The sequence below is a fragment of the Zingiber officinale genome, chromosome 1A (assembly GCF_018446385.1).
Source record: "Zingiber officinale cultivar Zhangliang chromosome 1A, Zo_v1.1, whole genome shotgun sequence".
Taxonomy (NCBI): Eukaryota; Viridiplantae; Streptophyta; class Magnoliopsida; order Zingiberales; family Zingiberaceae; genus Zingiber; species Zingiber officinale.
Genome location: NC_055987.1, coordinates 192,494,377 through 192,566,465, shown reverse-complemented (window position 1 = coordinate 192,566,465; position 72,089 = coordinate 192,494,377).

Genomic DNA, 72,089 nt, shown 5'->3' with positions numbered 1-72,089 from the left:
GCTTTTTTTTTCTGCAACTATATTACATTTTTCTGCCCCAATATTGATATTGTAGCAGTATCCATAAATGAATCCAATTTTGGGGTATATTGAAGTTTATCACACTAAGGACTATGATAGCTAACAGAGACTAACTCATATAATTCTCTATTTCATTTTTGGATTATGATATCATGGACATTGAATAAATAGAATCAGATGCAAATTATATTTGTTTCATGTTGCTTTTTTGACCTTTTATAATGCACATTATGGGGAGAGAATGATAAGTCTAGAGTGTACATATTCATAAGTTGATGCTATTGTTTGCAATATGTTTGATTCAAAAATTTTTAACTTTTATATTGAATTAAACAGGTTGGTGCTGTAGCTAGATTTCAATACTCAAATGGTGAGCCCTTTGATTTAATTTTAGCTGCCTATTTGAATTACACAATCTATATTATACGATTAGAATTTATATTTGAAATGTTTATTTATTGTAATGTAGGGAAAAACATATGTGATTTTTGTTGGACGAACCTCGGTGTTTATGATAGTTGGGAAGAAACTCATACTCAAGTTAACAAATATAGCGGTGCATTGCATATATCATATCTCAGTAAAGAGGAAGCATTTAGAGCTTTTAATTCATACAAGGAGAAACAACATGCTTTTTTTGCCCCTACTGTCCAAAAATGTTCAAGCTCAACTTCGGATTCAATTTTAACTGCATCTTCAAGTTCTGGCGAAAAAATGAAGTAGACTGAAGAACTAGCGAAGTTGATAAAAAGTCAGCTAGATTTAGTTGATGAATATCGTCGTAATGCAGCTAAGATCGCCGAGATATGTGAAGAGATTAAAAAAAATTGGACTTTGTTTATATTAGTGATTAATTAATAGAGTTTATTTGGTTGGATGAATGTATTTTACGGTAGACTTTTTTATTTAGTTGGATGAATGTATTTGACAGTAGACTTTTTTATTTAGTTGAATGAATGCATTTGATAGAGTTGAATGAATGTATGTATTTGGCATAATTTCCCCGTAAAAGTGATAAATCGTCTAATGTTACAATTAAAATTCATAGTACAATTTAAAAAGTGAAATCAATTTATATTTATTTTTGGACATGTATTTTAATTTTTGTAAAGGTATTATATGAGTTTGACTTGATCGTCATTTTACAAATTTTATTTTTGCATGTGCTTTGCATCTACCTCGTGTCACTTTTTATTTTGTTAGTCAAGAGTTCATGTGCAAACTTTGGATTTGCTGAGATGTTGGTCCTACTAACTGGCCTTTTTCAGCAAAGTATAACAGCTAACATCTCCTTCATCACATAGATTTCAAAGTGTAAAAGAAGCAAATACGCCTCAGGTTGTACGTAATGCACAAGCCCATGTTCTGCAAAAGGGTTTCGGTAACTTAGTTTTCAATTATGATTTTATTTTTGATGTGTCTTCCATTTGCTACAAGTTGTGAGATCTCCTTACAAATTAAACTTGTTTTCTTCATTGCAGATAATAGCTGTCTTGCTGGCGGTGTTGATAATGCAACATCTCTTTCCTGAATGATATGCAACACCCAACTCGTTATATGGATCTATTTATCTGATGCTGTTGTTCTAAAAAATTGTATTGTACTTAAGATCCCATCTACAGTCGCAGATATGAACTTTAATGTCATGGATAAGCTTGGTAGAAGTTGGTTGGTTTGTGTTGTCAGTTGGGACATTTCATCCAGAAAATTATTTAAGCAGTATAATTTTGCTGGTATCATCCTTTATAACAGACAAACTGGAGCCTTGGCATACTGGTCTTAACTCCATCATTGCTATTGCAATACCAGGTATTGTAAGAAAATTCATTGTTTGCCTGGTGTTCTTTTACACCCAACATTTCATGTGGTAGTCTATTAAGTAACAACACTTAATAAGTTAACAGATTGTGCAATTAAATCATTCATAAAAAAATAATAGAGTCCTTGTTGGAGAAAGCCCTTGTCCTAATTGATACAGTGATTGAACATTTCAATATTGCAAGATTTTTTTTTTTAAATTACCATCAGAAGCCAGCCTACAGGAAGTCAGCCTATAGGAAGTAAAATATGAAAAATAGGTACAATCAGACATTCCAGCATTGTACAATCTTTCTTACACGAAGTAAAATACAATTATGCCTTAAATCTAAACAAAATCAGCATCCCATTACAGCACAGTTGAAAACGTCTCAAGATTGCATAATGACAATAGTCTTCCACTCAGGTTGCCATCCGTTTCCCATGCCTGTAAAAATCAAACAAATAAAAGATGGAGTTAAGTATGAAACAGATAAATAAACAAACAATCATTAAGTTTGGCTAGACCTTTTGTATTTGATTTAGATGGAGTTTCTCAATTTTAGTTTCAAATTGAGACCTTCTGTATTTGATTTAGATGTGTTCTGAATCTTCGTAATTGAGATAGGTCAAGTCAAGCTTGGTGGGAAATAGAATACACATAAGGTTCAAGAAACAGTTTTGTTAAATATAATTTAGAACTGAAAATGAAGGAAATGCACTAAACCGCATGAGAGGATTACTTACATCTATTTCACAAATGGCAAACGAAGATTACTTACAACTCAATTTTCAACTGTATGAGAGGAATGTTTTTCATTCTAAGGAACCAAAACCAAAAATCCCAAAACCAACAAAAACAGCATCCACTCAAGCTCACTGGGAAATAGAATCAATCTAGCGGCTCAGGCAAATTATGTTAATTAAGTAATTCTCTATGACTCCTTTCCATTTCCATAAACAAAAGATTGTGTTTCTCTAATCACTATCGATACATACAGGAAATGCACTAAACTAAATAACAAACACCTCAATATAAGAAATGCACTAAACCAAACATACAAACAAAGAAAATAGATATACCGACCATAGATAATTACAACATCTTAGCGCGTGTTATTAGAACCTATAACAATAAAGATAATTTATTAATTTTATTTTCATAATAAACAATAAACCACTATAATTTAACAAATCAAAACTTTGATAGTACCAGCTATAGATTCCAAATCCAGTTCATATGTGTCGTCAAGACTGATATGATTATTATCTTCAATTGATCTGATAATTGACACATTGTCATATACAAAAGATAATAAAATAAATTTATTTGCAAGAAAAAATATAATAAAAATGGAAAATAGAATCGACACATACCCTTGTTACAAATTGGGACAGTTACGCTTGTCATGTGACACTCCTCGATGTCTGCATCCACGACAAAGCCTAGAATTTGATGTTGATTTTTTTTCCTTTGATGATTTTAATCTCTTCCTACATCTGTTAGTTCTTACTACAGAAGGATCAATAATACCAAGGGTCTCATCTATGGATTTTTTTTCTTTAACTTCTATCACTGCATATTGTATTAATGGACATCTCTTGAATTTGTTGTAGATACAATCGAATTGTTCATCCAAGAAGGTTGTCCTCTCATTACTCAAAGATGCATCATCAACTAGCACTGAAGCTTTATAGGATAACCTCGAGTGCCTCGACATCAAATATCTTTCTGAATCTGGATCATCAATGACATTTTGCTCTCCTAAAGCGTATATTGCTCCAACTTTTGCATCTCATGCCCATTGTTTGAGTATATACATATTAGACAAATGAAACACTTGGTTGATACGAAAAAAAACTAACATATGTCTACATAGAATGCTTTCAAACTCAAATTTTGTGCAGCTACACGATATGTAATCCCTTTGTTTGTCATGCGTGAGCACTCTTGATTTTGTGGAAGAGGAACTTTGATATTTCATCACGTGGTAAACCGCTGAGGCAACTCTTGTAAATGCCTGTTGCACATAATAACTATGACTCTCGATTATTTCACTTTAAAACTCCAACCATTTCTTTTTTGTGTACAGCTTAACCATTTGACTTTCCATTGGCTAGGTTGTATTAACTTTGGGATTCTCATTCATATCAATATGGTCCGCAACTAACTCATTGTGTCTTTGGTGTCTCAGTGCTCTATTAAAACATGTGATAAAATCCATTAATGAGTTCTTATTTGAGACATATTTATTGAAAAATGCATGTGACCATTCAGATCTTTGGCTACTTGACATTCCTACAGAAAATACATGACTAAAATATGCTGACACCCATCTGTGTCGCAATTCATACATCAAGGACGCTACAAAAAACCCCCCGTATAGGAGTAGTTTATTAGGAGCGATTTTAACACCGCTCTTGAAAATCAAACAATAGAAATGGTTTGAACTAAATCGTTTCTAATGCCTTACATTTTTAGAACGGTTTTGCAACCGCTCTTGTTGAATAGTTCTAACACCGATTTGAATAAACCGCTACTGAAACCACTCTTAATGATTCAACTATTAAAAGCAATATTGAAACTACCGATATTGGGTACATTTAGCAACGATTCTATGTTAAATGCTACTACTAATTGTTTCTATTGCTCTAATATCTAATAACAGTTATCAAATAGTACACTTTTAGCAGCCGTTTTGTAAACCACTCTTATCATCGAAGTTAAAATTGATTAATATTTTTTTTAAAAAAAATAACAATTAAAGTGTACAATTTATTTAATGTAATTTTATTTTGTACATCTCAAATTTAAATTTATTTATTTAACATAAATATTTATTAATCAAACAAATTATTCTTTAAATAACTTATAAAATCTTCATTTTATTTATATCCGGTTTCATTCTTTTCTTATTTTTTTTTTGTTAAAAGAAAATTCTTAATTTTATATATACCAATTTTCTATCTTTTCTTATATGTATTTTCCTTACATTTTGTCCTTAATATTTTTTCCCTAAACACATAACTTTCATTCCCTGCATCGCACGCAACCTCCATACCTTCATCTTCCTCTATCTATCTCCGAAATTCTAAATTTCATGTCAAAAATCTTTCCTCTTTTTCTATTAAACTCCGAACCTATATCTCACGCCAAAAACTTTTCTTCTTCCTCTATTCAACTCCAAATTCCTAAATCTCACTCTGAAAAACTTTTCTCTTTCTTTATTCGATTTTATCCATTCTCCAATTCGTACTACTAGAATATAACTTTGATATTTTTTATACTTATTTTATAATGACATTTATTAAAATTATTTATTTTAAAATTAAAAAATAATATTAGAGTATTTATGATCAGAATATTATTAAATATTATTATTATTATTATTTATATAGAACCATTATTTTTAAAATATATTAACCTTATTATTTTTTCTCTTAAATTTTTGCTTTTATTAGCCTCTAATAGCAAGTAAAGCTAATCTAAATTTTTTCCTTTCCACTTTTCAGCATCAACTAGAACCAGAGTCCTTTCCATAGATCATCTTAGTCTCATATTCCCATAGGTAATCAAAATCGTTTACTAAATCCGATATTGTTGGACTTATTAAGAATAAATATATAGTAAAATAAAATTATTAATTTTTTATTTAATAATTAACTAGCATATAAAATTATCTATCATTAAGCGATTATAAATTAATAAATAAATGAATAAATATGTCTCTTAATCTTCTCCTAATTACTAAGAATAACAATATAACAAAAGAAACTATTGACTAGTTATTAAATAATTAACTAACACATAAAAATATTAATAGTTGTAGTCTAATTGGTTAGGAGATTAGGTTCTAATTTTGAAGACCTAGGTTTGAATCCTAATAACAACTAATTTCTTTTCCAACTTTAAAAGAAAATAAAAATAAAAATAAAAATAGGGTCAACGAGCACTTGATCCATTGACCCGGTTAAGAGTCCAAAGTTGGCGAGTTTACCTACTGTTATAATTATGACATTTAGGCATTTTGAAGTCGCTCCTATATCCATGGTGTGTAAAAGCAGTTTAAAACTATTCTAACACTTAAAGAGTTTTAGAGTGGTTTGAACGCTCTTGAATATATAGCTATAGAAATGATTTGAAATCATTGTTATATGTATAACGTGTAAGATCGATTTCAAACCGTACCTATAAAGTATAATAGAAGCGTTTTTTTAATTTTACCAACGGTTACGAAAATCGCTTCGATAGGATATAGGGACGGCAACAAGAGGAGCGGTTTTCAAACCGTTGGTAAAAGTGTAGGAGTGGTTGAAAGCCGCTCTTAAAAGTAAAAAAAACTGCCCCTATACAGGTGTTTTTTTTGTAGTGGGACGGACAACCAATCATTTTTCTCTAAGTTAGCTTCCTTGATAGTCTCTTCCCATGACTTCTCAAAGTCATCAGGTGTTGTAGAATTTGCAATGATGTTCTTTATGCTGTGATAATGGTTTCGAAAAGTCAAAGGGTCTAATTTTTCTGGGAATTTGTTCAATATGTTCCACAAACAATATCGATGCACTGTTTGAGGCAAAACCTGTGCAATAGCTTTTGTCATAGCAGGATCCTGATCTGTGATGATAATGTTTGGTGCACCTTTAGGCATGACTTTTAAGAACTTTGTAAGCAACCAAACAAAAGACTCAGTTTTCTCATCACTAAGAAACCCGCAACCAAAAAGAATTGTCTGATGATGATGATTAACTCCTACAAATGGTGCCAAAATCAAACCATATTTATTGGTGTTATAAGTCATATCAAATACAATAGCATCACCAAATACACTATATACCCTTCTAGATACATGATCAGTCCAAAATCACCTACTAAATCTGTTATCTTAATCAGTCTCTTAGGCAAAGAAAAAAACTGAATTCTTCTCTTGCTCAAATGTAAAAAACTCGATAAGTGTTTCAACATCAATACCATTTTGTTCATCCCTTAGATTTATCTCAAAGTTTTTAATATCAGTTTCTGTACAACCTACTCGTTCAAGGCCTCCATACTCTATCTCTAATAAAAGCATTTGTTGACAAGTTGGTACATTGGTCTCTGAAAACTATTTTGTCAATGCTTTTTTGGCTACTAAAACACTATGATGTGAGCGTAGCAAATGCGCCTTTGATGGAGTCGAGAGCGGATGATTATGGGCTTCTATAAACTTACAGATAACCCAATTCGGTCCCATTTGTTTCTTGACAAATGCAATATTTGCCTTATAACCCGTTCTAACTGTGCCACGTGCTCTTTCCCTTATTTGTTGATCAAAGTTTGGATGTTTATTGTGTCGCATTAGATCTGTATGACCTTCTTTAAAGCATACAATTTGTTTTCACGCCACTTCATTTGTCATTTTCTTTTTCCTGCTCGTGCTATTCCTTGAACTAAATTCGACTTCTTGTGCATATTGGTTATAGAACAAATATACAGCCTCTAGAGATGAGAATTCTATTCCAATTTTTGGCTTTCAATCATCTGCAACTTGGGGAATGAATTCTTGATCATCAACTCTATTTTCTTCCATTTCTGGGCGCCCTTGCATTATATTTGACAATAGATAAATAAATACAAATTGTTTCAATTAACAGAATAAAACAAAAGTGATTCTGATATAGATACAACATCAAATCATAGACATGATATAGATACATTAGTAGATATCAATTGCTACTTTTGGATGTTGGGCAAACATATATCTTGTCATAACAGAATATCATCTAAGTTAAACAAGGAATTGAATGTCAAGAATACCACTATAAGTTAAATGTAGCACTATTTCGGTTTCTATTACTTGAATCTCAAGTTATACACCTTGAATTGTTTCTATAGGACTTTCAACTTAGAATTTTCTTATTATTTCAATTTCCAGAGAAAATTCTCATATAAACAAGGATATATCAATATAGTTGCAGAAAAAAGCTAGTTGTTCAGGAAAAAAAGATAGATGTTCAGGAAAAAAAGCTTTTACCGGAGAAGGATTTTCCAGGCGTGAGAAAACCTAGGTTTGGTGTGGGGGCTGATCGTGGCATAGGGAGGCTTTGTTGTGTATCCCAAATCGAGGCCGGGAGGTGGGAAGGTAGTGGGTCGCCGCAAAGAGAGCCCGCGTCCGAGCTTCGGCGAGAGAGGCGATTCGGTTATCGGGTTCGGGGAGGGAGGCGTCGGCGCATCTGCTAGGGCTCACAGGAGAGGAAGGATCGTGAAGAGAGGGAGAGCTCGCGGCAGGAGAGGGTTGAGCGACGCTTCTACTAGGGCTCACAGGAGAGGAAGGATCACGAAGAGAGGGAGAGCTCGCGTCTTGCGGCAGGAGAGGGTTGAGCGGCGCTTCTGCTAGGGCTCACAGGAGCTAGAGGAAGGATCGCGAAGAGAGGGAGAGCTCGCGGCTCGCAGCAGGAGAGGGTTGAGCGGCGCTTCTGCTAGGGCTCACAGGAGAGGAACTGTCGCGAAGAGAGGGAGAGCTCGCAGCAGGAGATGGTGAAGGGTTGTGCGGCACTTTTGCTAGGGCTCACAAGAGAGGTTTGAGGGAAACGGGAAACACGATGCGGTTTTTTTTTTCTCGCCCGCTGCGCAACTTCATTCCCCCATGGATGACGTGGACAAGCACAGCATGAAACCGTAACATAAGCACCGCAGCATCAGTCTTCTGATATATATAATGAAACAAATAATCGACAAGGAAATAAATCGAATTAACTAAAAATTAACTATAGTACTAAATAAGACAATTGCCAACTTTGAGAAAGTAGTAACTGATAATAATTTGGACTTCCAAACTAAGAGCATCTTAAATAGTTAAACCTCTTCATAAATTTTTTTTATAGTTTTCAATATGCAACATCAATGCCACGTCAAAAGTGAAAAAACCTATCATTCTCTCCACAATCAAAAAACCTCTATACAACTTTTTTATGGGTCCTACATTACAAATCATATATCTTTATTTATTATTTTTCCATTTAATATCTCTATAAAATTTTTAGTTAATATTTTAATTAATTCTCATCTTTAATTTAATTTAATTTACTTGTAATTTTTAATTAGTAAATTAATGAACTTATGATTTTTAATTTAATTAATTTAATTTATAATTTTTATTTAATATTTAATTAACTTATGAATTTTAATTTAATTATAATCATTTGTATTTTTTTAACTTATCAAATATATTTATTTTCAAAAGAAAGGTGTATAATTTAACTATTAAATAAAATATTTAATAGTTTTAAAAAGTCAAACATGCAATATTAATTTTTCAATGATTAATGGCTCCATCTTCGAGAGAAAAATATAGATTTGAAAAATCAAACCTGCTCTTGAACTAAAAACCTCAAAATTTATCTCCACACTCATTAGAGTATCTCTAATACAAGCTTTGTTAAAGGTTTGTAAAATTAAAAAACCTCAATAAAAAAGGCTTTTATGATTGTGTATGTGAGATTTGGGGTTTTTAATTCAAAAGCATGTTTGAGTTTTCAAACCTGTTTTTTCCTTTTGAAGGTGGAGCCAATAAATTAATGTGCATGATTGATATAATATCTATGGATTGCCACAATATGTATGTATTCATGTAACTACATGCGGAGAGAACTATAAAAAAAACTCACTTAAAAAGAGTTTTAGCCATTGGGAATATTTGAATAAGCTTTTTTAATACTGATGTGACATGTTAAAATTCTAAAAAAAAAAACTTTAAATCCTTAGAACTTTTTTATTAAGTTTTTTTTTAATTTTTCAAACCTTTTAAAAAATTTGCATTAGAGATACACTAAAACTTTCCATAGAGCACATCCACATATACAAATCCCATCAGTCAAAATGATAGCTAATCCCGAGGAGGATCAACAAATACATTTTTTTTGTTCCTTTTTAACAAGCGCGAATGAAAAAGTTAATCAACATGAAGCCCAACCGCAAAGACCAAGGGGCGAACAAAGGATGTGCAAGCATCTATTGGTATGAGGAATAATCAATTTGATCCACTCTGAGGGATGATTTAGCGGCAATATTTAAAGAAATACCTAACATCACAGATAGCAATTGCTTTTTCCCTTTTGTCAGTAACAATCGAAGAAAGATCTGAGTTTGTGATTCTAACAGCTCGGGCATATATCTTTGCTATCTGTTTGGGTCCTCAAAGAGAACAGGTATCTCTTCGCCATCAATGTTTCCACCCTCAAGTGCAATCTGAAGAGCAGTTTTACCATCTTCATCTGTCACGTTTGGGTCAACTCCCCTGCATTTTAATAAAACTGTTAGCCAGGTGAACAGAATTTAAAGCCATTTTTCCCTCTCTAAGAATCAGTAATAGCAAACAGAGACACTATATTTATAGGTTTAACACATGCAGCTGAGGTATGTCGATGTATCCATGTTAAGACAATAATACAATATCACATCTTATTATAACTTTCTGTAAAATATTTCTGGAACTTGGGATCAGTAATGATAACATCTTGTGCTATTTTTAGTGAGAAAATGCAGAGAAAGGCAAAAAGGGAGGAATGGTGAAGAGTTTATGCATAATTAAAAACTGCCTTCATAGAGATTCCCAAAATTCTCCTAAGATGGATATAGACTCAGGTCTCAAAATATTTAACAAAGGAATTCACTTATTTGTCGCACCATATAAGATGCTGTCATGAACTCAAAAGTATATGAATAGGGCAACTCACCTTGTTAGTAGTAGTTTGGCTAAAGAATGTCTGCCTATAAGAATACAATGGTGAAGTGATGTCCTTCCTTTTACATCAGTGGAATTAACATTTGCACCATACTGCAGTAGGAGCTCTACCATGCCCATATCTGAAGTTAGGCATGCAAGATGAAGTAGAGGGAAGCCTTCAAAGCATTCATCCAATTCATATCTGTTTTCACTATTGCCTGCTGAGTCAATAGAACTCATAGTAGAAGATTTATGCAAGGCATCACTTAATAAGCAGCTAGAACTATGATCTACCACCGCAGTTTTCTGATCCTGCAGAAGCATAGCTTTTGCGAGTGTTAAAGATAAATTTGCTGATGTCAGGTCATAAACAACATGCACATCTGCATCTGAAGCCACAATATGTTGATAGACTGTTTTCTTGTCATTAGCATAGACACTATCTCTGACTGAAAGCTGATCTCCTACTGTTTTTTGAACAAAGAACTTATCTGCATACTGGTGAGAGAAAAGATGTATCAGTATTCTATTAGGTCCTTTTCCCCCTCTCACTACAAGTTCATGAAACACGAATTGGCAAATGGAGATTTCAAATCAAAGAAATGTGATACCATCTGTCTGAAAGTTTCTATGTTAAAGCTGGCGATCGTAAAAAATAGTAGATGATTCTGAATCAAAATACATGCATGCAGACCTCAGAATTTGGGGGAAACAAAATTGAACAAAGAGATGATAACTAAGAAGTAACATTCAAGTACATAACATTTGTTAACATGTCCAAATAAACCTTAGCAGATTGAAAAATGCTTCCTAAACATGTGCAAAAAGGTAAAGCACTAAGCCTTCTTCCAGTTGATGTATCCATAAACATGTGCAAAAATAATAGAGTAGAGATAGTCCCCATCACACCTTTGCCTGAATGAACTTTTCTTTCACTGTAATTCGATATGAATGTTTAGGCTTGTTCATAGAGGAATGCTCTTGATTCTTGTTAAGCAAACAAAAGCTGAATAAAAAACGTTAATAACAACCAAAACTGCAGGGATTTTTTTTTTATTTTCAATCCAACTTTATTATCATTACCTAGAGACATCCTCTAAGTTGTCATTACTTGTTGATGGTAAAGATTTTTCCCAGATGGAGTTTGCAAATGTGTTACCCAATGATTGAAAGAGATTGATAACACAAGGCTCCCACACTCTAACATCAAGTGTTAGAGATTAGGGTTGTAAACAAGTCGAGCCGAGCCGAGCTTTGGGGTGTTCAAGCTTGTTTGATAAGATAACCAAGCCGAGCCGAGCTTAAAATGAACGAAACTTTTGAAATGAGTGTTCAAGCTTGGCTTGGTTTATTTTTTATGAGCTTGAGCTTGGTTCGTTTAGATGTTATATATCAAGCTCTCAATTCAAGCTTGGCTTGAGCTTGGTTCAAGCTTGGCTTGAGCTTGGTTCATTTAGATGTTATTAAGCTCTCAATTCAAGCTTATCTTGAGCTTGGTTCAAGTTTGGCTTGAGCTTGGTTCATTTAGATGTTATCAAGCTCTCAATTCAAGCTTGTTTGATTGTTTCAAACTTTTAGTTATTTGATTGGTTATTGAGCTTGATAATTTAAATTTATTTATTTTATTTTATTTTATTATTTATTTAGCATATTGAAAAGAGTTTTATTAATGAATATAGTTCATAGACATTGTTCATGAACGTTGTTCACGAACATTGTTCACGAACGTTGTTTATGAATGTTAACGAGCTGAACACATATGTGTTCAAGCTTATTTGTTTAGCTTAACGAGCTCTTCAAGCTTGTTTGTTTAGTTAATCTTATGTATATTGAACGAACATAAACAAGCTCTTACCAAGTCGAACACCAAGCTTGTTCACAAACGCTTGGTTCATTTACAACCCTATTAGAGATCTCACCTGCAATAGCAATTTTATATATTCTAAAATTATCGTAACAAATGAAAATACAACCGATCACAAACACTACGATACATGATCAACCTTTAACCCAAATCTTTCAACATAAGCTAATTCTAAAAAAGAACAATAATTTACTGCAGGTACTCCTTTTTACTTATTGAGGCATATATGGAGTTTCAGTAACCGTGGCATATCATTGTTAATACAATGAAAAAGAATAATATACTTGGCGATTAAAGAGCACTATCTTCATAATGAGAAACAACAACTACATATAGCAAACTACAAAAACATCTGATGTGTTTGGAGCTTCATGGATCAAGTGGTTGCTGACAGACAAAGGCCAATCCAACCCAAATAACTAGCCAATTCAGAGGAAGACAACTTCTCACATAGGCATTCAAAGGGCAAAAGTGTCCCCTTAGGACGGTGCGGTGGTTAAGACATGGGTGTTGTCATATGAGGTATTGGGGTCGAAACTTGGCATGCCCGAGCATGCCTCCCCCATGCTTTGCCACTCGCACTAATGGCTAGTAGTCACCCGTGATTTACCTCCTCCGTGTTGGCCTAGGGACGGATTGACGGGGCGCTGGGGGCGAGCGAATCGCCTTTTGCCACATTCAAAGGGCAAAAGTGTTCTCCCAAGTAGAAGCAAGGTTCAAGCAAAGACAACTTGCACCTAATGCTTAAAATATGCATATTGGTCCCCTTGAAATGGTATGGTGGTTGAGACATGAGGTGTTGTCATATTAGGTCATGAGGTCGAAACTCGGTACATCCGAGCATGGCTTCTCCCATGGCTTGACCATTGCACTGATGACTAGTAGTCATCCGTGATTTACCTTGTGAAGACCCGATTTTGGACATGGTAATGGACACTAGTGGACATACCTTTGAAGGTTAAGTCAGGTCAGACACCTAGAAGTCTTAATACCATAAAAATTGAACCCAAGTTTATGATTACTTTGTGTCATGTGTCTGTTTGGATCTTAGGGATTTCGAATGTTCGGTCTAGTTACTCATATGTTTCTTCTATGCCCTTCATTATGATAATTTAATGAGTCACATGTGGAGCTCTTATCTATCTATGATTTCATGGTGGTTTATAGTTTTATCACGTTGGGTGATAAAAAAAACTGTTGCTAGACGGTTACCTTAGTCTGTGTATCGATTTACATTGTCTTCGTGTATAAAACCTAGAGGGTCGCACGCATAGTACGTAGAAATAAACAATGGCATTGGAAGCTAGTCGAGATCAAGATCAAATATGGATTTATTTGATACAAAGAAGAGAGAATTCGAATAGTCATAATCATGATGATTAATGGAGAATTCGAAAAGTCATCATAATGTTAATTAATGGAGAAGTTGAAGAGTCATCATAATGAAGGTCATAAATGAAGAATTTATGGAGCCTATAACTCTTCATCTTCTTAATTAATGAAGATCATAAATGATGAATTAATTGAGACCTTAACCCTTCGTATTCCTTGGAGGCTATAAGTAGCCATCCTCGGAAAGACACAAAGGCGAATTCCTTCTCTCCGAGTCTCCCTCGTCAGATTCTTCTTCGCTTTCTTCTACCGGAAGAGATCGGTAGTGCTTCCAAGACTTTTCGATCCAAGAGGCTAGCACCTAACGGATCGTATCAAGTTCAAGACTCGTAAAGTTTCTGTCCAAAGCCAAAGAAGTTGCTAATTCTGTAAGTGGGCTTTTCGTTTCGAGTATAGCTGCGGAATATGTTTACATTGCATTATTTTATATTGCAAATTCATTTCTTTTTTTGTTCCAAGATTCACTGTTATGACTCAAGTTAGATATGGTAAAGGAAATTTATGAAAACATGATAAAATATAATAAGTTATGGCCCTGATGCGGTGGGTAATAATAATCGATATATGGCCTCACCCCTTAGAGGAATTACATATAGGGGACTTATCAGTAAAAGGGAATTTCCGAAAATATGATAAGATATGATAAGTTATGACCCTGATGCGGTGGGTAATAATAACAGATATATGACCTCACCTCTTAGAGGAATTACATATAGGGGACTGATCAGTAATACTATGGAAAACAAGATGATTAACAGTGCTATATTTTTGATTAAGTTACGTTTCTGCTATGTTTTTTGTTATGTTTCTGTTATATTTTTGATTAAGTTATGCTTCTGCTATGTTTTTGTTTAAGTTATGTTTCTGCTATGTTTTTGATTAAGTGCTATGTTTTTGATTAAATGCTATGTTTTTGATTAAGTATTATGTTTTTGATTAAGTATGTTTCTGCTATATTTTTGATTAAGTTATGTTTCTGTTATGTTTTTATTAAGTTATGTTTCTGCTATGTTTTTGTTTAAGTTTTATTTCTGCTATGTTTTTGATTAAGTTATGTTTTTATCATGAATTTTGAATATCTTGCTAAAAGTATATGTTTTCGATTAAGTTATGTTTATGTCATGTTTCATGAAATATATTTTCGTCATGAATTCCAAATGTTTTGCGTGCTTTGTTTCGTATTCTGTCGTGCTATGTTCGATCGATCCCACTTACTGAGTGTTTTTCCACGCACTCACGCCCTTACTCCCATCCCCAGATAAAGACGAGGAACAAGTCGAGAAGGAGGAGCAAGAGATGTTTTGGGGCTGGTAATGAAGCCATGTCCAAGTGATTCGTCCTTTAGTTCATGTTATCTTTATTTGTACGCTTTTATTTTTGGATTGAAAAGACAATAATATCATTATATTATTTCTGATTTGGTATGCACTTTATGAGGCTTGTTGTTTTCGAGTATTTATATTCGCGAGTAACGCCGGTGTCACGCGCCAAGGTCACGGGGCGTGACATTGAAGTGGTATCAAAGCCAAGTTTTAATTCGATTGGGTCGTTTTGTATGTAAATCGAACGAAGTTGGATTTTCGACAAAACGCTAGTGCCCTCCAAAATGGCCTAACTAAAAAAAAAATCGCATGCCATTTCTCTACCGAATTCCATCGTTTAGGCCCCGAAATCATGTTTTTGTTGTTTCAAGAAAGTTTCCGATTGCCTATAACTTCTCATAGGAAAGTCAAAATTCGATTCCTTTAATCGATACTCCTCATTACTTAAGTAGTTATCTCTGAACTATCATGAACCATTTCGCTTATCCGATTTTAGGAAATGGCTGATAGATCTGTCCGGAACAACCATAACCCCAACTATGCCAACCGCAACAACAATGAAGATGCAAACCCTCCCCCAAGAGTTATCCTAAGCCAAGAAGATTTAATGGCCATCGCTACCATCGTAGGAACCACACTGCAAGGGTTAGCGATACCAAGTGCTAACCAGGATCCCAACCTGCCACCAGAAGTCCAACCGCGTGGTATTAAGTACTACTATGAGTCCCTTCGGAAAAATAGAGCCCCGACGTTTGATGGCAACCCCGACCCGGAAGTTAGTCAAAATTGACTCAAGAATATTGAGACTCAGCTTCGACTACTAGAAATCCCGGAGGTGTTTAAAGTGGATGTTGTGACACCCTTCTTAGAAGATAAGGCATGCAAGTGGTGGGAAATCATTTCACCAGCAATGACTGAAGCTGGACCAGTGACATGGCAACAATTTAAAGAGATGTTCTTGAAGTAGTACTATCCAACTGGATTCAGGTTACAGAAGCTGAGTGAATTTGAAAACTTTACTCAAGCTCCAGGAATGTCCATACTGGAGTACACCTCAAAGTTCAACTCGCTCGGGACCTATGCCCCAACCATCATGGTAGATGACACCCTGAAGCTACATCGCTTCAAGAAGGGTTTGATTAGCCGAATTCAATCAGCATTAGTAATCTACAAGCCAACTAACTTCGCTGATATGATGGGAGCAGCCATTAGAGCCGAAACAGACATCAAACGGCGTGAAGAAGAAGGAAAGAACAAGTGACCCCTCACGAGTCAATCTTCCCCAAGTGAACAAAGGTTAAACCGACTCAACCTATCAAGTGGCCAGTCCAAAGGACCCTCTTTCACTTTACCCTCCCAAAGCATTATGTCATGTCCTACTTGTAACTCTAGACATCTTGGAGAATGTCGTAGGATCTCTGGTGCATGCTTCAACTGTGGGAAGATGGGGCACCGAATTACGGATTGTCCTGAACCCAAGAAACAAGGGGCAGTATCAAATTCTGCTGCAGTCCAGAATAAACCAAAGGAGAATAAGCCCAATGCTCGGGTGTTCGCTATGACTCAAGAAGAGGTGGACAACGCAAGCGATGTGGTGGCAGGTACCATTCTAATCAACAAAATGACTGCCTATGTATTGTTTGACTGTGGTGCCACTCATTCTTTTATATCTAAAAGATTCACTATGAAGTTAGGACTTAGAGCTGAAATACTTAGTGAACCATATAAAGTAGCTACGCCCACTAATAAGGCTATCGAAACTCATAAGTTGCATCGAAACATGGTTGAGTTCGATGTCATTCTTGGAATGGATTGGTTGGCCAAGAACCACGCATTAGTGGATTGCCACAGGAAGAGTGTCAAACTTTGGACTTCAAGCCAAGAAGAAATCATCTACCATGGCAAGACCAAGGAAAAGAGATTGCTCCTGTCCGCATCTCAGACTTGGAAAGCCATGAGGAGTGGTGATGGAATCTATCTAGCTATGATAAGTGAGGTGGAAGAGAAGATTGAGGCCAGGCTAGAAGAAATTCCAGTCGTTCAAGACTTCCCAGATGTATTTCCTGAGGAATTACCTGGCACAGTTCCAGACCGTGAAGTAGACTTTGAAATTAATTTGGCACCAGGTGTAGCGCCAATATCAAAGGCACCCTACCGGATGGTGGTGTTAGCCATTTTACATGTCACGTGGCACATCAAATTAATAAAGATTGGAACCCATTTGTAAACTAAAATAACACGTGTAGTAAGGAGTCCCAAGTCGTATTTTTTTCCAAGGGCTAACTAGTGAATGTTGGTGCAATATCCCTCAGGTCAAGGTTGACCTGGGTAACCAAGCTGAGTCTTGGTTTGGGTTTAGATGTTTGACAATAAGATATTGATTGAAGAAGAGTCAAGTAGGTCAAGGTTGACTGGATACTTGACTGGGAAGTCCTAACTGGGATGTTAGGCAAAATGAAAGACCTAGTGAGAGAAGCTAGGCAGATGGAAAGTCCTGGTGAGTGAAGCCAGACAGAAGAAAAGTCCCGGTGAGTGAAGCCAGGCAGAAGAAAAGTCCTGGTGAGTGAAGCCAGGCAGAAGAAAAGTCCTGGTGAGTGAAGCCAGGCAGAAGGAAGTCCTAGTGAGTGAAGCTAGGCAGATGGAAATCCTGGTGAGTGAAGCCAGGTGAAAGTCCTAGTGAGTGAAGCTAGGCAGATGGAAATCCTGAGTGAAGCCGGTGAAAGTCCTAGTGAGTGAAGCTGGCGGATGGAAAACCCTAGTGAGTGAAGCTAGGTGAAAGTCACGTGAGTGAAGCCGGGCAGGAAAATCCAGATGGATCAAGGATGATCGGACATCCGGTCTTGGGAAGTCAAGTAGGTCAAAGGATTGATGGATACTTGGCATGAAAGAAAAGTCCAAGTAGGTCGAAGGATTGATGGATAGCACAGAGAAAAGTTCAAGTGGGTCAAAGGATTGACCGGACACTTGGTAAGGGAGTCCTAGCAGGTCAAGGGAGTGACTAGATGCTAGGCATGACATACCAACAGTCAAGGTTGACCGGATGTTGGTTTGGGAGGTTTGGGACTTGGTTTTGGACAAAATCAAGTCTGGATCGATCGATGGATCGATCCGGCCTCTGGATCGATCGATGGATCGATCCGGACTTTCCAATCAGAGCCTCGGATCGATCCGTGGATCGATCGAGGTCAATCGATCGATGGATCGATTGGGGGCTGCTTTCGCGCGATAGCGCCGGATCGATCCGTGGATCGATCCAGCGGGTTATCGAGCCACGGATCGATCCGTGGATCGATCCAAAGCCTCCCCGATCGATTGGGAACATTCGAATCGATCGGGATCCGACCGTTGGCGTCGTTTATAGCTGCAGGCGTGTGATGGCTGCGGCATCTCTTCTCCGATTCACTCCAGATTTCTCGCCAGCTCCTCCACAGCACTCACAAAGCTCAGATCGCCAGTTCTTGAAGGATCTTGGAAGTTTTCCAAGTCAAGAGGCGGATCAAAGCCAAGAAGAGAAGCTAGGGTTAGGGTTTATACTCATTGTAAGCTTGTATTTCTTGTATCCTTTCCCTCTCTTCTTGTATTGAGTCTTGTAGGGCTTCTCCGCCCTTGGTAGTTACCATAAAGGAGTGTTTTCATAGTGGAGGGTGCGTGCGTGGTGTGGATCCTTGGATTAGTCACCTCTTGTGAGGTGGATACCAAGTAAAACCAACCGTGTTAGCGTTGTGTGTTTGTTTCTGTATTTTCCGCTGCATATTCTTGAAGAAACAATCAACGCCGAGCAACGCCAAGCAACGAGCGAACGCGACGAGCTATTCACCCCCCCTCTAGCTACTTTTGGTCTTAACAAGTGGTATCAGAGCAAGGTTGCTCTTCACCGGAATCACCGCCAGAAGGGGCAAACATATCAAGAAAAGCTAGAGGGTGAAGAAGTTGGAGCAAATTCTTCAAGTTCAAGATTCTATCAAGCTCAACTTCAAGATGCAATTCCAAGATAGACTTGGATTTGACACAAGGGTGGCTCCACCATATTCATCTACAAGCTTCGATTCTTGGAAATCAAGAATCGAAAATTTTCTTATGATGGAGATAGAGCAATGGTTTGCTCTCATGGAAGGTTTTGAAGCTCCCACAAATTCCAAGGGCAAAGTACTCAAAAGGAGCAAGTGGAGCAAAGACCAAATTCAAAGGGGCGAGGCAAATGACAAAGTGACCAAGCTTCTGTTCAACCTATTGCCTAGCCACATCTTGGCTCGAGTTGGAGAATTCGAAGATGCCAAGGAGCTTTGGAGCAAATTGGCCAAGCTTCATGAAGAGATCCCCTCCACTGTACAAGATCATGAAGAATCCAAAGAGGGTGACTCTTTGGAGCAAGACCAAAAGGAGGATTCCGAGGTTGATAGATGCTCAACCTCCAAAGAAGAGAAAATCCAAGAAGCTTCATCCTCAAGGGAATGCACCGAAGGGAACAAGGAGGGAGCATACTCCTTGTTTCATGTTCAAAATGATGAAGCCTCCACCTCTAGGATTGAGGGGGAGCAATTCTTGGTGACGCCGGATCAAGAAGAAGGAGAAGCTTCTACATCCGGGTCAAGTGAAGAAGAAGAAGATAGTGCCACCTCCGAAATTCAAGAAATATCAAATGGAGGAGCAAGTGCCATCCCTATGCAAGAAGGTATAAATGGTTCAATTAATAATAAAAATCATATTATATGCTTTGAATGTAGGGAACATGGGCACTACAAGAGCAAGTGCCCTAAATTGGCCAAGAAGAAGGGCCAAATGGCAAAAAATGGCAAGGAGAAGCTCAAGGAGACAACCCCCGGGACAAAGAAGAGCAAGGAGCACATTGTATGCTTCTTGTGTCAACAAAAAGGGCATTACCGAAGTCGATGCCCCAAGGGGAAGAAGATGGTCAAGGCTCAAGGAGGCACTAGTCAAGGGGGAGCCTCCAAGGTAAAAAGGAAGGTAACTTTCATTGAGCCTATTCCCTTGCAAAATGGTAAAAAGCATGCTAGGTCAAATTTTTATCATTTTAATGCGATTTACCATAAGAATAGGAAGCATGAGGGCTTTAAGGAAAAGCATGTGGCCCTACATGCCAAAACTACTATCCCTAAGGCTAGAAATGTAGGTAAAAAACTAGGCGATAACTCTAAGGATGTAAGATACAAGCCTAGAAACAAAAATGCTCATGAACTTAATGGAAAACCAAAAACTAAGGACTTAGTGATGGAAAATCAAGTCTTGAGGTCAAGACTTGATAAAATTGAAAAGACCCTAAAAAGGATGGAAAATATCCTATTAGGGCAAAATGAGCATAACCTAGGTCTAGGGGTACAAAAGTCATCCAATGGCCATAGAGGTTTGGGATACAAGCCAAAGGCTAAGAAGGATGTGCCCTCTTACCATAGAGTTCCATATAGTTATGGAACAAACCCTAGGTCTAGTGGTCAAGCCAAAAATACTAGGGAAGTCATCCCTAAGAGTATTTTTACAATAAATGTGACTAAGACTTCTAAGAAGTCTAAGAAAGTCACAAACAAGGTCACAAGGGAGGCTATCCCTAGAGTTGACCTAGAAAATGTGACCAAGGCTTCTAAGAAGCCCAACAAGGTCACTAGGAAGGTATCTAGGGAAGTTATCCCTAGTGAGTACCTAGAGCATCCAAGGAGCACCAATAGGTGTTGGGTTCCTAGGAGCATCTTCTCTACCCCATAGATGGGTTAGAGAGTGTCAACTCCGATTAGAAGGGTAGTTAACCCAACTTTGAGGAAATTGACACTCAAGGAGCATTTTCAAGGTTTTAGTTAACCTTTGAAAATGAAATGGACCTATTGATTACTCCTTGAAAGAGTAAAATGTGCCTAATGGTGGAAGAATTGATTTTAATATTAAATGGCACATATTGGGAAATTCATAAGAACTATCAAGTTGGGATTTTGGTATGTTCTTAGGCAATTTAAGGCAATCCGGGCCTTAAAATTTAAAAGTGCTACTCTTGAGGAAAAATGGAATATGCCAACATTTGAGGACATGTTTATTTTCAATTGGCATACATTAAATCAAGGAAATTAGAAATGCCAATTTAGGTTTTGGCATTCTCTTGAAGCACTTTAGGGCAATCTAGGTTTAAGTTGTAAGTTTAGCTAAGATTTTAAGGATACTTAGATAGCTAATCTAGGTATATTTTATTTATGCTAAATCTTGCCATGATTGTTTGCCCATCATATGCCATGACATCATGTCTAGTTTTTACATTCATGTTTTATTATGAAAAATCCAAAAATATCATGTCATGACATTCATACATCATGTAGCAATAGGATATTTTCTTTTGAAAATTATTTTCTTTTGATGTATGCCATAACATAATCATGCATTAAGTTTAATTCCTTGTAATCAAGGACAAATGGCATTTAACGACACTTATTGACAAGTGACATCCTAGGTGGATGTCTAACATTTCTAAAATGCCTAGATAAATATGCATGATCCCTAGATTAGGGCAAAAACCAAAATCTACATCTCACAAAGACTATAAGGTGACTTGTATGTGTTTTAGTGCATATTATATACAAGTGAGATGTTAGGAAGATGAACAAAACTCAAGATGTTGATTTAGTGCATTCTTTTGAGTTTTTAGTTTCATCAAAACACATAGTTATGTGTTTTCCCATCATTGGGAAAGCTAATGTACAAGTCATGTGCATTATGCCCAAGGAACATGATGGGATATTGGTTTTGAAAATGTTTTTAAAATGATTTTGGAAAACCTTGGTGAAGGCTATCTTTTGATAGTAATCACCATTGGATAGTTAGACACAAACTTGAAGAAAAACACTAAAGTTTTTGCAAGTTTTCAAGTTTGTGTCAATCTTTGAAAATATGATGTATTTTCATAGAAAGCTATTTTTCCGTGATAGTAAACGCCCTAAATAATGTCTACACGAAATTTCATAATTTTTGAATTTTTGTAGAATTTTCTAGGGGTTTCTGAAGTTGACTGAAATGGAATTTCAGCAACTATCAGAGCTCCGATCGATCCATGGATCGATTGGAGTTCCTGAATCGATCCATGGATCGATTCAAACGGCAATTCCCGCGAGCAGAAGCTCGCTGGATCGATCAGCCGATCGATCCAGGGAGTCTGAATCGATCAGTGGATCGATTCAGCAAGGTTCAATCGATTGGAACCCAACTTCAATCGATCCAAGTTGCTGGTTTTGGCTGGGAAGGCCTGATTTCAGCATCTTTGAACCTATTTGAGTCTAGGTAACCATTCCAAACCCCTTAAATACATTTGTATACATACAAAGGGTGTTTTCATATTGAAAACAAGGATGGATTGGTTAACGAAGACTACGTAGAAGTTTAGGTTGAGGTTGTTTCAAATTTTGAATATTTGAACCTCAAAACTTCTAAATTTGGGTTTCCTAATGTTTTAGGGATTCCAAGTCATTGTTGGTGCAATGACAGAAGTTACCACCATGTCTTTAGGGGGAGGGACTCTTTAAAGACATGAAAATTATTTTTCATGAACCTTGGAAGGTGGTTAACCTTCTGTTGTGAACTTGCTCAAGGTTGAGCATTTAAACTTGAAATGGGGAGAAATGAGGAGTGGATATCCTCATTATTTCAAGTGGTTTTCAAGTGGACAATGCTCAAGGACGGGCATTTGCCTACATTGAGGGAGAATGTAGGGAAAATGAAGGGTATGGGATCTTCATTATCATGTTGATCACGACAAGTGATGTTGTGAACAACGATGAGCAACTCTTCAGGGGGAGAGTCGTCAACAAATGGATGTGTTGATGTATACCCAAACTTGGGGCATGGGTTGATGTATGCCCAAAGACGGATTGATGTGTGCCAATAGGGGGAGAATGTATGGTTAAGTTTAGGCCTTCATTACCTATGGGAAGGTCATAGGGGGAGAATGAAAGGACTCATGAAAGGGAGTAAGTTAGGCTTTCATTACCTAGAGGGAGTTTGCCCTCTTAGGGGGAGAATGAAGATCTTAATTTATGCTTTCATTACCTAGTGGCATGAAGAAGGAGGCTATGAGATTAGCCTAACTTACATATGAGATTGTAAGTGTTATTGTGGTATTGTCAAACATCAAAAAGGGGGAGATTGTTGGTGCAATATCCCTCAGGTCAAGGTTGACTTGGGTAACCAAGCTGAGTCTTGGTTTGGGTTTAGATGTTTGACAATAAGATATTGATTGAAGAAGAGTCAAGTAGGTCAAGGTTGACTGGATACTTGACTGGGAAGTCCTAACTGGGATGTTAGGCAAAATGAAAGACCTAATGAGAGAAGCTAGGCAGATGGAAAGTCCTGGTGAGTGAAGCCAGGCAGAAGAAAAGTCCTGGTGAGTGAAGCCAGGTAGAAGAAAAGTCCTGGTGAGTGAAGCCAGGCAGAAGAAAAGTCCTGATGAGTGAAGCCAGGCAGAAGGAAGTCCTAGTGAGTGAAGCTAGGCAGATGGAAATCTTTGTGAGTGAAGCCAGGTGAAAGTCCTAGTGAGTGAAGCTAGGCAGATGGAAATCCTGGTGAGTGAAGCCAGGTGAAAGTCCTAGTGAGTGAAGCTAGGCAGATGGAAAACCCTAGTGAGTGAAGCTAGGTGAAAGTCCTGGTGAGTGAAGCCAGGCAAGGGAAAATCCAGATGGATCAAGGATGATCGGACATCTGGTGCTGGGAAGTCCAAGTAGGTCAAAGGATTGACTGGATACTTGGCATGAAAGAAAAGTCCAAGTAGGTCAAAGGGATTGACCGGATACTTGGCACAAAGAAAAGTCCAAGTGGGTCAAAGGGATTGACCGGACACTTGGTAAGGGAGTCCTAGCAGGTCAAGGGAGTAACTAGATGCTAGGCATGACATACCAACAGGTCAAGGTTGACCGGATGTTGGTTTGGGAGGTTTGGGACTTGGTTTTGGACAAAAATCAAGTGCTGGATCGATCAGTGGATCGATCCAGACCTGTCCCAGCGAACAGAGAGCCTCTGGATCGATCCGTGGATCGATCCAGAGGTCCCAATCGATCAGTGGATCGATTGGGACGCGGCTGCTTCGCGCGATAAGCGCTGGATTGATCCGTGGATCGATCCAGGCGCGTTTCCAGAGCACAGAGGCGCTCTGGATCGATCCGTGGATCGATCCAAAGCCTCCCCGATCGATTGGGAACATTCGAATCGATCGGGATCCGACCGTTGGCGTCATTTATAGCTGCAGGCGTGTGATGGCTGCGGCATCTCTTCTCCGATTCACTCCAGATTTCTCGCCAGCTCCTCCACAGCACTCACAAAGCTCAGATCGCCAGTTCTTGAAGGATCTTGGAAGTTTTCCAAGTCAAGAGGCGGATCAAAGCCAAGAAGAGAAGCTAGGGTTAGGGTTTATACTCATTGTAAGCTTGTAAGCTTGTATTTCTTGTATCCTTTCCCTCTCTTCTTGTATTGAGTCTTGTAGGGCTTCTCTGCCCTTGGTAGTTACCATAAATGAGTGTTTTCATAGTGGAGGGTGCGTGCGTGGTGTGGATCCTTGGATTAGTCACCTCTTGTGAGGTGGATACCAAGTAAAACCAACCGTGTTAGCGTTGTGTGTTTGTTTCTGTATTTTCCGCTGCATATTCTTGAAGAAACAATCAACACCGAGCAACGCCAAGCAACGAGCGAACGCGACGAGCTATTCACCCCCCCTCTAGCTACTTTTGGTCCTAACAGTGAATGTGTATATATCTAGAATTGATTCAAATTGAGTTATCACATCCACAAAGTCAAACTAACACTTACATTAGATTTGCAATTCAAATTCAGTTCTTCTAATAAGATCAAGAACAGATTCAAGAATAGTAACGTTGAACAGAAGAGCACAACCAAAAACCTCCAATTAAACAAACATTTTAACATGACTCTTTTCCATTTCATAAGACATCGTTGATTCAAATGATTCAATTCCTATCTCTTCAATTCACAACCTCATTCATTACATAACACAGAAGTTAACAATGAAAATCTCACAAAATTCATGCAATACTCAAATATGAAAACAGGCACAGTACATCGAATGAATTGAACATGGGTTTCCTAAACCTAAGAATTGAAATTACATCTAATTTATAGAAACCGAAACAAGAAATTGCAAGTAGAAAAGAAATTTCAATCTAACTATCAGATCTTTAGATCTGAGCAAATTCATGGACAATTCAAAGTAAAAATGAAAGAAAACAAACCCTAAAACATTCCTCAACCAAATCCGGGAACAATCCTCAACAATCTGCCATGAAGCAGAGACGCTATCTGAAACCTCCCATCAAGCACCCAACGAGCAATAAACAAGGCTTCCAACTATCACCAGGGGACATTCACAGCTCTTGGAAACCTCCCCGCAAGCTCACATCCATCTGATAATCCCATCGACCGAAGAACAGAGCTCAAATTCTGGAAATCGCAAACCAGATCGAATGACCAATTCGATCCAATTTAGCTATGAAATGGATATCGGAAAACACCCAGAAACCTCAAGAAACCTCCCTTGAAGCATCTGTTGACTGTGAAGATCGTTGGACGAGAAACCTCCCTCAAACAAGATCGCGACAGTGAGCAGAATCAAGACGTGCCGAGAAACCTCCCTCTAGCACTCTCTGATCACCGGAAGATGGACGCCGGAAGCTCAGGAACGCCGTCGGAGGAGAAGCTTGCTCATCGGATCTGGAATTAAGGAACGGGTCTTCGGCGTCGCAGAGAAGAAGAAGGATGCAAAGTAGCAAAATCACGAGATCGCCGAGCCAAGGAACACTGTAGTTCCTCACTGCCTTTTAAATCTCCTCAGATTTGATCCGATGGCTGAGATGCTTCTGAGATAAATCAACGGTGAAAGATTGCCTAAAATCCGATCCAAGGGTATTGATCTTCATCTACGGTCCAGATCTACTCTCCCTTAGGTCGGATGGACCAGATCTTCAATGGATGGCCCAGATCTTTCCAATCTTCAACGGATGGTCCAAATTGATCCATAGCTTGATCACCTTGTTTAGCCCTAGAATCGAGCCCAAATGTGGTCTGATTTGATCGGGTCCATGACCCTTTTGATGCCTACAAAATAAGAAACCTCCCCTCAAGCTCACATCTACCTGATAATCACACCAACCGAAGAAACAGAGTTTGACTCTATGAAATCGCAACCTGGTTCAAATGGCCAAATCAACTCAGTGTTGCTGTGGAATGGAAGTCGAAAAAGTATCAGTAGCTATCGGAAACCTCCCCTCAAGCTCTGTTGACTGTGAAAATCGCTGAACAAGAAACCTCCCTTGCACAGGATCACGGCGGTGGAACAAAGTCAAGGCGCAATCGAGAAACCTCCCTCGATCACTCTCTGCCCTCGGAAGATGAACGCCGACCGCTTAGTGTCGCCACTGATGAAGAATTTTTGCCCTCAGATCTGGAGAATGGAATGGGAACTCGGCCGCGGAGGAAGAAGAAGATGGCACTGTAGAAGGAAATCGCGAAGCCGAGCCAAGGAACACTGTAGTTCCTCACTGCCTTTTAAATCTCCTCAGATTTGATCCGATGGCTGAGATGCTTCTGAGATAAATCAACGGTGAAAGATTGCCTAAAATCCGATCCAAGGGTATTGATCTTCATCTACGGTCCAGATCTACTCTCCCTTAGGTCGGATGGACCAAATCTTCAATGGATGGCCCGGATCTTTCCAATCTTCAACGGATGGTCCAAATCGATCCATAGCTTGATCACCTTGTTTAGCCCTAGAATCGAGCCCAAATGTGGTCTGATTTGATTGGGTCCATGACCCTTTTGATGCCTACAAAATAAGAATCAAATATTAGCACCAAATACCATGAAAATAGGCTAATTTACAATTAGGTCCAAAATCATATGCAATTATGAAATACAATGTAAAATGTGAGATAAGGCTATGAAAAGACCATTAAAAATGTGCATTATGAATCAAGATAATATAGCCAAAATCATGGTTATCAGATGGCACCAACGAAACTCAAAGAACTAAAAGAACAACTTCAAGAGTTGTTAAACAAAAAGCAAATCAGACCGAGCGCATCTCCATGGGGAGCCCCAGTTTTATTTGTGAAGAAGAAAGACGGGAGTATGAGATTGTGTATCGATTACTGAGAATTGAATAAAATCACAATCAAGAATAGGTACCCCCTTCCAAGGATAGACGACCTCTTCGACCAACTTAAAGGAGCTACAGTGTTCTCCAAACTTGATTTAAGGTCAGGCTATCACCAGTTGAAGGTTAAGGCTGAAGATATACCAAAGACGGCCTTCAGAACTAGGTATGGACACTACGAGTTCATGGTAATGTCATTCGGCTTAACAAATGCCCCGACAACATTCATGGATCTCATGAATAGAGTGTTCAGACCTTATCTTGATAAATTTGTGGTGGTGTTTATCGACGACATCCTCGTATATTCACCAAGTGAAGAAGACCACAAAGAACACCTTCGCCTTACCCTCCAGACACTGAGAGATAAGGAGCTATATGCCAAATTCAAGAAGTGTGAATTTTGGTTAAAAAGCGTTACCTTCTTGGGTCACATAATCTCTGAAGTAGGCGTTTCTATAGATCCCAAGAAAGTAGAAGCAATTTTAGACTGGCCAAGATCAAAGACAGCAACAGAGATTCGAAACTTTTTGGGGCTAGCCGGCTATTATCGAAAATTTGTTGAAGGATTTTCCTCGATAGCTATACCTCTCACCAAGCTCACACAAAAGAACTCCAAATTTAACTAGAGTGACGAATGTGAGAAGAGCTTTGTAACCTTGAAGAAAAGGCTTGCATCTACACCAGCACAAGTAGTACCCGCGGAGGATAAGAATTTCACTATTTATAGTGATGCATCAAAAGGAGGTATGTGGTGTGTCCTCATGCAAGAGGGAAGGGTTATTGCTTACGCTTCACGACAACTGAAATCGTATGAGCAAAACTATCCCACGCATGACCTCGAACTAGCTGCAGTAGTATTCACGCTAAAAATTTGGAGACACTATCTATATGGTGCCAGGTGCGAAGTTTTTACAGATCATCAGAGTCTCAAATATTTGTTTACACAGAAAGAATTAAACATGAGGCAATGACGATGAGTTGAGCTCTTAAAGGATTATGACTTAATAATAAGCTACCACCTAGGTAAAGCAAACAAGGTAGCTGATGCTTTAAGTCGAAAAAGCATGGGCAAGACAGTTCTGGCATCGCTCTCGGCACAACCATGCCTTCGAGAAACAATCAAGTTGAAGCAGTAGCAAGATCCGACGTTGGCAAGACTTATAGAGCAGATCAAAAAGGGAAAAGCACCTGATCTTCAAAAAAATGATAGCGGGATCTTATGGATGAAAGGAAGGCTGTGGGTGCCTGACATTGATAATCCTTGACAAGAAGTAATGTCTGAGGCCCACAGATCAAAATTCTCGGTCCACCCTGGCAGTACAAAGATGTATAGGGATTTGAAGAAGAACTTTTGGTGGAGTGGAATGAAGAAGGATGTCGGGGAATTCGTCTGTAGGTGCTTAGTATGCCAACAAGTCAAAGCAGAACACCAACGACCTGGAGGACTTCTTCAAGCTTTAGAGATTCCAGAGTGGAAGTGGGAGCACATTTCCATGAACTTTGTGGTGGGATTGCCAAAGTCAAGACAAAGCCATGATGGGATATGGGTAGCGGTGGATAGACTCACAAAATCTGCACACTTCCTACCCGTTCGCATGACTTATAATTTGGATAAGTTGGCTACTCTATACATGGACAACATTGTGCGGCTGCATGGAGTTTCGGCAAGCATACTATCCGACAGAGACCCAAGATTTGTGTCCCGTTTTTGGCAAAGTTTTCAAAAAGCTATAGGGACTAAGGTCACTCTCAGCATGACCTATCACCCTCAAACTGATGGCTAAACTGAGAGGACAATACAAACACTTGAAGATATGCTAAGAGCATGTGCTTTAGACTTCAACAGTAGTTGGAGTGAACACTCGCCCTTAATCGAGTTTGCCTAAAATAATAGTTATCATAGTAGCATTGGAATGGCCCCAAACGAGGCTCTATATGGGCGCAAGTGTCGATCACCTCTATATTGGGATGAAGTAGGAGAAAAAACTATCACTGGACCTGAGCTTATCCAAACCACAGTAGAAAAAGTGACTGTCATCAAGGAACGACTCAAGATTGCTCAAGATAGACAAAAGAGTTGGGCTGATTTGAAAAGAAGACCAGTGGAATTCGAAATAGGTGATAAGGCCTATATAAAGATTTCTCCAATGAAGGGAGTAGTTCGATTCAATAAAGCTGGGAAACTAAATCCTAGATATGTAGGGCCTTTCGAAATCATGGAGAAAGTGGGATCACTAGCTTACTGACTGGCATTACCATCGGATATGTCAAGGATTCATAATGTTTTTCACGTCTCTCAACTAAGAAGATACATTGCAGATCCGAGACATATTTTGGAAACTGGACCACTCCTAGTCAAAGGGAACTTGAATGAAGAATTGAAATATGAAGAAGTTCTCATTCGAATTATTGACACCAAGGATCAAGTACTTAGACGAAGAACCATCCCGTACGTCAAAGTACAATGGTCCAATCACACTGAAAGGGAAGCTACCTGGGAACCCGAGGAAAAGATGCGCAAGAATTACCCATATCTCTTCGAAGATCAAGCGAGCTCAAATTTCGAGGATGAAACTTCCAATAAGGAGGGCGAGATGTGAAGACCCGATTTTGGACATGGTAATGGACACTAGTGGACATACCTTTGAAGGTTAAGTCAGGTCAGACTCCTAGAAATCTTAATACCATACAAATTGAACCCAAGTTTATGATTACTTTGTGTCATGTGTCGGATTGGATCTTAGAGATTTCGAATGTTGGGTCTAGTTACTCATATGTTTCTTCTATGCCCTTCATTATGATAATTTAATGAGTCACATGTGGAGCTCTTATCTATCTATGATTTCATGGTGGTTTATAGTTTTATCACGTTGGGTGACAAAAAAACTGTTGCTAGATGGTTACCTTAGTCCGTGTATGGATTTACACTGCATTGATGTATAAAACCTAGAGGGCCGCACACATAGGACGTAGAAATAAACAATGACATTGGAAGCTAGTTGAGATCAAGATCAAATATGGATTTATTTGATACAAAGAAGAGAGAATTCGAATAGCCATAATCATGATGATTAATGGAGAATTCAAAAAGTCATCATAATGTTAATTAATGGAGAAGTTGAAGAGTCATCATAATGAAGGTCATAAATGAAGAATTTATGGAGCTTATAACTCTTCATCTTCTTAATTAATGAAGATCATAAATGATGAATTAATTGAGACCTTAACCCTTCGTATTCCTTGGAGGCTATAAGTAGTCATCCTTGGAAAGACACAAAGGCGAATTCCTTCTCTCCGAGTCTCCCTCGTCAGATTCTTCTTCGCTTTCTTCTACCGGAAGAGATCGGTAGTACTTCCAAGACTTTGTTGATCCAAGAGACTAGCACCTAACGGATCATATCAAGTTTAAGTCTCGTAAAGTTTCTGTCCAAAGTCAAAGAAGTTGCTAATTCTGTAAGTGGGCTTTTCGTTTCGAGTATAGCTGCGGAATATGTTTACATTGCAAATTCATTTCTTTTTTTTGTTTCAAGATTCACTGTTATGACTCAAGTTAGATATGGTAAAGGAAATTTCTGAAAACATGATAAAATATGACAAGTTATGTCCCTGATGCGGTGGATAATAATAACCGATATATGACCCTGATCATGAGGTGGATAATAATAACTGATATATGGCTCTGATGCGGTGGGTAATAATAATCGATATATGACCTCACCCCTTAGAGGAATTACATATAGGAGACTGATCAGTAAAAGGGAATTTCTGAAAACATGATAAGATATGACAAGTTATGGCCCTGATGCGGTGGGTAATAATAACCGATATATGACCCTGATGAGGTGGATAATAATAACTGATATATGGCCCTGATGCGGTGGGTAATAATAATCGATATATGACCTCTCCCCTTAGAGGAATTACATATAGGAGACTGATCAGTAAAAGGGAATTTCTGAAAACATGATAAGATATGACAAGTTATGGCCCTGATGCGGTGGGTAATAATAATCGATATATGACCTCACCCCTTAGAGGAATTACATATAGGAGACTGATTAGTAATACCATGGAAAACAAGATGATTAACAGTGCTATATTTTTGATTAAGTTATGTTTCTGCTATGTCTTTGTTTAAGTTATGTTTCTGCCAAGGTTTGAAGTGCCGTTCCGTGCCGCCCGGCACGGACGGTTTTTATCGTTCCGCCGGGCGGCCGAAACCGGCACGGGAGGCGTCCCCGTCTCGGTGGCGCCAGAGGAGACGCGGGACGCCTCCTTCGGCGCTGGAGGAGACGCGGGACGCCTCCAGCGCGACGCCTTCTGCGGCGCCGAAATCGTCCGGCAGGGTCGCCGGAGGCGTCCGGCGACGCTTCCAGCGTCGCCGGACGGCCCCCGCGAAATCGATCGCGATCTCGTGTACGTCATTTTTTTTTTCTGTTTTTAATAATTATTTATTTTATTTTATTAATTTAAACAATTCCTAAGGAGGATGGGTAGAGGATATGTGATATTTCAAAGAGGCTTTTATAAACCTAGTTAAATTATCCTAATAAAATATATAAAAAATATATTTAAAAGTAAAATAAATTAAATAAATTTTATTAATTAATATACTGAAAAAATAATATTTTAAATTTCATTTAAAAATTTTAAAAAATATATAATAATTCTTATTTATATTCTAATATATTTTTATTATTTTAAATTTCATTTAAATTTAAAAAAAATGTAAAAAAAATCTTAAAAAAAATTAAAAATTCTAATAAATTATATTTGTATTCTGTTTTTTTTTTAAAATTTTTTACTAGATATTTTTTACTATTTAAAATATATATTATTTAATTAATAATTAATTAAATGAATAAATAGTTAATTTATATAATTATTATTAATATAAAATAATATCTTGTATTATTATTATTATTATTATTATTATAGATACTTCCATTTTAATTTGAATTATTGATATATCAATTCTATTTAAATAAAATTATTTTAATTATTTTTTCTAACAATATTAAATTATTCAATAATTGAGAACTTATAATAAATCAATATACAACTTATTTTTATATACACAATAAACATATTTATCTTATCATTATTATAGATAAATAAAAAATACCGAAACTATATCGGCACGGCACGATACGATACTGAAACCGTATCGTTCCGGCCTGAGACCGAAACCTCGGCACGGGTCGAAATTTTAAACCATGGTTTCTGCTATGTTTTTGATTAAGTTATGTTTCTGTTATATTTTTGATTAAGTTTTGTTTCTGTTATATTTTTGATTAAGTGCTATGTTTTTGATTAAGTGTTATGTTTTTGATTAAGTATGTTTCTGCTATATTTTTGATTAAGTTATGTTTCTGTTATGTTTTTATTAAGTTATGTTTCTCTTATGTTTTTGTTTAAGTTATGTTTCTGCTATGTTTTCGATTAAGTTATGTTTCTGTTATGCATGTTTCATGAAATATATTTTCGTCATGAATTCCAAATATTTTGTTATGTTTCGTATTCTGTCGTGCTATGTTCGATCGATCCCACTTACTGAGTGTTTTTCCAAGCACTCACCTCCCTTACTCTCATCCCCAGATAAAGACGAGGAACAAGTCGAGAAGGAGGAGCAAGAGATGTTTTGGGGCTGGTAATGAAGCCATGTCTAAGTGATTCGTCCTTTAGTTCATGTTATTTTTATTTGTACGCTTTTATTTTTGGATTGAAGAGACAATAATATCATTATATTATTTCTGGTTTGGTATGTACTTTATGAGGCTTGTTGTTTTCGAGTATTTATATTCGCGAGCAACGCCAGTGTCATGTGCCAAGGTCATAGGGCGTGACATACCTCCTCCGTATTTGTCAGGGATGGGTTGATAGAGGTGCTAGGACGAACGAATCACCTTTTTTTTATCACATTAAAATATGCAAACTGAATTCAATCCAGAGGGTATGGTGGTTCTCATACCATGATGTAAATTTTATCAAAATTTGGAATCGCTGCTATAATGTGATATTAGTTATGAATGGCTTCCAAGAAGAACTAGGCTGTAAGTCAATTGTTTTTCCACCAACTATATATATTTTTTTCATGGAAACTACATTTTTTTCTTAACCACTAAAACACTGAATGGAGAAAGAAATAATGGTATTGTCACAATATGCCAGTTGATTCGTTCATGTGGCATAATTGGTAAACATGTAGTTTTCGTAAATTTCATTTCCCTGTGGTAAAAGATGAATACGCTCATTCTAGCGTCTCCGTCAATCCGTCCCAGTTCATTTCCCTAACGTTGGCAAAAAAACAAAAGGTGGAACCGCCACCCTAGCAGCCCCTAGCCCCGGCCCCACAAGATTCCAGAAGGAGTAAATCACAGTTAATGCTGGGCAGGATAGGTGACTTCGAGTCGAAGGAATTTTTGGCGTAGCAGATCAGGATTTTACCCCGAGTGCAACTGACGACCTTCGACCCTACGATTTTATTGGCAAGCTGCAGGCACCTAACCAGCTGATCTAGCCTGTGGGGTCAATTCATTTCCCTAACGTTCGGCAAAAGGGCGGATCCGCCGCCCTGGCGGCCCCCTACGCCGGCCCCCCGGTAATGTAGGAGGAAGGTAAATCAGGGTGAATGCTGGGATGGCAAAATGTTGGCGTTCGAGGCTTTAAACCAACTGACGGAGATATTATCCCTCGCTGCAGCTGGTGACTCTCGAACCGTCGCACGCTCGGCAAACAGACCAACACTTTACCATCTGATCCAGCCCCTGGGGGCAATTCATTTCCCTAACGTGCATTGAGGTATGATGGTGATTGACAACGGCTTATTTCTATAATGTAGGGTAGACATATTTCGAGTCTTATGACTGAATTTTGTCAATGCGGGTTAAACTTGCGAAATGCATTGTGAAGAATATCGTTGTAGATACCTCATTCAATCAGATTGGTGGGCTTTGTACACTTTGCTTTCTCGAGAAGGTAGTCACATGCGAAAAGCTTGCTGGTGCAGTTTCAAATACATAAAACTATTGAAAGGCAAAGGTAAACAAGTACATTGGAGAATCTGGAGGGTTATTGTGCAAAAAGGAATAATTATCGAATTCATAATATCATAAAGTCCCCTATCAGGTATTAGGATAATCCACATGAGGTGTTGTCATAATGAAATATAGGATTTAAATCTCGATAAAGTTGAGATAAATATCTTCCTTATGTGCTAGTCATTATTCCAAAGGTTAATAGTCATCTGTGATTTATCTCCTCCGTGTTGACTCTGGGACGGATTGACGGAGATACTGAGGACGAACGTATTCATCTTTTACCATAAAAAATATTAGGATAATCCGAAATTGTTTAGAAAACTTCTGAATTGTCCGATTGACGTGGACAAGACGTTCGTCCGGTTATATTGGTAGCCTCCCTCAAGCTCCATTAATTAGTAAGTCTATAATCAGTTGTTTGTATTAGTGTTTCAGGTTATAAACATTTGTATGCAGTGCCCTTCTTTAAAATAATAAATTATGGTGTTTGAAATGTATGATTTTGTTTATTTTTTTTAATCTATAAGTTTCTCATAGCTAAAAAACCATTAGCATATAAACAATTTGAGAAAATAGAGAAAAATATTAGGGTTGCAGTGTTAAATTGGTTATTTTTTTCATCTAGAGAATTTTTTTATATCACATGAAATTCAAATGATTAATTTCTAGTTGTGTTGCAAGCCACGAGAGGTATGAGACTTCTGGCTTGGACCAATTAACTTTGCTCAATGCTAGGCGGGGAGGTTGTCACCTTAGTGGTCTGATCTTGCCCGAGGTTTGAGGATGGTCAACTCGCCAATGAGGTGGCGCTGATGTTGACTAGCGAATGTGTCGGTATTGTTCGCCTTGACGCCTAAGAAGGAAAGATGGGTTAAGAAGATTGCTAGGAGGGCTTCCAACATTGTCACTCTGACACCCAAGTAAACTTGCTTCGAAATGATGAGGAAGAGGTGCCCCAAAATTAAGATTTTTTCTAGATGTATATGTGCATATCTTTTCCTTGTATCTCCCCTTTTATAGAAATGAATCCTTCTTATCATGTTTCCATGTTTTCCTCGAACGTTACCATATTCTCCATAGTTGAAGGGTCATTACTACCCATTTATTCCCGAAATAATTGCCCATGCTCTCCCACCATTATAGCAATAATGCAAATGGGGCCAACACTTCTCTTTCTACAACGGCTACCCCAGGTAACCTCAAGGAATCAAGAACCAACCGGTAGTTGGGGCTTTGAGCCAGACGGGAGTCGGGAGCCAGATGACAGCCAGGGGCTGTGAGCTAGATGGTAGTTAGGAGTCGGGAGCCAAACGATAACCGGGGACTGTGAGCCATATGATAGCCAAGGACTGTGAGCTAGTCGGGAGTCGGGAATCAAGCCTTTTCCTTTGTTGACTTGACCGCCCTTTTGGCGCAATTATTGACTTTATGGGCCACACGGCCTCTAAAGAATACCACTAGATCACTAATCTTCTCTTTTAGTCTAGTCAAAGGAGGTACTAATTCGACTGATTGAATTGGTATGATTGTAACTTTTCTCCCATACCTTTACAACACGTGGTTAGGAAAAATCTTCAAGAGCAGCTCTTTTGAGATATGGACTTTAATTACGACCACGCCTACTAAATGCAGAGCATGCTTTATTGCCCTTCATTTTTGAGCTTTTAGAGATACCTTTGTTTTCGAGGTTATATCACATTAATACGAAGTGATCCTAGTGCCTGGAGAACTGCACAAATATCCTCATGTAATGATTATTATGTTTCCCCATAATTTATGTTTGATCGAACGGTCTCCAAATTCCCTTCATCTGATCCAAGGGTCTTCGGGTGTTGCCTACTTTTATAAATTAGGTTTGGGAGATGTTGCATTCGTTTCACAACCTATGTGCTTAGTTCTCTCGTCGATTTCCGTCCTCTTCTTACTCTGACTTTTGATACTGTTCTTCTTTCTCCCTCGAACATCCTTGCTATATTCGCCGTATGTTTTCTCTCTTTTAGTACTCCTCTCCTTAGCCTTTTCTTGTTGCATCTCCTACAAGTGTTGTTCTTCTCAAGTACTAATGTGCAATGACAACGAGCTCCTTGCCCTCTTGTACAAGTCCATTGAATCCAGTTTCACTAGTAGTTTGTTGGAGAGACTACAGGAGACTTATAAGATTCTAGATGATCATTAGCCACTCCTTAATGGCAACGATCATCCTAACCACCCTCCTCTGGGATGCGCCACTTTCTTCTCAGAGCATATGAAGAATGACCTCTATTTTTCTATCCATCCATTTTTTTTGGTGTCCCAATATTTCCGTACCCCCCTCTCCCAACTAGGTCCCAACTCTTTCCGTCACCTGGTTGGGGTCGTAATACTTTTTCATCTATATCTGATTCCTGTAACTACTCAAGTATTTCACTACTTCTTCTACCCCAAGAAAATAGATGACGGAGTATTCTTTTTCTTTGCCGGCCCAGGAGTTACTCTCTTGAAACTTCTTTCATCCTCCCATAAGGGTAAAGCCCAGTTTTTCTTCATGAAACCTCCCCATTTGGTGGCCTAGCCGACAAGGTGGTGTTCAGAGTTGCCCCATGCACCCATCTTAAATGGCCTTCATCAGGAACAAGACTATTTGAGTTTCACTTCTAAGGTGCAAGATTTGAAGTTCTACAGTGATCTTCTATTGGAGGAAGGACTGCTCTGTTTGTTTGGACTGAGTCCCATTCCTGCTCCTTTACATAATTCTTTTGGTGAGTTTCATACTACGCACTACATTTGTAATTTTCAATTAGAAATTCTTTCTTCTTTGGCAGTCGAGACAATGTTGAAAGCTTCTCTAAATAAAATCAAGTTGTTTAAGGCGGAACTGGAATCCCATCAAGTGTTTGTAGGTCCCTTCAGAACTATTTCAGACCCGGTTTCCTACTCAACTACATCCACGTGACAGACTCCCTAAGGATCCACTTCCTGATTCTACCAAACATCTATGGGGTTCCACACCTCGTCCTCTCCTGATTGACTAACGCCAATTGGACAAGCTCCTTAGGAGCCCACTTCCTAGTTATGTCAGACATTCACAGGGCTTCACACTCCGTCTTCTCCCGATCGAACAAGCTCCCTAGGGTCCACTTTTCATAATTTTTATTTTCTTTCTCCTTTCTCTAAGTAAAACTTTAAAGATTATGTTAAATTTTTTATCAACATTAAATATAAATAAATATTCTATAAAACCATAAAATTATTTTTTTTATTAATACAATTAAAGTAGTAATAAAAATATACATGGGTTAATGGTAAAGGGATATACAACTTGGTCAGCAAAGTGCTCAATATTTTGCTCATGTCATATCGATATCGGAACTTCATATACGAAATATATTATATCAAAAACTTTGATATATAAAAAAATTATACTAATACCATACTGATTTTCATTATAATATAAATTCTATCTATTTATACTTAAATTCTGATATCCATACAATATACCGTATACCGAACTATTAAATTACATACCTCTCATACCAAAACATTTTAGTATTATATAATATCATACCAAAATTTTAAACATATTAAATTTTCAATGTAATACGTAAGATATATTAAAAATATTGATATTCTCCCCGTCCCTAACCGCAGCTAACCTCTTCCTCCAACGAGACAGTAACCTTGATTCTTTAAGTTAAGTTTGATTAGTTTTCAACTCCATTAGGAAGCACTATTTATCAGTCATCGTTTATATGTTTGAAATCTAACTTTCCTAGCTGCACTTCACCATAGCAAACCAGCGTGATTATTTGTGACTAGGCTTCTTTTGACCTCACATGGTCTGTCATACTAATTTTGAGTTTGAACCTTTTTTTTTTCACGTTGATAATAATTTTAATCCAATGATGCAATGGTCTCCTAGTCATCCACTTCCGATGCCGTTTTAAGTAAGTTGAGCAATCGATTTAAAATAATACTAACTAAACTGATTACATCGAACTGAATAAATTGAATGTTTATTTAATCAACTAAACTTTTTAAAAAAAATTGAACTATAAAATATAGATTAATTTAATTTTTGATTGAATTTCGGTTAAAATTTAAATAACTATTTTGAAAGGTTAGTTAAATTGAAAATATCAATTTAACTGATTTCCAAAATTGAAACCAAACTGATTAAACTGATATAATTAATATTTTAATCGAACTTTTGCTCACCCTTAATTTCCAAGTATAATATTTTCTTGTGTGTTGTTGGTTCATATGATTTGTTGATTGATGTATTGGAATTTTTGAAACAGCCAATTTCAGGCTGAGCTCTTTTATCAGATAATTATATATCTGGCTATAACTCTCTTATTTTTTTTGGGTAAATTAATTTATTTACAATTTGAGAGATATATGGTTTGATGATAAAGAATTACAATGCCATAACTGTCTTTTCTAAGGAGTAAAAGTCAGTTAAACTGAATTAATCAACCGAAACGATCGAATTTAAAAGTTAAATTCTATTAATTCAGAAATTCTTTTTTTTTAAAAAATATTGGTTATATCAATTTAAGCAGTTGGTTTTAAAAATTAAAATTTAATTAAACCAGTTTAATTAAATTTTCAGGATAGTTATTTAAATTTTTAAAATAGTTTAATTGAACTTTAAATATTCAGTTATTTAAAAATAATTTAACCGAACTAGTTTAATTTTTAAAATATTTTAAAAATTATCATGGTTAATAATAATAGTTTAACCGAACTTTGGTTATTTAAATTTTTAATGTAAATTTGATTATTTTGGTCGAAAATTGAATTAATTGATATTTGTCGGTTCAATTTTTGTTTAAAAGTTCGGTCGGTTAAAAAAAAGTTCGATTTATTCAATTTCATTTTAATCGTTTTGCTGGATTCGACACTATCTATCAAAACTCAATCAAATTGTTGGGATGAGAAATGATATATTGTTATTGTGACGGAGCCATTGGACGATAGAACAGGATGGGAACATGAAATGCACTGCTAGGATCATGGAACCTCCACGCTAACCCCCTCACCATGTCTGAACTAATCATCTACATAGAACAATAAGTTTTCCTATTTTTTTATGTTCCCCAAGCACCTATGGCACCTGCTGTGCATATGCATTTACTAATACTAGAAAAGGTTAGTATACAATTTGTATGCCTTTAGCTTTAAGTGCAGCAACACACTCTTTAGGATTTTGAAACATACCATACTAACCATTTATATCGATCAAAACTGAATATATTATGTCACTATTTGTCATTCCTCTATATTATTTCATACCCTTGAACAAGATTTTTTTATGTCATCCATCTTCCTTGGTTGGTGGCATGCGAGACCTAATAACAATGTTAGCATTATAGATAATCCTTTCTCATTGGATGATCACATCAAGCTTAGGACCAAGTCCATTCCAATACTATATGTCACAACCTGACTTATTTGAAAGATTTGTCAGTTTAACTTATTTCTTTCAAGATCCAAAATGTTAGTCCAAATTCATAATGTAGACTCAAATAAGCTTTATAAATCTTCTTAGTTATTAGCCTACAATTTCATTTTGATACTAAATTGGGTCGTTACAATCAAGTTATTTTTTTTACTTGCAGAATCTCAATCACAAAAACAACATGAAATATCTTGGGTCCATCAAGACAAAGACTCATCTACACATTGTTCTAGAGTATTGTCCTATTTAACCTCCTTTTCATATGTATAGTATTTATTATAGTAGAGTTTCTCAGTCCCACCCACATTCACTTGATGGAGTTCTTGTGATTATGCTAACATGCGTCAGCCATGGAAGGAGAATCATGTCGATGTTCATGTGCTTGCAATAAGGATTTTATAATCTTGTTCTAGGGTTGTCTCACGATTTCTTTCTAAATTTTTCTCAACAATATTGATTTTTTTTCTCAAATTTCACATACTCTGATTTATAGGGTTTTTATTTAAAATTTTATTTCAAAAAAAAAATTAACAATCCGTTTATCAGATTGAAAATCTCAAAATTAAAGAAATAAATTATTTTAATTATGTTTTTTTTATAAAAGAATAAACTGATTATTTTAGTTTAACTTAGTAATCCTGTGTGTAATATAATACATTGAAATCACATTACCCTTTATAATGAAATTAGAGTTATTAGTAGATTCATTAGGATAAAGTACATGACTTTACTGACTTTTGAAAATCTAAATTATTTGGGTTTTTGAAAATCTGAATTGTTTGGATTTTTGAAAATCTGAATTGTTTGGATTTTCGAGTGTCACCCTTACGGCTTCCCTATGAAAAAAATTAATTTAATTTAATATTATACTTATTTTAGTAAAAAAACTAAGAAAAGTATATTTTTTAACATTGTCGGCCTAAAATATTTATAGAAGTTTCTTTGATCATAGTGTTGTCAATTCTAAGATGTGGGACTAAAGAGAACTATATTTTTTTATATAAAACAACCAAAGAAAATTAATGATGAGAAAAATTCATAATAATATGTCGCAGCTGAGTCTCGAACTCTAGATCACTGATTATTTTGCTTGTGGAATTACTAATAAACTTTGGAATTATTTTTAGTGTGAATAGAAAAAAGGATATTAACGTAAATTTATTTTAGGCTTCACCAAAGTTAGTTAGTAAAGGGGGGAGATTTTTAATAAAATAGTAAGATAGTAAGATATATATATAGAAGGGTTATTTAAAAAGAAAACTATCTATTGATTCAAAAAGGTTCATTTTTTTCAAATTAAAGATATAAAATAAATTTTATTGTTAATTAGATTTGTAGTTGTCAAACTAGCAATCAATTGTTGGAAATGTTCAAATTCATGAGGAAGACTAAAAAATATTCAGTAGTAAACATGAATAATTACGTTAAAGTGATTAAAATAGCTGGACACAAGTTTTCAGGTAGATAAAAGCTTGGATTGTGTCTCTGATTTAAATTTTCAAGAGGGTGAGGGCACATGGTCAATAGTAGGCAAGGTTCATGGATGGAGTAGATTATGAATCACAAAACAAAAATACTTGTCAAATAATTCAATGTTCCACACAGTAATTAATTCATTTTCAATTGAATAAATTACATATTCATGAATAAAATTAATATTAAAAAAATCAATAAAGAAAATTTCTCACAAAATATTTTCTACGAATGCCTCTGACAAGCCATATGTGTGGGTGACTCGGAAACCAAATTTCATAATATCTATAAGGAGCGACATTGGTGAAGCAACACCGACAATGCTAACATTCACTGACATGCGGGAGAGGTAAAAAAAAAAATGTCACTTGGAAGGGCATTGACGATCGAGTTTAAGACAACATGAGAAACACAGAAGTTGTTATTATAGACATTAGTTTATTATCAAATTAAACTCCCTAAAAAAATACTCTACGTACCAGAATCTATCCATAGAATTTATAAGACTTTTTTATTTCTTCCAGTAAAATATATACATGAATTTTTTTAAAGAAATTACAGCAGTACAAATCAATTAAATAAAGATGAAAACCTGATATATATGATAATTTAATTTCAAGAATGAAAATTTTCTGACATCTCAAGTTGTAACTCTTTGTAAGTTAATGTAATATAACTCCTTGGATTTCTCATTCTAAGAGGTTAAGGATCAAGCTAAATAGAACAAAGTTATCTTACAAAAATTCAATAGTTATTTATCATCAGATGTTCAAATACTCTAAAATTACATTGTTATGTTAATTTACTAGTTTAAGTAACTAAGATTTCTTCCGAACAAGATACGATATAATCTAGCATTCCTAGACAAACTAGGCCAAACTTAAGTAGTAAGCCTGACTATTTCATATATGAAACCTTGCTTGTGATAATTACGTTTCATAGTACATAATTATTCAGTTTTATTTACTCACCCACTCTTATTAAAGGTTCCAAATAAATATTATTTATCCCTTCTCTTCTTCTCTTATTCCCTCCATTGATCCCTGCATCCAAACATAATTTAAAACTCAACAAGATGAATTTAGAAAAGAAAGCATATGAAAAACAAGCAAGCTCAACAATCGTCTAGTTTTAAGTTGTTCTTCATCTAGATGTAAAGAAAGTCATATTAAATAAAAGAATAGATACACAAGAATCCCCAATTTCATGCAAATAGATAAAAATGATAGACTATCATCATATCTTACAGGTAAACTTACCCGCCACTTAATTGGAAACCATATTTTTGGACTAATTCAACTAGAAATTTTGATAAATACAATATTTTTGGTATATTGAAGTATCGGTATATCAAAATTTCAGTATGATATCAATATAAATTTTTTGTAAACCGAAGTTTTCAATAGGTATATGGTATGAGGTTTCGCTACCAATATACATCACCTAACGAACTCTAGATAAAAAGAGTAGAACTTAACTGAGCTAGCTTCTTTGACAGAGCCTCAATTAAATAGAAAAAGTAATTTATAGAAGTAACTAAGAAAAAAACTTCAGAATAAAATTTTTTTCATAATTTTTATTTTCTTTCTTCTTCCTCTCAAGTAAAACTTTAAAGATTGTGTTAAATTGTTATCAACATTAAATATAAATAAATATTCTATAAAAACATAAAATAATTTAATTTTTTTTATTAATACAATTAAAGTAGTAATAAAAATATACATGTCAATGGTGGATTGTAAAAGGATATACAATTTGGTGAGCAAAGTGCTCAATATTTTGCTCCTGTTATATATCGGTATTGAAACTTCATATACGTTGTATATTGTATCAAAAACTTCGATATATAAAAAAATTATACTAATACCATATTGATTTTCATTATAATATAAATTCAATCTATTTATACTTAAATTCTCATATCGATACAATATACCGTATACCGAACTATTAAATTACATACTTTTCATACCAAAACATTTTAATATTGTATAATATCATATCAAAAATTTAAGCATACTAAATTTTCAATATAATATGTACGATATATTAAAGATGTAAAATACCGGAAATATGCGAATATGAATAAGGGAATTTTCCGGAATTTTTGGACATTTTTCGGGAATTTTTCGGAGCTCGTACGGACGAGTTGACGGGGATAAAAACAGGGCCCGGAAAAGCCTGTTTATGCTACCCCATTTAAGTGAGGAAAAGTTGATTTTTCCTTTTTAAATACTTTTTCCTTTTCTGTCTCGCCGAAACCGTGCCGCGCCCCTTCTTCCTCACACGCGATCACCGTGCCCTAACCGGCCGCACGGGCGGTTTCTCCTCCCCGAGTGCACAAAAACCCTCGACCTCCTTTCCCTGTGACTTAGCCGCCGGCGACGCACCGAGCCACCCCGAGCATCTTCTTCTCTACCCGACGCTGCCGCCGGCCGAGTTCCATCTTCCCGCACGAAGCAGTGCAGCGACAGCCGCTTCTCCACCGCCGCACACCCTTTTCTTCCTCCTCTCCTCTGCCGACGCCGGCGACCCATTCTCTGCCCTAGCGCCATGCCCTAGATTTGGGACCAACTGATTTCCGACGCCAGCCAAGGTGCAGCCGACAGGGACACCGAGCAGACCATCCGTGCCATTTCCTGTGTGCTCTAGTATCAGTGGCCGATCCATATTTGTCTTACTTTCTGATCTCCGGTGATCTTGTAGGTAAGGGAGTGCTGGATTGAAGTTGGAATAAGAATCTATACTTGGTAGGAAAGTTTTGATTTTTGTTTGCTTGTATTGTTACAGCAGCCAACAGCCCTTAGTGGTGCAATTTCCGTTATCAACTCTTTGATTCCAGATCAAACAGCGGCGGTGAAGTTAGGTAAGGAGTGGGAATCTTGGTACGTATTGAGATCATGTGGTCTACAGATCAAACATATGCTTAGTTGAAGATCATAGTGTACTTGATTTTGTTAGGTGATTATTCATTTGTCGGCTGATTAGGTTCTGTGCTCTGGGTTGTTCGGTTGGGTGGATCTAGGTTTTTATGTGGACAAGTTAATTGATGATCAATTAAGGTTAATCGATAATTAGGGTTTCCTAATTGAATTAAGAGTCTGATTTAGTTATTTGATACAGGTTGAGTAACTAAATTATTTGTGTTTAATTAGGTAGGTTAATGATTTGGACTTAGGGTTTTGTCCTAAGTTGTGTTGGGAATTTTATTTAGCAATTCATTTGAATTTTTAGCTAAATAAAATATCTGTGTATTGGTATTTCAGGACTTTGACGCGAGACGAGCATCTCGACGTCGTATTCGGACCAGATTGGACTTTTCTATTTTTGGAGGCGGGTACTTTTGACTTATGTCATTTGATATGCTTAGTAATTAAATTAACATGTTGCATTAATTGTGTTTCTTATCTGTTTCGGTTAATCACTACCCAAATCTTACATGCTTGATTGATTGATTGGTTTTGCATCTCATGTATATTTTATCTGTTTATACATGCTTATAGGGGTAGTGATATGCCATGCTTGACCATGTTCAGGACCTAGGTTTTATACCTTCTGTATACCTTTGGATTGTTTTGGATTCGTTGACCTTTGATGCATTTTTTATATATATGTGGATTAGGTCAGGATATTCTTGTGGTTAGTGCCATGCACCATTTGCATGATTGCATGCTGTGCGATAGTCCGCTCCATTATTGTTGAGCACATCGCCAGTTACATGGATCTGCACACACCACCACTCATGGGTTAGTGGTCGATTCAGGCCGAGTGTGTTGCAGCAGGGACTCTGTTAGGCACCGTTGGTCCGCTCATGGGTAGTGTGACACAACGTGTTATCCGGCAGGGATTCCACCCCGTCTTTGAGTACCGGGAGTTGAGAGCATTGCGCTCCCCCATCTATTATTTGGGGTAGGAGGATAGGTGTACTACGACAGCATCCCGTCCACTCGGTCACTCATCAGGAGTAGTGACGACAGAGTGCACGGTTGTCACAGCCCTACCCACTCGGCCTCACTTTTGTATGAGATGATCGACTGGCGTCAGGGGTGACCAGGACGCATCATTGGCATCATATGCATGATGCATTTATTGCTTGTGTTTGTGTTTGCTGCATTTGCATATTGTTTGGATACCTATGTTTGACATGCATACAGGATTTTCTTATCCCTCGGACTGTTTGACCTTATACTCAGGACCTGGTTAGTACAGTATTCTCCTGTTTATTTCAGATGCATTCTTATCTTTCTTATCAGGAGACTGTACGCATGATTAGTGCTAGGTGTTGTTTCTTTACTTTGCATATCAACTGTACCTGCTGAGTGTTGGACTCACCCCGCCTCCATTGTTGATATTTTCAGGTTGATGCTGTCAGGAGGGAGTTCCAGTCGCTAGTCCTCACTGCACGTAGTGCTGGTCCTGCAGACCTCCAGGATATGTTTGGTTTTCTTTGGTTTCTTTCTGTTCTAGACTGTTTGAACTCGTTATGTTCTGGATTTATTTGTTTATGGACATGATATAGATTTTATTATATCGATGGATTTGGATTTGGTTTTTATTCTACTACATGCCTGCCTGGATGGCAGAAGAGGTGAGTTCGTCGGTTTTGAGCTTTACGAGTGTAGTTGAGTAGGGTGGTTTTTGAGTCAGAGTATATAAACTGCGTGGTGATTGATTTTTATTATTGTTATGATTCCAGCCGCCTGTGGCTGAGTATTTAGTGCTTGTAGAAAATTTTTGATTGTCCGCCGTACAGGGGAGATGCTGTCGAAATTTTTTCGAACAGGGACTCTTCTGGGAGCGTGACAAAAGATATTAGCAGTAACCTTGATTCTTTAAGTTTGGTTAGTTCTCAACTCCATTAGGAAACAGTATTTATGAGTCATCGTTTATATGTTTAAAATCTAACTTTACTAGCTGCATTTCACCTTAGTAAACCAGCGGGATTATTTGTGACTAGGCTTCTTTTCAACTCACATGCTCTATCATAATAATTTTGAGTTTGAACTCTTTTTTTCACGCCAGTGGTCTCATAGTCATCCACTTCTGATAAAATTTTAAGTTGAGCAATCTTTTTAAAATCAAACTAACCGAAGTGATTAAATCGAACTGAATAAATTGAATGTTTATTTAATCAACTAAACTTTTTAAAAAAATTGAACTTTAAAATATAGATTAATTTAATTTTTGATAGAAATAATTGAATTTCAGTTAAAATTTAAATAACCAAAATTCGGTTAAACTGTTATTATTAATCATGATAATTATTAAACTATTTTAAAAATTAAACTAGTTCGGTTAAACTATTTTAAATAATTAAAGTTTGGTTAAACTATTTTAAAATTTTAAATAACTATTTTGAAAGTTTTGTTAAATTGAAAATATCAATTTAACTAAATTTTAGATTTCAAAATTGAAACCAAACTATTAAACCGATATAATCAATATTTTAATCGAACTTTTGTTCACCCTTATTTTCCAAGTATAATATTTTCTTGTGAAGGGTTGTTAGTGCATATGATTTATTGATTGATGTGTTGGAATTTTTGAAATAGTCTGTTTCAGGCTGAAACTCCTTTATTGGATAATGCCCTCTACTTATATCTCTGTTATAACTCTCTTGTTTTTTTTCGAAAACTACAATACTATCTTTCTTGAATTTCTAGAGCTGTCTGTCCCATAGTGATTGCTACTCACCCGTTGCTAAAGAGTAAAAGTCAGTTAAACTGAATTAAACAATAGAATCGACCAAATTTAAAAGTTAAATTCAATTAATTCAGAATTTTTTTTATTAAAATATTGGTTATATCAATTTAATAAGTTGGTTTTAAAAATTAAAATTCAATTAAACCAGTTTAATTAAATTTCAGGATAGTTATTTAATTTTTAAAAATAGTTTAATCGAATTTTAAATATTCCGTTATTTAAAATAATTTAACCAAACTAGTTTAATTTTTAAAATAGTTTAAAAATTAGTTAATAATAATAGTTTAACCAAACTTTAGTTATTTAAATTTTAACGGAAATTTGATTATTTTGATCGAAAAATGAATTAATTGATATTTGTCAGTTTTATTTTTTTTTTAAAGTTCGGTCGGTTAAAAAAAGTTTGATTTGTTCAATTTCATTTTAATCGTTTTGCTCGATTCGGCACTATCTATTAGAACTCAATCAAATTGCTGGGATGAGAAATGATATTGTTATTGTGACGGAGCCATTGGACGGTAGAACATGATGGGAACATAAAATGCATTGCTAGGATCATGGAACCTCCACGCTAATCCCCTCACCATGTCTGAACTTATCATCTACATAGAACAATAAGTTTTCCTATTTTTTTATGATCCCCAAGCATAGTAAGATTCGAAAGATCATGCAGATGCAAAGAAAGATCAAGCATTAGCAGCACTAACAGGCTAACAACTTCTTTTTATGCAAATTGACAAATTGAAAGAAATGATAGATATTCGTCCCACCTATCGCACTGGCTGTGCATATGCATTTGCTAATACTAGAAAAGGTTAGTAGACAATTTGAATGCCTTTAGCTTTAACAGCAGCAACACACTCCTCAAGATTTTGAAATATACCATACTGACCATATATATCGGTCAAAACTGAATATATTATGCCACTATCTGTCATTCCTCTATATTATTTCATACCCTTGAACAAGTTTTTTGTATGTCATCCCATCATCCTTGGTTTGTGGCATGCGAGACCTAATAACAATGTTAGCATTATAGATTAATCCTTTCTCATTGGATGATCTCATCAAGCTTAGGACCAAGTCCATTCTAATACTATATGCCACAGCTTGATTTATTTGAAAGATTTGTCCGTCTAACTTGATGTGTTTCAAGATCCAAAATGTTAGTCCAAATTCATAATGTAGACTCAAATAAGCTTTATAAATCTTCTTAGTTATTAGCCTACAATTTCATTTTGATACTAATTAAATTGGGTCATACAATCTTGTTGCAAGTGATCTTGTTCAAGTTATTTTTTTCTGCTTCCTGGAGAAGTAACCTCGTAGCAAGGCGCGAGGGTGTCCTCGTGGAGCTTGAGGGCGCCTTGGACACTGGCGCGAGGGCGCCCTCCATGTGGTTAGAGATGCCCTCAGGAGGATAAGTCGTGAAGGAGTCAAGGCTTATCGACGCTGCGTTTTGGTGGGTAGAGGGCACCCTTCATGGTTTTGGAGGCGCCCTCCACAGGCTATAAAAGACAGTCTTGAGCAGCAGCTTGTCACAACAACGAAAACGTAATCCATCTTCCGTGCATTGCTCAAAAGACCATCTAATAAAGTTGTAGCAAGACATCGACAACCTAAAGCTCCGAATTTATTGTTCTTAAAGTTGTTGGTATATTTTCTTACTGCACTTGAATTATTGTACCTTCTTTGTAATACTTTGCGAACTTATAGTGATTGTCCAAAGTAAACGTTCAACGAGCGTGTGCCTTGGAGTAGGAGTCGCCCTAGGCTCCAAACCAAGTAAAAGACTTGGCGTTTGCATTGTTTATGTTTTATATTTCCGCTGCGTTTTTCTCTATCTTCCGAAACGAAAAGTAAAAACCACAAACATTATTCACCCCCCTAACGCTTTCAATCAAACAAAATATTTTAGGTCCATCAAGTCAAAAACTCATCTACACATTGTTCTAGAGTATTGTCCTATTTAACCTCCTTTTCATATGTACAATGTTTATTATATTAGAGTTTCTTAGTCACACCCACATTCACTTGATGGAGTTCTTGCAGGTATGCTAATATGCGTCTGCCATGGGAGGAATCATGTTGATGTTCATGTGCCTGTGATAAGGATTTTATAATCTTGTTCCGGGGTTGTCTCTTCTTTCTAAATTTTTCTCAACAATATTGATTTTTCTTCTCAAATTTCACATACTCGATCTCTCTGATTTATAGGGTTTTTTATTTGATAAAATTGAATTAATAAAACTTCATATCGTATTTATATCAAAAAATTTTATTTCAAAAATAAATTATCAATCTTTGAATATATAAATTATTTGGGTCTTTGAAAATTCAAATTATTTGGATTTTCTAGTGCCACGTTAGAGAATCTCAGCAATAAACTATTGTAATGGGCTTCCCTATGTAAAAAATTATTTTAATTTAATATTATACTTATCTTAATAAAAGAAACTAAGAAAAGTATATCTTTTAACATCGTCGACCTAAAATATTTATAGAAGTTTTTTTGATCATAGTGTTGTCAATTCTAAGATGTGGGACTAAAGATAACTATATTTTTTATATAAAACAACCAAAGAAAATTACTAATAAATCTTGGAATTATTTTTAGTGTGAATAGAAAAAAGGACAGTAACGTAAATTCATTTTAGGCTTCACCAAAGTTAGTTAGTAAAGGGGGGAGATTTTTAATAAAATAGTAAGATAATATATATATATATATATATATATATATATATATATATATATATATATATATATATATATATATATATATATAAAAGGGTTATTTAAAAAGAAAACTATTTATTGATTCAAAAAGGTTTATTCTTTTCAAATTAAAGATATAAAATAAATTTTATTGTTAATTAGATTTGTAGTTGTCAAACTAGCAATCAATTGTTGGAAATGTTCAAATTCATGAGGAAGACTAAAAAATATTCAGTAGTAAACATGAATAATTACGTAGAAGTGATTAAAGTAGCTGGACACAAGTTTTCGGGTAGATAAAAGCTTGGATTGTGTCTCTGCCAATGGTAGGTAAGGTTCATGAATGGAGTAGATTATGAATCACAAAACAAAAATACTTGTCAAATAATTCAATGTTCCATACAATAATTAATTCATTTTCAATTGAATAAATTACATATTCATGAATAAAATTAATATTAAAAAAATCGATAAAGAAAATTTCTCACAAAATATTTTCTACGAATGTCTCTGACAAGTCATATGTGTGGGTGACTCGGAAACCAAATTTGATAATATTTATAAGGAGCAATATCGGTGAAGCAATACCGACAATGTTAACATTCACCAACATGAGGGAGAGGCAAAAAAAAAAAATATCACTTGGAAGGATATCGACGATCGAGTTTAAGACAACATGAGTAACACAGAAATTGTCATTATAGACATTAGCTTATTATCAAATTAAACTCCCTAAAAAATACTCTACATACCATAATCTATCCATAGAATTGATGAGACTTTTTTATTTCTTCCAGTAAAATATATACAAAAATCTTTTTAAAGAAATTACAGCAGTACAAATCAATCAAATAAAGATGAAAACCTTATGTATATGATAATTTAATTTCAAGAATGAAAATTTTCTGACATCTAAAGTTGTAACTCTTTGTAAGTTAATGTAATATAATTCCTTGGGTTTTACATTCTAAGAGGTTAAGGATCAAGCGAAAGAGAACAAAGTTTTAATTCAACAGTTATTCATCATCAGATGTTCAAATACTCCAAAATTACATTGTTATGTTAATTGACTAGTGTAAGTAACTAAGATTTCTTCCAAACAAGATACGATATAATCTAGCATTCCTACGCAGACAAACTAGGCCAAACTTAAGCAGTAAGCCCGATTATTTCATATACAAAACCTTACTTGTGATAATTATATTTCATAGTACATAATTATTCAGTTTTATTCACTCACCCACTCTTATCAAAGGTTCCAAATAAATATGATTTATCCCTTCTCTTCTTCTCATATTCCCTCCATTGATCCCTGCATCCAAACATAATTTAAAGCTCAACAAGATAAATCTAGAAAAGAAAGCATATGAAAAACAAGCAAGTTTAACAATTGTCTAGTTTCAAGTTGCTCTGCATCTTGATGTAGAGAAAGTCATATCAAATAAAAGAATAGATACATAATAATCCACAATTTCATGCAAATAGATAAAAATGATAGACTACCATCACATCTTACAAGTAAAATTAACCGTCGCTTAATTGGAAATCATATTTTTGGACTAATTCAACTAGAAATTTTGATAAATATAATATTTTTGGTATATTGACATATCGGTATATCAAAATTTCGGTATGATATCTGTTGGGACGCATTGGGCCGGCTAGAAGGGGGGTTGAATAGCCTGTAAAAATAAAACTACCCTTCTCGGACTTTCAAAAGAACACTTGCATTAATTAAACAAAGTAAGAAACTAAAAGGTAGAGATATAGGAATTTTTACTTGGTTACAACCGGGGAGGTTGTTAATCCAAGAAATGAATCACACACTAAATATCTCCTTTAGGTGGAGAAGCCTCTTTACAGCAATAAAGCATAGAAAATGAAGAAGCTAAACTAAAAGAGAAGCTCACAAGTGTTGTGTACAGAAATGCTTGTTCTATTTAACTTCTTGGATCAAGGCTATATTTATAGCCTTGGTCGGGGCGCCTAGAGGGTTTCAGGTGTCTGGAAGGGGATAAAACTTTATCTTCTTCGCAATGGATCACGGTTAAACGTGATCTGATCAAAAGTCACATTCCGGGCGCTCGGACCCCTAAAGTCAACTTTATTGACTTTCTGCGGTCCGAGCTCTCTGCTCCGGTTCTATTCGCCTCGGTCCAGATCTTCCGCTCTGCTTGCTTGGGTGATTTCAACCAACTGAAATAAGGCTCACCCAAATCCAATTTCGGCCTTCTCGAGCATGCTTCCACTCCGGCTTCTCGTCCCTCGGAATCGTCACATGCTTCCTTCTCGTCTACCAGCGTACTCATACGTAGCTCTTCGTCGCTCGGACGCATCGAGCCTGTCGGCTCTCTCCCGTGCTGACCTTCTCGCTGGCTGCGTCTCTTGCTCCCCAAGCAATCTTCCGCCCCGGTTTCTCGTCCCTCGAAAACACCGCACGCTTCCTTCTCGTCTGCTGGTGTACTCTTCTGCAGCGCCTCGTCCCTCAGACGCACTAAGCCCATCAGCTCTCTCCCGTGTCATCATTCTCGCTAGCTGCGTCTTATGCTCGACTCCCTATGCTCCTAAGCTCCTATACACTTAGACACAAGATTAAAATACCATAGAACCTAACTTAACTTGGTGATCACATCAAAACATCCTTGGGGTTCTAACAATCTCCCCCTTTTTGATGTAAGTAACCCAAGTTAATCTAGGGTAACTAACATAAATTAAGAGTAATAAAATTTTGCATGAAAGTGCAAAAAGATAAAAAATTTTAAAGAGCTACCTCCCCCTAGACTTAATATTCCCTTCTGTTGGTGCAGGAAGCATCCGACGATCGAACCCGTGTTTTGATAATGACAAAGAGTTCAAAGTTAAGGTGTTTTGTGATCTAACAGTTTAAATGAGATTGCAGGAAAGTCCTAAGTGTACTTAGGCAAAAGTCCTAACTGCGGTTAGGCAGGTGGAAAACTCTAGGGGGTGGTAACCCTATGCGGAAAGTCTTGGTGGGTCGAGAGCTTCAGGCAAAAGTCCTAGGGGGTGGTAATCCTAGGTGAAAAGTCCTGGTGTCGCGAACCAGGTGAAAGACTGGACGGGTCTGGGAGCGGACGTCCAGCAGAAAGTCCGGAAGTATCGAGCGCCAAGCAAAAGTCCTGTCGATCTGGAGGATCGTGCTGACATCAAGTAAATCTTCCGAGTGGAGTAGGTGAGGACGTGTTCCCAGCAGAGGGAACAGTAGCCTTCGGGTCGACCTAGGGTTTCCGGAAGGAAATCCAAAGTCAGACCCGGACAGTTCGGAGACTGTCAATATTTTATTTACTATTATGTTCTAACTTTGTTTTACAGGGTATGTGTTTGGGACTAACACATTTTGTAGGAACAAAGGAGCAAGTCACACCTCGGATGAACAGTGTCCGAGGAGCCTCCATGGAGCTTGGAGGCGCCTCAGGTGCAGAGTGTCAGCTGGCTGCGAAGAGGAGCTGGAGGTGCCTCGGACCAGGGCTTGGAGGCACCTTAGGCATGGTGGCGCCTTGGAGTGGCCATGGAGGCGCCTTCAAGTGGATCATGCTGGACCCCGTGGTAGTTTTGATATGATCAACCAAGTTGGTTAGGTCCTGCTGTGTCTGATCCCTGTGTCTGAGTGTGCAGGAGCTTAGGACCGCAGGAAGTCGAGCGGAAGACGCAGCTAGCGAGAAGGACGGCACGGGAAGGGAGCCGACGGGCTCGGTGCGTCCGAAGGACGAGAGAGTTGCGGAAGAGTACTCCGGTGGATCGAGAAGAACGTGCGCGGTGTTCGAGGGATGAGAAGCCAGACGGAAGCCTGCTCAATGAGAAAGCCGGGAATTGAGTTCGGGTGAGCCCTATTTCGGTTGGCCGGAATCACCTAAAAGAACGGAGCATCGGAAGCCCATGCAAAGGAGTTGGAAAAAGGAGCTGTGCTTGAAAATCTAGCTCAAGGCGCCTTCAACAGTCTTGAAGGCGCCTTCAACTTGAAGGCGCCTTCAACAGTCTTGAAGGCGCCTTCAACTTGAAGGCGCCTTCAAGGCTTGTTCAAGGCGCCTTCAACAGTCAAAGTTGACCGTTTGCGCAGCGGATAAAGTTTTATCCACTGACTGAGCTGGAGGCGCCTTGAACCTAGTTGGAGGCGCCTTGGACTCTCGGGATAAGATTTCCAGGACCTATATAAAGGCCCCTGGAGCTAGGAAAGCAATAACAACTGAAGCAATCAACTGTGTACTCTTTCCTAGCAATAGTTCTAAGCTTCCAAAGTGTAAAAGGCTTCTCCGCCTTCAGCAAAGGAGATTTTTCTATTGTCTTGGATTAACAACCTCCTTAGTTGTAACTAGGCTAAATCCTGTTTACTACTTAATTTCTATTTCCTCGCTTGTTTTAATTTTACTATTGCTTTTCTGAGTTGAAATCCGAGGAGGGTATAGTTTGTTTTTGATTTTAGCAATTCACCCCCCCTCTTGCCGACCTCCGCTGCACCTACAATTGGTATCAGAGTCTGATCACCTCAGAAAGACTAACCGCCAACTGAAGCACTACGATCAAGATGATGGTCGGACCGAACATCCATCCCCCAAAATTCGACAGAGATTTCGCTACATGGAAGCGAAAAATGGAGGTATTCTTTAAAATAGACTTTGATATTTTAATTACTATGAAATATGGTTTTGCAACTCCTAAAGACAAAGAAGAAAACACGTGGAGCAAGAAGGAGCAAGCTGATTTCAGCGCCAACAGAAAAGTTGAATTCCACCTCCTCAGCGTTCTGCCACCTTAGGAGGTAAGTCGGATCGGAAGCTACGACTCACGAAAGATCTCTGGGAGAAATTCCTGGAGCTTCACGAAGGTACCTCTGAAGCGAAGCTGGCGCGACGCGACATCCTCCGGACACAACTAACAAACCTCCGGATGAACAACGACGAGAAGGTAGTGCAACTCCAAGCGAGAATCAAGGAGCTGATAACGCAACTAACGAACCTTGGAGAAGAAGTAACCAACCGGGATTCCATCCGATACGCGCTCAATGCCTTCCCGAGGACTTCAGAATGGACGTCCTTAGTAGATGCTTACTACATCTCTAAGGACTTTGAGGTAAGTAGTTTAGAAAACTTGTTTTCAACTTTCGAACTTCACGAGTCTCGACTTGCAGAAAAACCAGTAGAGAAGTCAAACCTCAACGTTGCCCTACGAGATGAAAAGGACGATCCTAACTCCGAAGCGTCAGTCGACGAAAACGAAGCTGCATTAATGGTAAGACATTTTAATAAGTTTCTTAAATCTAACAAGTTTAGATCACAGTCAAGTAAACGCCATCAAAAAGGAAGGACAGTCCGGTGCTACAATTGCAACGAAGAAGGGCACATCAAGGATGATTGTCCAAAATTGAAGAGCAAACAGAAAGATAAGGAAACAAGTAAGAAGCCAGCTCGACCCAAGCACAAAAACCTGAAGGCGACATGGGACGACTCTTCATCCTCCGAGTCAGAAGTCGAAGAATTCTCAGGATGAGCTCTACTAGCTAACCATCAGCTAGAAGAAACGTCTAGCTCAGAGATGAGTATCGATGAAGGGGGAGGAACATCAGAAGAAGAAAGCAGCAGTGAAGGGGGAGCGTCACCAGATCAGGTAAGTAAGGTACGCAATCTAACCTCGTCTCAGTCTTATCGATTTATCAAATCACTTTCTAAAGACTTATACGAATTATAAAAAGAAAATAAAGAATTAAAAATAAAATTAGCAAAAGCATGTCCACTTGAAATGTACGATAGAATAAAATCAGAAAATGACAAATTAAAATTAGAAATTGAAAAATTGAAATCTGATGCATGCTTAAGTAAATTTCCTAAATCAAAATTAAGAATTTATGGAAAATTAAATTGGTACATTAGAAAATACCAGGGTTAACTTAGAAAAGTACCCAAAAATCATGTACCCCCTAAATTTTTGACCAACCCTGTAGGAAGGAATCTTTATTGGGTTCCAAAATCTTTACTAGTTTAAATTTCTCTTTTAGTTAAAAGCTTACAGTGAGAAAATTAAATATTGAAATTCTTTATGGAAGCTTTGTCTAAGGAAGTGGTTGTTGCTCCAATAACCAAGAAGGCCTAGTGTCTTGCCACGACCTGGAAGCTAAAATATTGAAAGAAAATGTTTAATTAACTTTCTGAAAAAGCATTAAAAACAAGAATTAAATAATACTTTGAAAGTTTATCAAACATTTTTTTTAGGAATTTTTCTTGAAAGTTCTAACTTAGAAATTTCTTTTTTGTTAGAATTTTTTTTTTCTGGAGAAATTCTAAAGAACTTCATTTGACTTAGAATTTTTTTTTAAAAAAATTCAGTTTAACTTAGAAACTTTTTCTGTAAAATTCTAAAAATTCACTTTTGCTTCACTTTTTCTTAGAAAATTTCTGCTCAGAATTTTTTCTACCTTAATGATTTGCTTCATATTCTATTATTGGTACCCCATTTTTGCTGTGATCAAAGGGGGAGAGATTAGTACAAGTTTAGGGGGAGTTAGGAAAATTAAAGTTTAAAATTTTAAACTTTAAAATTTTAATATTTTTCTAAAAGGGGTTGCAATTTTATTTATTGCAAAAACTTATGCTTAACATGTTAGTTTAGTAATTTTCTTTAAAATTATTTTTTTGTCTGTTTTTACCCTAACTTGAACTTGGGTTGATGCACATCAAAAAGGGGGAGATTGTTGGACCCCGTGGTAGTTTTGATGTGATCAACAAAGTTGGTTAGGTCCTGTAGTGTTTGATCCCTGTGTCTGAGTGTGTAGGAGATTAGGAGCGCAGGAAGTCGAGCGGAAGACGCAGCTAGCGAGAAGGACGACACAGGAAGGGAGCCGACGGGCTCGGTACGTCCGAAGGACGAGAGAGCTGCGGAAGAGTACTCCGGTGGAGCGAGAAGAACGTGCGCGGCGTTCGAGGGACGAGAAGCCGGACGGAAGCCTGCTCGAGGAGAAGGTCGGGAATTGGGTTCGGGTGAGCCCTATTCCGGTTGGCCGGAATCACCCAAAAGAACGGAGCATCGGAAACCCACGCAAAGGAGCTGGAAAAAGGAGCTGTGCTGGAAAATCCAGCTCAAGGCGCCTTCAACAGTCTTGAAGGCGCCTTCAAGTTGAAGGCGCCTTCAAGGCTTGTTCAAGGCACCTTCAACAGTCAAAGTTGACCGTTTGCGCAGCGGATAAAGTTTTATCCGCTGACCGAGCTGGAAGCGCCTTGAACCCAGTTGGAGGCACCTTGGACTCTCGGGATAAGATTTCCAGGACCTATATAAAGGCCCTTGGAGCTAGGAAAGCAATAACAACTCAAGAAATCAACTGCGTACTCTTTCCTAGCAATAGTTCTAAGCTTCCAAAGTGTAAAAGGCTTCTCCGCCTTCAGCAAAGGAGATTTTTCTACTGAGCTTTTTCTACTGCCCTGGATTAACAACCTCCTTGGTTGTAACCAGGTTAAATCCTGTCTACTACTTAATTTCTATTTCCTTGCTTGTTTTAATTTTACTATTGCTTTTCTGAGTTGAAATCCGAGGAGGGTATAATTTGTTTTTGATTTCAGCAATTCACCCCCCTCTTGCCGGCCTCCGCTGCACCTACAGATCAGAGGAGAAAAGTTCAGCGCTGATCTACACGGTTGACTCGGCTCGTTAGAGGCGCCCTCAAGGAGCTTTGAGGCGCCTCCAACAGGCCATATAAGGGGGTTTTTGAGCAGCAAGTCAGGATCTTCGATTTCAAAGCAACCTTTCTACATCCTACTGCTCAAGAAACGCCCAGAAGTGCTGTAGCAACACCTTGACGACCTGAAGCGCTAATTTTGTTAATCTTGTTGTCGGTATCATTTATTTTGAGTACACTTAATTGTAAATTCTTTATTGTACCAAACTTTCAATATTATAGTTGTTGCCCACCGAAAGTGATCAACGATCACGGGCCTTGGAGTAGGAGTCGCTACAGGCTCCGAACTAAGTAACCACTTTGTGTTAGCATTCATTCTTTTCTTTTCCGCTGCATTTTAATATTCGATACGTTTTAATTCGAACGAAATAGCCACGAGTGCTATTCACCCCCTCTAGCGCTTCTTGATCCAACAATTGGCATTAGAGCGGGGTAGCTTCGATTTGGTGCAACCACCAATCAAGCAATTTTTCGTGGTGTCTTTTAAATTTTTCGGAGTTGATTGGAATTAACATAATTGCTATATTCCAATTTGTCTTTTTTTTTCGTTCGAATCGACTTTCGCTCGAAGTTGGTGCAACACCACTCGAGTTCATTTTTTTTATACATCCCGCACTGCTAATCCAAGACCAAGTCTTGGAACAGATTTTTTTCCCTTTCTCTGTGTACAGGCGTTAAAATGGCACTTCAAGAAGGTTATAGCACTGCTCTTCACCGGAGACGATTTCGGATACTGGAAGGGCCAGATGGAGGCGTACCTGTAAACCCGGTTCGAAGTCTGGATGATCACCAAGACAGGCCTCGAACTCCCACTTGACGACTCAGGAAAATTAGTATCATACCAGAACTATGACGCATCCTTAATAAAGAAAGTAGAGGCGAACGCAAAGGCAACCTGCATACTCCAGTGTGGTCTGACAAAGGAGGAACTCAACAGAGTAGGACCATTCTCAAGTGCAAAGGAGTTATGGGAAAAGCTAATCGAACTACATGAGGGCACAACAGAAACCAAGGTAAGTAAGCGAGATCTGCTTTTCAATAAATTATATAACATCAAATTACAGGAAGGAGAGACAGCAAGTCAGCTTCACGCCAGAATTCAAGATCTGCTGAATGGACTCCACGCAATAGGACAGAAAGTGGAGAACAGAGATGTAATAAGGTATGCACTCAACGCCTTCCTTAGGAATACCTTGTGGCCATCCATGGTAGATGCGTACAAGGTATCCAAGGACTTGTCTTCAATTAAATTAGACGAACTCTTCTCTGAATTTGAATTACATGAGCAGACTAATGCACAGTCATTCGAGAAGGGAATTACTTTAGTTGCAGGTACAAGAAGAACACGAGAACCAAGACCAAGGCCTAGAATTGAACCAGAATCGGATGAAGAACCTGACTTAGATGATGAAGACAACGAGCTAACGGATGAACCCGTCAACCTCGTAAAGAAGCTCTACAAGAAGAAGAAGGGGTTCAACAAGAAGGACCTCAAGAAGGCAGTTCAATCCAAGGAAGCTCAATCAAGCTCGAAGGTAAAATTCGAAGTGATGTGTTATGGCTGCAACCAGAAGGGACACATTAAGGCCAACTGTCCCAACCAAAAGGAGGTAAAGAAACAAAGAATGAAAGAAGTCTTGAAGGCAACATTCGAAGAATCTTCCTCAGAAGAAGACGACGACGAACTCGATCAGACGAGTCTCCTTGCATTGATGGCTTGGGACCAAATCAATGTATCCGAGAGCGAGAGCGAATTGGAAGTTGAATAGGAAAGAAGCTATGGATCCGTATCCGTTTCTGAAGGGTCTGACTCCACTGTAAGTATTCCGCATCTAAACAATTTAGTTAATTATTTATTACACAAATTAGCAAAAACCTCTATTAGGGTCAAGTCACTTCTAAAGGAGGTAGCATCCCTTAAAAAAGTGACTAACTCAAAACCCTTGCCTGACCCAGTTCAGACTAGAAATTCAACTCAAGTCCAAAAGTTTGAGGAAGAAAATTCTAGTCTGAAAACTCAGGTCAAGGATTTGAAGAAGACATTGGAACGGTTTTCTTTGGGCTCCAAGAACCTTGACCTAATTCTTGGGACACAAAGAGTCGTTTACAACAGATCTGGATTAGGTTTTAAGACCAAAAAGAAATATTGATCCTATCTAACCTTAGTTAATAGATCAAATAGAAAGGTAGTCCAAGCATGAGTATCTAAGTCCAACTTAGTCAATCAAGTTGGACTTGGTCAATATTGGGTCCCCAAGGATCAAGTCAATTACCTTGATAGTCCTTATTGAGACTATGATCTAGGGGGAGCAAAAAGAAAAATTATCTTAATAAATAAATAAATAAATTTAAAAGAATATAATTCAAAATTAAAACTTTAATTAAATAAAAACATGTTAAAAGGAAAATCAATAATATAGGGGGAGGCTCCGGAATAGCTGGCACCTCCAAAACTAACCTACCGGGCAGGGTAACCCGAACCAAGCTACCCGACAGGGTAATTAGAACTAATTAGAAAGGGAATAAGTTTAACTTGACCTATGGTACTGGTGAAATTTTGGATGATAGTATGTTAGGGAAGCTTAGTCTATGCATGTCTAGGAAGATATGACTTCGACCTGGTGCATTTGGCTAAGTGGAACTAACCGAAGCTACCCTTTATGGATCCTAACTAGTTAGACCAAGGTTTTGTATTAAGTTCAGTGGATAGGACTATTTGGAAAACCTCGAAGGTATGGTTACTTTAATGATGTCCAAGTGACTCACCATAGCCAGAAGTTTATCCAAAGAATGCCTATTTGTTGAGCCCAAAACTAAACCTGAATCTAACACAAAGTTAAACCAAACTCTATAATTGAACCTAATTCATCTCATAAAATTATAGGATTCCCTAATTTGAAATTTAGATTGGGTGAGATGACTAAGGATTAATTCAAATCAAATTAAAAAAAAAATCAAATTTAAAACTTATTTTAAAAATCCTTTTAAAAACTTATTTTAAAAATTATTTTTTAAAAAATAATTTAAATTTAAAATAAAAAAAAATCCAAAAGCGGCGATCGAAGGCGCCTCTGCCTTAGCAGAGGCGCCCTCCAAGATCGGCAGGAAAATTCCTGCCGAAAACAACTAAGGTGCCTCGGACTAGGTCCGAGGCTCCCTGAACGACCCATTGGAGGCGCCTTCAATGAAATTGAAGGCACCCTCAATCCCAAAATATGCAGCGAACAGAAAGTTCACTGCAGATCATCCTTCGCTAAAAAACCTCGATCCAAGGCGCCTTAAACCCGGATTTCCACTCTTCAACTCCTTCAAATACCCTACAATGCCTCCTAGGTATACTCTGAACTATCCTAAATCACCCTTTACATGTTTTTAGTGCTTGTTTTGCAAATTTTTATGTATATGGTTGAAATTACGAAGCGACGCAATGTTGCGTCCACCTCGGGCACAACCCCATCCACTGACGCTAGATTCCCCACTGAGCAGCATAGACTTAGTTTTTCTCAGCATTCATACTCTGTCATTAAATGTAGATATCTAAATAGACCCTGTTTTACGACTTATTGTCCATCTATCATACAGATGATTTCCCACTACCAGTTGGATAAACTGGTTTACTGCAGTCATGCAGTAAATAGATATCTATGTGCCCAGTTTTTCAACAACCTCAAGAGGGTTGATGATTTGGTCTATTCCACCAGAGTTGGTGGAAAGGACATTCAGTTTACTCCTTCTCTATTATGCACTAGCTTAGAGCTTAGACAGTCAACATCCCCTTTCCTGTGCTACCCTAGTAGGGATCTGCCATTTGGCAACCCCTACTCCCACATTACTCTAGATACACTCTATGAGTACCTTTTTGGTGGGGAGAGACCACTTGGAGTCTCTGATTTCAGGTCGATGTCACTCAGGGTGCAGGATTACGGCATGTATAGAGTCCTCACTGCATGCATTCTACCCATCACATCTCAGGACGTCCCGAAGATGCGTCCGTCCCACTCTTTCTTTTTGTATGCATTATGTCATCATCTAGATATAGACATTGCATTAAATATGTTCTATAACATAGTTCATGCGGCTAGTCTTGTCACATCCCGAGTAGTTCACATGCCCTACTGCCATATACTGACGTCCATCTTTTCGATGATAGAGGGAATAGATGTGACTCGGGGGACGCTCATTCCTCTTACCCGTTATGATGAGTTTGGGCTAGGTTCTCTTAGGCTAGCACATATAGATGTCACTGCTCAGGGGGTCCTAGCATGGGTGGGCAGGCCTCCACCAGCCGACCCAGCCGAGGATGAGTCAGTTGCTCCTGCCGAGGGAGGTGGTCTAGCCCCAGATGAGTTCTTTCTGCCGCCTGAGGGACGAGAGGAGCTATTTGAGTTTACTCATGATCAGTTATTCGGATAACCCCTCGATCCATCTCAGCCGTCGACCTCGACACGACCATCCACCTCCTTATCGATCGAGGACCGACTTACACGTCTCGAGGTTCAGTCCGCGCAGTCATGACGACTTATCCTAGATGAACTTCGCTTGCTTCGCTCAGAGATAGCCTCCGGCTTTGCATCTCTTCGTCAGGGGCAGCCTGCACCCGAGCAACCCCCACCATCAGTTGATGATCCTTCTGCCTGACTCTAGCCTTCTATGCTTTATATTTGATCCTAGACTTTCATGCATTGAATTTTGGACTTTGGACACATAAACTTTCATCAGTACCTAGTTAAACTTTTACCTATCAGAATTTAGTTTCTTAACCTATTTTACTGCTTACCAGTTTTTATTGTATTTAATGTGCTTAATAGAATAGACTGTTGGAGTGTATACTGAAAGTCTAAGCTTTTGTAAACATTTATGTTAAATAAAGAATCACATTTGGTCAATTTATCTACATTTAGTTGTAGTTGTTCAATTAATTTATACTGTAGATAACATAGTATGTGGTGTCACATGCAGAAGATGATGTGATCAGTACCTTATAAATTATAAACAGTAGCTCACGACCAAAATGGAAAGGAACAAACCATTAGAAGGTCGTAGTGTAATTAGGTATCAGTTTATCTTGACTGTATAATTACACTAGTACACTTAGAGTGTATTGAGTAGGACCATTTGAGGTCGTTCCTTTTATACTGATTTTATAAAGAAACAAAGACCTCAGTTATTATGGAAGTGTGTGCTCTTAATCCTGATATAATAACAAACACATATATTTGATATTTATTTCTTTAATTTATCAATGAGTGAGATTTAGTTCGATGAATCAATAAGCCCGATAAGTTGGGAAATGGTATCACTTATAGTGTGTGTTGTTGATTATAGAAGGAAACTGTGTCCTAGAGATACTAGGTTGATAATGTCCCTAAGAGGAGCTCATAAGGATTGTCATGTTAGACCCTGCAGGTGGACTTAGTTCGACATGACGATAAGGTTGAGTGGTACTACTCTTGGACTAAGATATTAATTAAATGAGTTGTCAGTAACTCACTTAATTAGTGGACATTCGATATCTTAAACACAGGGAGACTAACACACTCATAATAAGAAGGAGCCCAAAAATGTAATTTGGGATTGGTGCGGTAGTTCAATAATAGTTCTCTAGTGGAATGAATTATTATTGATAAAATTAACTTGTGTGTTCGGGGCGAACACGGGATGCTTAATTTTATCGGGAGACCAAAACCAATTCCTCCTCTCGGTCCCTATCGTAGCCTCTTATTTATAGAGTACTATACCCACCTATACCCACCTTCTATACCCACCAATAGGGGACCGGCTATGCTAGCTTGGGAACCAAGCTAGGGCCGACCTAGGTATAAAATTGGGTGGCCGACCCTAGCTTGAACCCAAGCTAGTGGGGGCCGGCCAAATTAATTTAAAAAGGGATTTTAATTTTAATTTTTATTATGTGGGAGATATAATTTATTAAAGAGAATTAAAATTAAAATATCTCTCTTGTAAAAGATCTACAAAAGATTAAAGAAAGAGATTAGATCTCTTTCCTTATTTATAGATTGGTGAGATATTTTATTTTCTCTTTAAAAAAATTATTCACATGTTGTAAAATTAAAATTATAGAAATTTCCTTTTATCAACCATGAAGAGATTTTGAAGAGAAATTTTATTTTTTAAAATTTCCGGAAACAAATTAGGAAGTTTTGATTGTTGATTGAAACTTGTCCAATTTGATTTCATTGATGTGGCCGGCCATAAGATTTCAATTGGGGAAATTTTATTTTATTTTTCTCAATTAAATCATGTCAAGGAAATTGAGGAAATTTTATTGTAATTAAATTTCCTAATTTGCCTAGGCCAAGGAATATAAAAGAAGGGGTGAGGGTGCCTTCATTGAACAACCTCTATTATTTTCTCTCCCTCTTTTCCTTGATGTTGTGGCCGACCATCATCTCTTCTCCTCTTCCTCTTTGTGGTGGCCGAAACTCTCTATTGCTTGGAGCTCTTGTGAAGGCCAGATACTACTTGGAGAAGAAGAAGAAGAAGGAGAGAAAGCTTGCATCTCTTGGAGCTTGGTTAGTGTTTTGATTTTCTTCCTTGGTGAAGCTTCTTTCTTTGTGGACGAACCTAGCTAGGAGGAGAAGAAGGTGGTTGGTGGTTTCTCATCTCGGAAGATCGTTGCCCACACAACGTCCGAGGTTAGAAGAGGAATACGATAGAAGATCAAGAGGTCTTTCTAGAAGGTATAACTAGTAGTTTTTCCTTTTCCGCATCATACTAGTTATTTATGGAAATAATACCAAATACAAGAGGCTTACGTTTTAGTATTTCGAATATGTTTTTCGATGTTGTGTTCTTTTGTTTTATTTATCCTTGTGATTTGATTGTTCTTTTCGGTTAACCTAAAGTTATTTTAGGAAATTAAATATTAGCTTTCTATAAAAGGTTTTGTCTAGTCGGTGGTGGTTGCTCCCATATCCAAGAAGGCCATGTGCCTCGCCACGTCAGTACTGGGAACCGATTATGGAAATTAATATTTAATGGAATTAATAACTTAAGGCGATTTGGGTCGAACGTGTTAAGTTCCGCAGGAGACCCAAGTCAAAACCTAAAAGAACGAATAGATTAAGTTTTGGATCAAACGTGTTAAGTTCCGCAGGCGATCCAAAATTTAATTTAAAAGAACACATGGTAGCTAGGAAAAGGTTCAGACCTTTGTACAAAATTTTTGTACAGTGGAACCTCTAGGTTTTCCGAGTAGCAACCAACAATTGGTATCAGAGCTAGGGTTTTGCCTCTGTGTATTTGGTATTAGTTTAATTATGCACATGTCATACATAACTTAGGCAGGATAATAGTAGGATATGCTAACTTTGTGGATGCAGGATCCAACTATTATGGCTTTTAGATATTATGTGTGTGATTGGACCCTTGGACATGTCAAGGGCATTTATATGTGTGTGCATGATTGTATTAAAAATACAGCAGGAGCTGTATTTAGTTTTATTAGGATTTTTTTTTTGATCTAGATACATGTACATTCCTTTTATGGAATATAGGATCAAAATTGTAAAATTCTATTTATGTCGCGGATCAAATCTTGCAAAGCGTGGAACCTTCTGAGGACCAGAGGCGCAGCGGAACAAGGAACAAGATGGATGCGGCAATTAGACCCGGTGGCGGTGGCTAAATATGGCAGCAGCTTGGGATGACAACACACGGAGGACAACCATAAAAGCCATAATAGTTGAAAATTAGATTTTCTATTTATTGCTTTTATATTATGCTGTGTGTGCATGTTAGTATACATGACTAGTAGGCTAGCATAGTTAAAATTCCTCGTTTATAAATAACTAAGTGGGAGAGGGATTTTTAAATAAATCCCATGGTCTCCATTACTGGTTTGTAAGTGATGCAAACAAGCTTGCGCGTTGGCTCTGAGTGCCTTCCTCCATAACGGATGAGCTTGTTTGTGGATCACTAGAATAGACTTCCATTTTTGGATGACTATAGGAAGTTAATTAAGAGCGTGTGATCTTCCCCAACGGAAGGGGCATAATCTTATTAATGGACTTAGTGTCAAGTAATGGTATACACTTAGACACACCTAATAGTATCCTCCCCATCGGAGTCACTGCTATTATTTGTGTGACCAAAAGATACCAACTATTAATTTTATTTGTCAAAAAGTTAGGTTGACAAGATAATAAAATTAATGGGTTAAAACCCTCCTTTTACAAATGTTGAATTTGTATACGTCCACACTAACGTGGCATACAAAATTTACGGTGCTTTGAGGTGTTGGTTAATTTAAAATAGTATTGTTTGAGGAATCAATATTATTCTAAATTTAAGAGTTCTGACCAAAAGTTATTTGTGATTCTTAGGATGACTTTCAACCCACTGTCCATCATACTTCAACAGAATAGACTTACTTGACCAAACTACATAGATTGGAAAAGAAACCTAGACATCGTTCTTACTGCTGAAAGCTATAAATTTGTATTGACTGAGCAGTGCCCTGAAGCACCTACTGGTGAATCTAATATCATAGGAAATGGGTAAAAGCTGATGAGAGGGCGGTGTTACATTTTGGCTTCAATGTCAAATGTATTGCAACATCAACATCGAGATTTACCAACAGACTATGATATTATGAACAATCTCAAGGAACTCTTTGGTCATCGGGATAGGGCTTCTGAAGCCATGAGAAAGATAATGACAACCACCATGCAAGAGGATACTCCTGAGGATCATATCCTAAAGATGATGGCTTCTCGAATGAGATACTGATCCTTGGAGGAGAAATTGATAGGAAACCCGGATCGATATGATCCTCCAAACGCTAAGAAGTTTTGAGCAGTTCCTTTGAACTATAATATGAATAAAAGGGTTTATTCATTAGCGGAACTCTTGACAGAACTTCAAGCATCGAAGGATTATTTCGTCACAATGCTCAAATTCACTATCTCGAAAATGGTTCTACTTCTAAAGGAGAGAAGAAGAAGAAGAAACAAGTTGGTTCAGCAAAGAAAGTGAATAAATCTCAGTGTGATTTAAAGTTGGAATGAAGAAAAAGAGGGCAAGTGCTTCATCTATGCGAGGACATTGGAAGGCGGTGTCTCGTAGGAACCAAAACAAAGGTATATCTCATACTCTAGTTGTTGAAACATGTTTAGCGGTGTTATCTACCAGCACCTGGTGTGTAGATACGGGAGCCACTGATCATGTCTGCAATTCCTTGCAGGGGTTCCAGGAAACCCGACGACTATCTAAAGGAGAGATTACCGTCTACATGGGCAATGCTACTAAGGTGGCAGCTGTTGCAGTGGGAGACGTCTACTTATCTTTTAGTAGAAATAGAAATTTGATTTTAAGAAATTGTCTTTATGTACCCAGTTTTAGAAAGAATTTAATTTCAGTTTCTAAACTGTTTTTAGATGGATATTCAGTTTCTTTCAGTAACGATGTAGTTATTAAAAGAAATAAAGAGATTATCTGTTCTGGTGCATTAGTTGACAATTTGTATACTTTAAATCCAATTTCTTCCACAAAGAAAAACATGGAAATTTATAACTCATCTTCTAACTCTAATAAGAGAAAAGAACCTTCGGAAATGAACCAAGCATATTTTTGGCATCTAAGGCTTGGTCATATTAACTTAAGTAGGATTCAAAGGCTTATAGCCGATGGACTTTTGAGTTCATTTGAGTTGGAAAATTTTCTAACTTGTGAATCCTGCTTGGAAGGTAAAATGACCAAGAGGTCGTTCAAGGCCAAGGGGTATAGAGCCAAAGAAGTGTTAGAGTTGGTTCACTCTGATTTATGTGGTCCTATGTCTGTCCAGGCAAGAGGAGGTTTTGAATATTTTGTCTCTTTCATAGACGATTATTCAAGATATGGATACATTTACCTAATGCGCCGCAAGTTCGAGTGCTTTGATAAGTTCAAAGAATACAAGGCTGATGTGGAGAAACGACTAGGTAAAAGTATCAAGACACTACGGTCAGATCGTGGTGGCGAATACCTCTTAGGAGAGTTTAGGAATTACTTATCAGAGGCCGGGATGTCCGCACCTGGTACATCCCAACAGAATGTGTGGCAGAACGAAGGAATAGGACTCTTATGGAGATGGTTAGATCAATGATGAGTTATTCAGAATTACCAAATTCGTTTTGGGGATATGCTCTGGAAACAGCAGTATACGTTCTGAACTTAGTGTTGACTGCACCAACACTTAGTACCTTCTAAATCAGTTTCTTCTACTCCTATAGAATTGTGGAATGGGTGAAAACCCAGTCTAAGACATATTCGGATTTGAGGTAGTCCAGCACATGTGCTGAAACCAGATGCTGATAAGTTAGAATCCCGTACGGAAGTTCGCATGTTTGTAGGATATCCCAAAGGAATGAAAGGTGGTTTATTTTATAGTCCTAAAGACCAGAAGATCATTGTTAGCACCAATGCCCAGTTTTTAGAAGAAGACTATATAATGGATCACAAGCCCAGTAGCAAAGTTGTTTTAGAAGAACTTAGAGAGGACACGTCTACTTCAGTACCAACAGTACAAGATGAAGTACCACAAGAGACTGTAACACGTGTCACACATGATACACAATCACAGACAGTGTCTCGTCGTAGTGGGAGGGTTGTAAGGCAACCTGAAAGATTCATGTTTTTGGGAGAGTCTTCGGACTTGATCCCGGGTAAACATGAACCTGATCCACGAGCATATGACGAAGCACTCCAAGATATAGATGCAGCATCTTGGTAAAAGGCAATGAATTCTGAAATAGAGTCTATGTACTCTAATAAGGTCTGAGAGCTTGTAGAACCACCTGATGGTGTAAAAGCCGTTGGATCTACAATAAAAAAAGAGGGACAGACGGGAAGGTAGAAACCTTCAAAGCTAGGCTTGTTGCGAAAGGGTACATTCAGAAAGAGGGAATCGATTATGAGGAAACCTTTTCACCGGTAGCCATGCTTAAGTCTATCCGGATACTCTTATCCATTGCTGCTCATATGGATTATGAGATTTGGCAAATGGATGTCAAGACAACTTTCCTTAATGGAAGTCTTGAAGAGAACATCCATATGAAGCAACCAGAAGGGTTCATTGAAAAAGGCAAAGATCATCTAGTGTGCAAGCTCAATCGGTCCATTTATGGACTGAAGCAAGTTTCAAGTCTTGGAACATCCAGTTTAATGAAGTAATCCAATCATATGGATTTATTCAGTGTCCGGATGAGTCTTATGTATACAAGAAGTGTAACGGAAACGTGGTGGTATTTCTTGTACTATACGTAGATGATATTTTGTTAATTGGCAACAATGTCAAGGTATTATCGGACGTAAGGGTATGGTTGTCCAAACAATTTGATATGAAGGACTTAGGAGATTGTGCACACATTCTAGGGATCAAAGTTATAAGGGATCGCAAGAAAAGAATGTTGTGTCTGTCCCAAGCTTCATATATAGATACAATCCTTGCTCGTTTTAGCATGCATGATTCCAAGAAAGGTTTCTTACCTTTTAGGCATAGAATAGCTCTATCTAAAGAGATGTCTCCGAAGACATCAAAAGAGATAGAAGACATGAAAGCGGTTCCTTATGCTTCAGCTGTAGGAAGCCTTATGTATGCAATGCTATGTACGAGACCTGATATATGTTTTACCGTGGGCATGGTCAGCAGATATCAGAGTAACCCTGGACAAGGACATTGGACTGCGGTAAAGCATATATTAAAGTACCTGAGAAGGACTAGAGATTATATGCTAGTTTACCAAGCAGACGATTTGCTCCCTGTGGGGACTTCCAATCAGATAGGGACAGTAGTAAGTCTACATCAGGCTATGTGTTTACTTTAGGAGGTGGAGCCATTTCATGGAGGAGTGTTAAGCAGAAATGCGTTTCGGACTCAACCATGGAAGCTGAGTATGTAGCAGCCTCTGAGGCAGCTAAAGAAGCAGTATGGCTCAGGAACTTTCTAATGGACTTAGATGTGATTCCTGGTTTACCCAAAATTATCACAATTTATTGTGATAATAGCGGTACAGTTGCAAACTCGAAGGAACCACGAGCTCATAAGGCAAGTAAACATATAGAGTGCAAGTACCACCTGATACGAGATATCGTGAAGCGAGGAGAAGTTGTCATCGCCAAGATTGCATCAGCGGATAACCTGGCAGATCCTTTCACTATGGCCCTTCCGGCGAAAGCTTTTGATCGGCATGTGGAGGGAATGAGAATCAGATGTATGGTAGAAGATATGGCAGCTTAGTCATTAGTATAAGTGGGAGATTGTTGGAGTGTATATTGAAAGCCTAAGCTTTTGTAAACATTTATGTTAAATAAAGAATCACATTTGGTCAATTTATCTTCATTTAGTTGTAGTTGTTCAATTAATTTATATAGTAGATAGCATGGTGTGTGGTGTCACAATCAGAAGATCATGTTGTCAGTTTTTTATAAATTATAAACAGTAGCTCACGACCAAAATGGAAAGGAACAAACCATTAGAAGGTCGTAGTGTAATTAGGTATCAGTTTATCTTGACTGTATAATTACACTAGTACACTTAGAGTGTATTGAGTAGGACCATTTGAGGTCGTTTCTTTTATACTGATTTTATAAAGAAACAAAGACCTCGGTTATTATGGAAGTGTGTGCTCTTAATCCTGATATAATAACAAACACATATATTTGATATTTATTTCTTTAATTTATCAATGAGTGAGATTTAGTTCGATGAATCAATAAGCCCGATAAGTTGGGAAATGGTATCACTTATAGTGTGTGTTGTTGATTATAGAAGGAAACTGTGTCCTAGAGATACTATGTTGATAATGTCCCTAAGAGGAGCTCATAAGGATTGTCATGTTAAACCCTGCAGGTGGACTTAGTCCGACATGACGATAAGGTTGAGTGGTACTACTCTTGGACTAAGATATTAATTAAATGAGTTGTCAGTAACTCACTTAATTAGTGGACATTCGATATCTTAAACACAGGGAGACTAACACACTCATAATAAGAAGGAGCCCAAAAATGTAATTTGGGATTGGTGCGGTAGTTCAATAATAGTTCTCTAGTGGAATGAATTATTATTGATAAAATTAAGTTGTGTGTTCGGGGCGAACACGGATAATTTTATCGGGAGACCAAAATCAATTCCTCCTCTCGGTCCCTATAGTAGCCTCTTATTTATAGAGTACTATACCCACCTATACCCACCTTCTATACCCACCAATAGGGGGCCGGCCGGTATAAAATTGGGTGGCCGGCCCTAGCTTGAACCCAAGCTAGTGGGGGCCGGCCAAATTAATTTAAAAAGGGATTTTAATTTTAATTTTTATTATGTGGGAGATATAATTTATTAAAGAGAATTAAAATTAAAATATCTCTCTTGTAAAAGATCTACAAAAGATTAAAGAAAGAGATTAGATCTCTTTCCTTATTTGTAGATTGGTGAGATATTTTATTTTCTCTTTAAAAAAATTATTCACATGTTGTAAAATTAAAATTATAGAAATTTCCTTTTATCAACCATGAAGAGATTTTGAAGAGAAATTTTATTTTTTAAAATTTCCGGAAACAAATTAGGAAGTTTTGATTGTTGATTGAAACTTGTCCAATTTGATTTCATTGATGTGGCCGGCCATAAGATTTCAATTGGGGAAATTTTATTTTATTTTTCTCAATTAAATCATGTCAAGGAAATTGAGGAAATTTTATTGTAATTAAATTTCCTAATTTGCCTAGGCCAAGGAATATAAAAGAAGGGGTGAGGGTGCCTTCATTGAACAACCTCTATTATTTTCTCTCCCTCTTTTCCTTGGTGTTGTGGCCGGCCATCATCCCTTCTCCTCTTCCTCTTTGTGGTGGCCGAAACTCTCTATTGCTTGGAGCTCTTGTGAAGGCCGAATACTACTTGGAGAAGAAGAAGAAGAAGGAGAGAAAGCTTGCATCTCTTGGAGCTTGGTTAGTGTTTTGATTTTCTTCCTTGGTGAAGCTTCTTTCTTTGTGGCCGAACCTAGCTAGGAGGAGAAGAAGGTGGTTGGTGGTTTCTCATCTCAGAAGATCGTTGCCCACACAACGTCCGAGGTTAGAAGAGGAATACGATAGAAGATCAAGAGGTCTTTCTAGAAGGTATAACTAGTAGTTTTTCCTTTTCCGCAGCATACTAGTTATTTATGGAAATAATACCAAATACAAGAGGCTTACGTTCTAGTATTTCGAATATGTTTTTCGATGTTGTGTTCTTTTGTTTTATTTATCCTTGTGATTTGATTGTTCTTTTCGGTTAACCTAAAGTTATTTTAGGAAATTAGATATTAGCTTTCTATAAAAGGTTTTGTCTAGTCGGTGGTGGTTGCTCCCATATCCAAGAAGGCCATGTGCCTCGCCACGTTAGTACTGGGAACCGATTATGGAAATTAATATTTAATGGAATTAATAACTTAAGGCGATTTGGGTCGAACGTGTTAAGTTCCGCAGGAGACCCAAGTCAAAACCTAAAAGAACGAATAGATTAAGTTTTGGATCAAACGTGTTAAGTTCCGCAGGCGATCCAAAATTTAATTTAAAAGAACACATGGTAGCTAGGAAAAGGTTCAGACCTTTGTACAAAATTTTTGTACAGTGGAACCTCTAGGTTTTCCGAGTAGCAACCAACAATTGGTATCAGAGCTAGAGTTTTGCCTCTGTGTATTTGGTATTAGTTTAATTATGCACATGTCATACATAACTTAGGCAGGATAATAGTAGGATATGCTAACTTTGTGGATGTAGGATCCAACTATTATGGCTTTTAGATATTATGTGTGTGATTGGACCCTTGGAC